General features: G+C 40.7%; 1 protein-coding gene across 1 annotated transcript; it reads right to left on the reverse strand.

Moving 5' to 3' along the window:
• Nucleotides 1–25,103: 25,103 nt before the first annotated feature.
• On the reverse strand, nt 25,104–60,173 carry si:dkey-154p10.3 (oocyte zinc finger protein XlCOF6). Its single transcript, XM_060850089.1, has 7 exons — nt 60,086–60,173; nt 52,424–53,584; nt 44,541–44,637; nt 41,474–41,716; nt 31,458–31,591; nt 29,703–29,826; nt 25,104–26,044 (listed from the first exon to the last, which is right to left on the reverse strand). The coding sequence occupies exons 2-7, from the start codon at nt 53,562–53,564 to the stop codon at nt 25,807–25,809; spliced, it is 1,977 nt and encodes a 658-aa protein (XP_060706072.1). The 5' UTR covers nt 53,565–53,584; nt 60,086–60,173; the 3' UTR covers nt 25,104–25,806.
• Between the last annotated feature and the right edge of the window lie 1,064 nt (nt 60,174–61,237).

Below are 61,237 nucleotides of genomic sequence, written 5' to 3' on the forward strand. Positions count from 1 at the left end.
GAGTTCTATCTGAAACAAAAACAGAAATTGCTGGAGAAACTCAGCAGGTCTGGCAGCATCTGCAGAGAGAAATCAAAATTAACATTTCGAGTCCAGTGACCATTCTGAAGAAGATGACAGATTTTCCAGCACCACTGTAATCTAGACTCTGATTTCCAGCATCTGCAGTCCTTGTTTTTACCTAGATGACAGATGCTGCCAGACCTCCTGAACTTTTCCTACAATTTCTGTTTTTCTTTCAGTTCTTTGTTTGATTTGAGTTCTATTTGCAAGCATTTACATCTCATTGGTACCTAATCTCCTGTCATTTACATACACTTTGCTATTCGCCCCTGCATGCAGAGAGAAACAAGACAGAAATGGCATCAAAGTCAGACTGGGTACCTAGCAGCTGCAGCAAGTAGCCTGCTCCTCTGGGTACCCAGCAATCACCAGCATCTCCAGGCATTCCCCCTGGGCTTCCAGCAAATGGCCACATCTCCAAGTCTATGGGGAATGGTGCTTGGTCAGGTCAAAGGTCATTAGTCAGGTGGTGTCACCACAGTCAATAGAGAGCAGTGTGTGACCTCAGTCCGGGACTTGGACACGGCCAGTTGGCAGCTTGGGGAAGACCAGGATCAGAGGTTCTGTATCGGTGCAGTCCAGGGAGTCACAGTAAGTCAGTTGGGAAACTGCACAGAGATCAATCAGAGCTGTCTGTCCAAGCTGGGGGTTGGGAGGAGTGGGGAGGGGGCAGAGTGGGTATCAGGCAGTCTGAGGATTCTGCACCATGAAAGTCAAGGGGTGAGGCTGATGTATCAGAGGCCACTGTTGCGGTCGAAAGTTGGGAAGTTAATTGTGGGGATTGGAGGCAGTGTATGGGGACACATGGGGGGCCATAACCCTGGTTTCTCACATAGTTTCATCTTCTCCAGTAAAACCAAACACCAAACTTGATTTTCAAGTTGCAGACAAAAACAAATTGTCCTGGTGTATGTAGTGATATAGCGGTGTGCAGCTTCCATTTTCTAATTTGTGGATAGGAAGAGATAATGTCAGAAGGAGCTGCATTTCCAGGAAGGGAATGGGAATAAAGGTGAGGAACATCCAATGGGAGGGGTTTGAATTGTTTCGGATGGGGAGAGGTTGAAGTCCCGGCACTGGGACTAAAAGTGCGAGCATCTCTCCCATTCTGCCAGCAGCAGTCAATTAACAGGCCACCAGGACCAATGAGCATCGCCATCCAATGGAGGATGGTGACAGGTCCCCAAGAAGTGCAGGCTCAACCAAAGGACCAGAACCGCCACGACTAGTGGTGACCATTGCTGGGACTGCACCTCCAGGACAATAGCTCCTCAGTTCAGTAATGAAAGTCCCTCAATGATATATACCATTGGAGTGGGTAGTGCCTGACCGACAAGTCCTGGTGACAAGGTGAAGGAATTGGTGATGCTGCCTTGGCATGGAGGCAGCCATAGCCATTGGAAGGCCAGTGACTCGGTCATGGATGCTCCTTAAGGAAAGCACCTATTTCCATCTTAAAGTTGCAGGGAAAGGGCAGGGGATTGTCACTAAATGATTTGATCTTTCACAGAAACAGCATGGACATGACATAATTTCACAGTTCCAACTCATGTTTTCACAAAAAAAACTTATTTGCAATACCACTACACACACCTACATACACACACACGTGCACATATTCACACACAGACACATATACTTACAGACACGCAAACACGCATACACACATACATACACACACAGAGACAAACACACATATTCACACACATTCTTACAGACACACACAGACACACATATCCATACACACAGACACATATACATACAGCCAAACACACAGACACATATACAGACAGGTGTAGAAATGCTTACATACACTTGAAATGAGGCATTTTAGTTAATGTCTATGTGGCTGCTGCACCATGGGTAAAGGATTCCATGTCTCTATTTTGAAGAAGAATTGTGAGTTAACCCTTTTGCCCTCGCCAATACTTATCCGTCAACAATCCCCAAAAATAAGATTATCTACTCATTATCACATGATTGCAGGTGAGAGGTGGCTGTGAACAAACTGGCTGCTATGTTTCAAATATTAGGGGGTTGCTCAGTGGTTGGCACTGCTGCCTCACAGCGCCAGGAACCTGGGTTCGATTCCAGTCTCAGGCGACTGTCTGTGTGGAGCTTGCACATTCTCCCTGTGTCTGCGTGAGTTTCCTCCGGATGCTCCGGTTTCTTCTCACAATGTGCAGGTCAGGTGAATTGGCCATGCTAAATTGCTCATAGTGTCGAGTGCATTAGTCAGGGGTAAATGTAGGAGAATGGGTCTGGGTGGGTTACTCTTCAGAGGGTCAGTGTGGACCTGTTGGACCAAATGGCTTGTTTCCACGCTGTAGGGAATCTAAAAAAAAGTCACTACATTTCAAAAAGTAATTAATTTGTTGTAAAGCACTTTGGGATATTCTAAGGACATGAAAGGCACTTTATAAGCGCAACAAAGATTTTTATTCGTCTCATGTACTTGAATCCAACAAAATGAAAATGTTGGAATGAATTGAACACAATAAAGAAGAAAGTTAGATACAAACAGCAAAATTGAGAATAAATCAGGCTGTATTGAACCATAACAGAATGTGAATAAAGTCAGCAGAGCTTGGTGTTTAAAAGATAATATGTGTTTTCAATGTCACTGTCAAGCTGTGCTGGAAATAGTCTGTGGGATGAGTATGCTATTTGGTGGGTGTATGCTGAAAGCAAGGCTGAAACATCAGTTTAGACAGAGTAACCACCAACTGCTTTCACTTATACAGTAGCAAACAACATAATGTTGTGTCTTCTTACTGCGTGTGAGGACAAAAGCATTGTCAGCAATAACACTTTATTGATCTTTACTGGAAAAAGAATGGGGTGAAGGGTGTGGGGATGAAACCACACATCGTGCATCCATTGAGAAAATCATAACCTGTAAACTATTTGATTGTACAAACAACTGTCAGTGGGGGAATGGAAGATTAAAAATACAAAAAGAATACAAAATAGCTCACACAAGGAAAAACTCATGGAAAATTGCTCTCTTCCAACATCTTCCATCATGGAGAAGGACGTCATGTTGCGGCTGTACAGGACACTGGTTAGGCCACTGTTGGAATATTGCGTGCAATTTTGGTCTCCTTCCTATCGGAAAGGTATTGCGAAACTTGAAAGGGTTCAGAAAAGATTTACAAGGATATTGCCAGGGTTGGAGGATCTGAGCTACAGGAAGAGGATGAACAGGCTGGGACTGTTTTCCCTGGAGTATCGGAGGCTGAGGGGTGACCTTATAGAGGTTTACAAAATTATGAGGGGCATGGGTAGGGTAAATAGGCAACGTCTTTTCCTTCGGGTCAGAGAGTCCAGAACTAGAGGGCATAGGTTTAGGGTGAGAGGGGAAAGATATAAAAGAGACCTAAGGGACAACTTTTTCACACAGAGGATGGTGCGTGTATGGAATGAACTGCCAGAGGAAATGGTGGAGGCTAGTACAATTGTAACATTTAAGAGGCATTTGGATGGGTATATGAATAGGAAGGGTTTGGAGAGATATGGGCCGGGTGCTGGCAGGTGGGACTTGAATGGATTGGGATATCTGGTCGGCATGGACGGGTTGGACCGAAGGGTCTGTTTCCATGCTGTACATCTCTATAACTCTATGACTCTATGGAGAAGATACAGAAGCTTGAACATATGCACCAACAAGTTCAGGAACAGGTTCTTCCCTGCCGGTATCAGACTGATGAATGGATCTCTCTAATGTCAAATATAATGTTGACCTTGCTTTGTGCACTTCCTGTGCAGCCGTAACATTGTATACCTCACTCTGTCTAAGCACGCTATGATCTGTATGTCCTTGTTTGCTATGATCTGCACATTCCCCTGTGTGGGTTTTCTCTGGGTTCTCTGGTTTCCTCCTACTGTACAAAGATATGCAGGTTAGGTGCATTGGCCATGCTAAATCACGCACAGTGTGCAAGGCTATGCAGGTTAGATGGATTATCCATGGGAAAATGTGGGAGATAGAGGAGGCAAGGTGGCTGTTTGGGGGGGGCGGTACAGACTCGATGGGCTGAATGGTCTGCTTTCACACCATGGGGCTTCTACAATCTATGACACATGACGACAATAAATCAAACCAGAAAAATTGGTGAAAATTAAAAATAAAACTGAAATTTAGAAGTTCTGTCATGCAAGAAGAGAAAACTGCTGGCAAATCAGGAGGTGCTAGTGTCAAAGATTAAAAAGAGGTCAAGTCGACGATGCAAAATTAGTAACAACTTGCATTTATTTCATGCCTCTCATGAGGAAAAGATCTCAAGGTGCTTCACATGAGTGAAGTTGACAAAATTTGATGTTAAACCACACAGGGAGATATTAGGACCGATCACCAAAAGCTTCCTCAGTGATCTGCTTTCAGGAGTTTCCTAAAAGAAGAGGGAGAGAGGTGGAAAGATTTAGGAATAGAATCCCAGAGTTTAGGCTTGGCAGCAGAAGGCATGGTTGTGAATGGTGGGGACATTAGTCCACATTATTTCTGATGAAGTATCTAATCCTTTCCCAGACCCACTCCATCACATCACTCGCTCTTCCTACTGACAGGAACTGGAAAGGGTGACAAGCGTGTTGTGGTACTCACATCAATATTCAGAACAGAGGGCTGCACAGTGTCCACACAAATACAATTCCTGAAGTGAGCAGGTAGTATAGGAGGCTAAAGACAGAGACTAAGGTGGGAGTGGGAGAAGAAATCAACTATCCATGCCCTAAGAGCTGGAATCCAGAAAACCGCTTAACCGGTCTGGTCGACATGTGACTCCAGACCTACAGCAATGATTGACTCTTAATTCCCTCTGGGCATCAAATGCTGGACCAGAAAGCGATGCCCACGTCCTGCGAATGAATTTTTAAAAAAATTTCTGTCCCAAAACTTCTCCACTTCTGTACCTCACTAAATACTTGAATTCCATTCCTTTCCACCTCATTTCCTCCTTAAGACACATCTCAAAAACTGCCTGTCTGAGCAAACTTTGGGTCATCTGTCCTAATATCTCCTTCTGCTTAGGGTCCAATTACTCCTGCAATATGTTATTCATTAAAGACCATATCTGAACCGATATTAAAATAATGAGTTGGGTCAGGATCACACACTTATAGATAAACCAGGTATTTGGCAAAACAATCATCGAATATACACCTTAGTCAGATCATTCATTTCCACTCAATAGAGTGGAACATCTTTCTATTTTAATGTATCTGCATTTCATCCATAAACAACTGTTCACTAATGCCAATCTTCCTACTCTGTGACCCAAAATGTTAACTAGTCTTTTCTCTTTCAAGAGAATGATTTGCTGGGTGTATCAGTATTTTAATTTCAGATTTGCAGCACTTGCAGATCGGTTTTCTTCTTTACATTTCAGTAAAGTCTCTTAACCTCAAGAAGAAGGGCTTATGCCCGAAACGTCGATTCTCCTGCTCTTTGGATGCTGACTGACCTGTTGCGCTTTTCCAGCAACACATTTTCAGCTCTAACCTCAAGAGCTGCCAAATAAATACATACTTAACTAAAGCCCCCATTAGGATTGAATGGGTTGGTCTTTGTGGTCTAGATTTTTGTTTCTGGGAGCTGTGCCAGTGTAACTGTGGCAGAGCAAGACTTCTGTCTGCCTCACCGACTCACCTCTGACTCTGGGTTATTCTGAGTAAGTGAACTTCCAGTGGTGTTTCAGCACATTTTGGGAAGGGGGGTGCTGAGAGATGGCAGATGGAGTTTAATTTAGATAAATGTGAGATGTAGTATTTTGGGAAAGTAACTGAAGTCAGGGTTTATACACTTAATGGTAAGAACAAAGTGACCTTAGGGTACACGCTCATAGTTCCTTGAAAGTGGAGTCACAGGTAGATAGGATGGTGAAGAAGGTCCACTTGTCTTCATTGGTTAGTGCATTGAGTACAGTGCATTGGGAGGTCATGTTGCGGCTGTCCAGGACATCAGTTAGGCCAATTTTGGAATACTGCATTCACTTCTGTTCACCCTGCTGTAGGAAGCATTCTGTTAAACTTGAAAGGGTTCATAAAAGACTTACAAGGATGTTGCCAAAGTTGGAGGGTTTGTGTTATAGGGAGAGGCTGAATAGGCTGAGGCTGTTTTCCCTGGTCTATTGGAGGCTGAGGGTTTATAAAATCATGACAGGCATGGTTGGGTGAATAGACAAGGTCTTTTCCCCTGGATAGGGGAGTCCGATGATTTAAAAAGGACCCAAGGAGCAACTGTTTCATGCAGAGGGTGGTACATGTATGGAATAAGCTGTCAGAGGAAGTGGTGGAGTCTGGCACAATTATAACATTTAACAGGCATCTGGATGATTACATGAATAGGAAGGGTTTTGAGGGATATGGGCTAAGTGCTGGCAAATGGGACTAAATCAGTTTAGGATATCTGGTTGGCATAGACAAGTTAGATTGAAGGGCCTGTTTCTGTGCTGTATAGCTCTACGACTCTATGTATCATGTGGAAAGGGAAGTGTGGATGATTCCCGGATCTGTGCCAGAAAACAGAAGTTGTTGCTCTTCCAGTACCAGGACCTTTGGGCTCTGACAGATCCCTGTGAAGTTTCACTGGGAACCATAAATAAGTCACCCCACAAACAGGTGCAATCGATATGAATAGCTTTTATCTGTTTAAAAAAGTCATTTGCATATAAATGTTCCTTAAATGCAATATTGATATTGTGATACTGACAGAGAATATGCCATTTTCACCTTATTTTAGGTCACATTTTTACTATATCTTTGCATTACACCCCAGGTCAAAGTTACCCAAATCTTTCCCACTGGGACCCCATTCTCAGACTTGAAAACCATCACAAACCCCTCAATGAGGACTGGGAGAGTAGGGACATGTTAGAATGGACTTCATTGCAGTCATTGGTGCCTGGGAACTTGTGAACACAAAACCTCAGCTCGGAGGCCTGAACCCCAATCCCTTGCTCCAAGGGAGAACGAGACCATCTGGGCAGGGGTCCTTTCCAAATTTCCATTCCAAACAAAAGTTATGCTGCAAAACTAGTGTCACTTTAGTGGAAAATTCTCCCTGTGCATCAGGACAAAATGGACCCTTCAGTGTGAGTGCAGCTTGCTTTATACAGGATCCTACTTACTCTGTATTGAGAAGGAAACTGATGTCCTAACACAGAGACAAAACTGTTTCAATTTTGTCAGCTATGCTGTTACAGATCTCCATGTCAGTTCAGCACTGCCTTGTTCATTAACTGGGAGCATGTTCAGAATTACCTAATTCAACTGAGTGAATGAAGACTTTCAGAGATTTATTCAAAAATGCACCCAGGTTATCTAATTCGATAGTGGGAATTAACAAATTCAATAATGAACCTTCCTCTATTCACCTAAAAACCTGGCTCAGAGAGGAAAGTCTCAGTTGGAACATTTGTTGTTTTGGAATGCTTGCCTTTTTGGAAACCATACGAGACAGACACTGTTTTTAATAACAGTTTCAAATATTTCCTTTTTGAGTTTTCTTCTGGAAGCTGGCTTTTGTTTGAAGAGAGACAAAATACATTCCTTGTGGGATAATCTATTCGAATTAGATGACATGTCAGTCCAGCACTGGAACGTCATACAATTGAAATTAGGGAAAATTATGAGATGGCAAGACCTTCCTGCTTTCCCCGAAAGAACTGGGATTAATTTCCAACAAGGCAGGGCTTCTTCATCCCAGACAGCTGAAATGAGCATTGCTCTTAATAAATGGGCCTGACAACACTTATATTCGATTCACATGTCCCTGGGCCTCTGCCAGAGAATGGCACGAATCTGAGAGTTGTCAAAGGTTTGCCTCTTTAAAATAAATGTTTGTCTAAAAACACTCTCAAAGCGTGTACAACTTATATGGGCACTTGTCTCCCCGAGTGCAGCTTCTATTGATCTCACCATTTTTTATTAACCTTTCAATGGAAATACATATCATTGCCAAGCTCCCTGAATGGCACGCTGGCTACTTCAGAGGGCAGCCAAGGTTTAACCACATTGCCGTGGGCTGGTGGAGTCACATATAAGTGTGGCAGATTTCCTTTCCAAAAGTGCTTTGGTGAACCAAATGAGTTTTTCCAGTAATTGCGGATAGCTGTCATTATCACCATCACTGAGACTCACTTGCAATTCCAGATTAATTCATTGGTGTTAAAATTCTATTAGTTACCAAGGGATTTGAACCCAAGCCTGGTGTTAGTCTGGCTCTTTGCTTTGCCAGTTAGGTGACATTACCGCTGTATCACCATCCACCCCTTTACAGGATGATCAGGGCTAGAAGGCAGCCCTACTATTCGGCCAGTGCAACAACTCAAACCATTCGGAACACAGCAGGTGTGGTTAGTACAACAAGGCTAGTCAAGAGTCACACCAGAGAGGCAGCAACACAGCAAAGTGTGTTCTCTGTCCAGGGACAGGGACAGAAATCATGGGGTCCAGTGCTGCTCAGTGGCCCTATCTCCCACACTTCACCCCAATCCCAGCCTCCATTCCTGACCTGAGCACACCAGGCCCTGCTCATAGGCCCTGAGCCTTAGGCCCGGTTTCTGCTCACTCCAACTTCACCATAAATGCCTCCATAGAGAGGAGAAAATGTCAGCCCTGAGGGTAAGATGTATAAGAAAATAAATAAGCATTGCTGATACAAGACTGCAACAGGGCTGTCTGGCTGATATTGCAGTCAACCTTCGACTGCCCATTAGGCCAATTGGCCTCCTGGGAAGGAGTGTTTAGTATAACTGATGTTCCACTGGAATGTAATCCATTCTTGGTCATTACAACTAATGGGTTCAACAAGATAGTACTGATGCCACAAAATGATTTGTTTATTCCATCCTCTTTTGATCCTCTTCCTTTTCTGAAAGCATCGACACCTAGCTGGAGTATGGTCCCCCATAAGTACTGGATGTCCTCTGATGTTTCTCCAAATTGTCCAGTCTTCATGCAGGAGTCTGGTGAGTGGATATGGGTGATTTGACATGGAAAGTATTGGATGCCAGCTCAGCCATTTGCACAGCCAGTCTCTACGTGCATTTGTACAAAATGTCAGAGGGGACAGCCCTGGCTGGTTTGTCGTTGTCTATTTACAGGAGATTGAGGTCAACAGTATCACAATCTCACCCCAACTGCTAAGATCAGCTAATGCAACCCGACACAGAAATGTGCAGGGGACTGTTCAACTGTAAGGGTTCAGTATCAGAACAAATTCTCAAACAAACGAATGATGTGGATTCACAAATGTTGTCCATTTGTTGATGTGAATCCCTCGCAAAAAACAATCATCATGCTAAAGGAACAACAAAGTCTGATAGACTAGGAACTCTGAACATTATTTGATGCAAGTAATGACAGCAAGATTGCTGGAGAAAATAGAAAGAAAGTTATTGAACTGCATCACAAGGAAGAGTTTGAAGACTGCAGGTTGGTCAGTGCAGCATTCCTCTTGCCTTTTAAACCATCAGGAGAGAAAGTTGCTTTACTTCAACCAGCCAGCTGTTCCAGGAGCTCGATGGAGAATCACAATGAAAGTATTTAACTTATTTAACGCAGACAAGTTGGTGAATGAGGCTGATCTTTTTCAAAAACCTAGTCAAATTTTCTTTATAACATTTAAAAGCAATGTCCATATCATGTTGAAAGATGATCATATCATCCTGATAACTGTCCATATTACAAAGGAGGAAGTGATGGATATCTTAAAATGCATAAAAGTGGATAAATCCCCCAGGACCTGATCAGGTGTACTCTAGAACTCTATGGGAAGCTAGAGAAATGATTGCTGGGCCAACGGGCCGAGGAGTGGCAGGTGGAGTTTAATTTAGATAAATACAAAGTGCTGCATTTTGGAAAGGCAAATTAAAGCACAATTCATGCATTAAGGTTAAGGTCCTGGGGAGTGTTGCTGAACAAAGAGACCTTGGAGTGCAGGTTCCTTGAAAGTGCAACCACAAGTAGATAGGATAATGATGAAGGTGTTTGGTATGTTTTCCTTTACTGGTGAGAGCATTCAGTAACTGAGTTGGGAGGTCATGTTGCAGCTGTACAGGACATTGGTTAGGCCACTTTTGGAATATTGTGAACAATTACAGTCTCCCTGCTATAGGAAGGATGTTGTGAACTTGAAAGGGTTCAGAAAAGATTTACAAGGATTGAAAGATTTGGAAGAGGCTGAACAGGCTGGGGCTGTTTTCCCCGGAGCGTTGGAGGCTGAGGGGTGACCTTATAGAGGTTTATAAAATCATGAGGGGCATGGATAGAGTAAATAGACATGGTCATTTCCCCAGGGTGGGTGAGTCCAAAAAATAGAGGGCCTAGGTTTAAAGTGAGAGCTGAAAGATTTAAAAGGGGCCTCAGGGGCAACATTTTCATGCAGAAGGTGGTGCATGTACAAAATGAGCTGCCAGAGTGAGTGGTAGAGGCTGGTACAATAACAACATTTAAAAGACATTTGGATGGTTATATGAATAGAAAGGGTTTAGAGGGATATGGACCAAATGCTGGCAATTGGGACTAGATTAGGTTAGGATATCTGGTCGACATGGGCTTGTTGGACTGAGGGGTCTGTTTCTGTGCTGGACATCTCTGTGACTCTATGATGATATTTAACTCTGTTTGCCACAAAGACTGAAACAAATTAACTCATGGCAGCTGTACAGTGAGAAATTAGGTTTTGAAACAGAACTTGCTGGAAAAGCTCAGAAGGTCTGGCAGCATCAGTGCAGAGAAATCAGAGTTAACATTTTGGAACCAATGACCCTTCTTCAGAACATTTTGTAATTATCTCAAATGATGATAACACTAGACAATTCAGATTCTAGAATGGAACCTGGCCTAATGGATCATATGTTTACATTTGCATGAAGGAACCTTAGTATCAATCTGCATCTATTATCATAGAGGGAGAGCCGTACAGCACACCATGTCTATGTTGACAAACAAACAGCAAACTCATTCCATTTATCTGTATTTGGTCCATAGCTTACTATGTTATCCTGATGAAGGGCTTATGCCCGAAACGTCGAATTTCCTGTTCCTTGGATGCTGCTTGACCTGCTGCGCTTTTCCAACAAGACATTTTCAGCTCTGATACTCCAGCATCTGCAGACCTCACTTTCTCCCCATAGCTTACTATGCCCTGAAATTGTGAGGGCTCACCCAGATGTTTCTTAAACATTGCAAGAGTACCTTCCTTCGCTTGCTTCTCAGACAGCACATTCAATATGTCTACCAATATTTGGGTGAAAACATTTTTTCTCAGATTTCCTCTAAACCATTTAGTCCTCACCTTAATCCTAATCCCTCTGGTCTTGTATACATCTGCCACAGAGAAGAGATTCTCATGATCTACTCTGTCTCTGCCTTTCATGATTTTAAAAACCACACAACACCAGGTTATAGTCCAACAGCTAGCTACCTAATGAAGGAGCAGCGCTCTGAAAGCTAGTGCTTCCAAATAAACCTGTTGGACGATAACCTGGTGTTGTCTGATTTTTAACTTTGTCCACCTCAGTCCAACACCGGCACTTCCACAACATTTCATAATTCCGTATACCTCAATCAGACACCTCCCCTGGCCTCTTCTGCTTCACAATTAAACAAACCCAGCTGATCCAGTCTCTCCTCATAACCAAGGCTTTCCATTCCAGGCAACATCCTGATGAATCCCCTCTGCACCCTCTTCATTGCAATTATGTCCTCCCAATTGTATGGTGACCACACCTGCACACAGTATTCCATCCGTGGCCTAACCAATATTTTATAAAGTTGTAACAAGACTTCTTTAGTCCTATATTATATGCCCTGGCTAATGAAAGCAATCATCCCATATGCCTTCTTCACCACCCTGTTGATCTGTGCATACACCTTCAAGGATGTATGCACTTGTACACCATGGTCTCTCTGTTCCTCAATAGTCTACCATTCATTGTCCATATCCTTCCCATGTTAGAGATCACAAAATCCTACACTGTTCAGCATTAATTTCCATCTGCCATTGCTCTGCCCCATATACCAGCTGATCAATATCAGACTGTAGCCTGACATTCATCCTCCGAACAATTTGCTTGACATCCGTCAACTTTTACGAACTATGCCTTCTCCATTCACATCCAAGTCGTTAATCTCGGTAAACTTGACGATTTGCTGTTCTCCTCTCCTGCTGCTGCTACAACTGGAGTTTCAAAGAAAAAGAGATGACCAGATTGTGAAGGAGCTTGTTGGAGCAGACAGTGAGAGGTTGCTCCTGCAGGCTGGGTAACCTAGAGCGTACAGGCAGACTCATACAAGGGGCTGACCATTTAGGACTGAGATGAAGAGAAACTGAAGATAAGCCATGATGGTACTGAAAGATGGAACAGGCACAAAAGGTGAATAGTTTAGTCCTGCTCGTTTTTTTTATGTTCAGGAGAAGGAACATAAAATTAAAGTAAATCAGTAGTAGAATTAGGTGGGCTTCATTCAGGTCAGAGAATATTTCACAAATCCAATTTAGAATCTCTGCTCATTATTTATGCCTGGACAATAGAATTGGATACTTCTGCCATCAAGTCAAAGTTATTTCAACAACAGGGAAATATAACCCAATTTTCTTCATGCTGCTGAAGATGAGATAGCTTTCTGGTATGAGGCGGGTTGCAGACAACATAACAGCCATAACATGGAATTAAAACGAAAACCACAATTGCCATGTCAGCAGTAGCAACATAGACAGCAGCCCATTCTGTACATAATATTTTTTTCTCTGATGAGGTAAAATGCTGTTTTCAAATCAAACACAAAATATTCTTACTCTGACCCTACTCAGTTAGCAGGAGGGGTGTGTGAGAATTGTGAATCATTTAATTTTGTACTTTTTATTTCAAATGACTAAGAAATGAGTTCACCACAATGCCATAACGGCCATTTACTGAATTTTACATGCAATTACTTTTGTATATATTCATATAAAATGTTATGGGACAAGTTATATGGCTGTGTATTTCAGTTGGAGAAGTAGAGATTACAATAGGGCAAGTCAGCCTAAAGCCTATTTCAGAAAATGTTGACAGGCCCCTATTCTGCAGCCAAGCTATGATTTAAGAGCGATAAGTGATTTCCCTTTTCCAGATAACTTCTTAATTAAACCATTGAATATCCGACTCTAATTTAAAGTACATATTGCCGTTTGGATGTTCAATACCCTTGTGAGTATCCTTCAGATGTTTTGGTCACAGCACCTCAGAAGGCAATTTATTTTGCGTCAGCACTTTGGTTTATAGTGTTGGCATGTATAGTGCTTTGCTTTTTCTGGATCTGTCTCTGACTCCACCTGCAGCTTGTTAACTTTCTGGAGTTTAAAGTCCATCCATAACATCAATGGACAACCCATCGAATTTACTTCTGTGTCAACTGGGCATTTGCATCTACAGATCCAAAAGCAGCGCAGTGTCATAATAGAACTGCCTTTTCTTCCTTTACAGAATTTGAGACACAGACACAATAATATTTGCCAAACCTCAAGATGTGTACCAAGAGAGGAAAGTGTTCCATAATTTTTTTAAGGGGCTGCATCATTTTCTCTGCTACTGGATTGTGACAAACAATTTGTTTTCCAAGTTGGCAATTAGCAACGCACTTAATTCATCCAGTGAATGGCAGACGTAGGGCTAAATCTTTCTGAAGTGCCAGTCTGTCCAATGCATAACAGTAATATCCACCTAAGTCCAGAAAAGTCGACTGTAACACACTCATGCCTTCTGCTCTGCATTAGTCCTGTCATTTTATTAAAAAAATTAGGTACATTCCCTGAGAATGCAGCACAGATTGGCAATGATCCACCCCCAGATCTGAACAGCTAAATGGCTGGCTGCTCAGTGTCAATATCTGCCAGCCATAAAGAAAGTCATCTAGTGATTCCTTGTGCTGAGTAATGAGATTGCTGTCCAATTGTTGTCAACTGATTCTAACTCATTTGAATGGAGTTACTGGAATATCCTCTTATCTAAAGAAAAATATACAGAGGTTCCCCCACATTCGCAGGTGATATGTTCCAAGACCTATCGTGGATGCCCGAAAAAGTGAATATTAGCGAACCTATCATTTAAATGGGAAACTCACCTCCTCGATAGTCTACTAGAATTATTTCTGCAATGTTCCATGTAATACATTTGGGCTGTGGTAACCACAGATAACCGAAACCATGGAAACCAAATTCACGGATATGGGGGTTCTACTGTAGTGGCATTGGAGACAGACCAGAGAAGGCTGACTCAGTTGATCCTAGTTTTGGAGGCATTTTCTTCTGAGGAAAGATTAAGGTTGGCTTGTATTCATTGAAATTTAGAAGAACAAGAGGAAAAGTCACTGAAAAATATAAGATTTTTAGGGAGCTTGACTTGGTAGATGCAGCAAGGTCGATTCCCATTTTTTCTATTTATTATTGTCACATGTACTAAGACACAGTGAAAAGTATTGTTTTGCGTGTTGTCCAGACAAATCACCCCTTACATAAGTACATCAGCGTAATAGAACAGAATGCAGAATATAGTACCACAGTTACAGAGAAGGTGTAGAGAGAGATCAACTTTAATATGTGAGAAGAAGCTGCTCTTGAATCTGTTGGTAGATACTTTCAAACGTTTGTATCTTCTGCCTGATGGAAGAAATTGGAAGAGAGAATGACAAGGGTGTAATGAGTTTTTGATTATGTTAGCTGCTATCCCAAGGCAGTGAGATGTGTAGACGGAGTCAATGGAAGGAAGGCTCGCTTTCATGATGGACTAGGCTGTGTTCACAACTCTCGATAATTTCTTGAAGACTTAGGCAGAGCAGTTGCAAGACCAAGCTGCGATGCATCGGGTAGGATATTTTATATGATGCATCTATAAACATTGGTGAGTCATTGTGGACATGTGGAATTTTCTTAGCCTCCTGAGCAAGTAGAGGCATTGGTGTACTTTCTTGACTGTAGTGTCGACGTGGCGAGACCAGGATAGATCATTGGTGATACTTACACTTGAAGGTCTTGACCACCTCCGCCTCAGCACTACTGATAAAAACAAGGGGGTGTCCTCCATTCCACTTCCTGATGTTAATGACCATCTTCTTCCTTTTGCTGACATTGAGGGAGATATTGTTGTCTTTACACCATGCCACTAAACTCTAAACTCTTACTTAGACTCTGCCTTATTGTTGTTTAAGATCCAACCCACTATGGTGGTGTCATCAGCAAATTTATAAATGGAGTTAGCACTGAATTCGGCTGCACTCTCATGGGCATATAAGGAGCACAGTGACTAAAGTAACTTCCCTGTTTGAGAATCCACAAACAGAGGGCATAAGCTCAGCATAAGTTTAAAACAGAGATGTGGAGGAATTCTTTTCTTTCAGAGGGTAGTGAATTTGTAGAATTTGTTACTGAACAGAGCTGTTAATGTAATCATTAAGGCGGTCAAGGTTGATTGGGAAAAAACAGCAATGTGGAGTTGAGAATGATCAAATCAGCCATGATCTCATTACATGGCAAGGCATACTATAGGGGCTAAATACCCCACATCTGCTCCTATATGTTATACAGCGTTGCTCTGTGAGAAATATTCAATACCTCCACTGATTCCTGTGTCTCCCCTACTGCCAGCCACGCTCCCTCATCAAATCCAGAAATCTCTATGGAAAATCAATACCCCAGCATTTTGTAACCAGGTGAGGAAGATGCTATAGTTTGGCACCCAATCATAGCTATAAGCACAACCCGAGGTGCTTTAAAGAGCAGAATTATCGGTTTTGGAGTACTCAACATCACAGCTCAACTCAGATGGAGTGCACACAGGAGCATCAGAAATTGGAACACGTGTAGGCCATTCAGCCCATTGTTGCTCCACCAATCAACTAGATCAAAATTGATCCTGTACCTCACTGCCATTTTCCCCATTGCTCCCTATACCTCTTGATAACTTTAATATTTAGAAATTTATCTGTCTGGAATAAACTCAATGATTGAATCTCCATACACCTCTGGGACATTGAATTCCAAAGATTCATTACTCTGAATGAAGGAATCACTCCTTATCTTCGTGTTAAATGGCCTACCTCTTATTGTGATACTGTAACCTTTGCTTCGAGGTTCTCCCAACTCGAGGAAACATCCTTCCTGTATCTATTTTGTTGAATCCTATGAGAACTTTGCTTCAATTCAATCTTCTCTGATCCTTCTAAATTTTGGAAATTATAGGCCCAATCTCCTCATAGGATAATCACGTCACCCCAGGAATCAGTCTGGTGAAGCACAGCAGGTCAGGCAGCATCCGAGGAGCAGCAAAATTGACATTTCGGGCAAAAGCCCTTCATAGTGAATAGGGGCAGGGTGCCTGCAGAGTGGAGAGATAATACAACAGTTTGATGAAAAATGAAGGAGAGCATGCAGATCTAAACATGAGCTGCCATGTTGGGAAAGTTGCAAGACAGGGCTCATTTTTTATTTCTTGCTCATGTATGGTCATCTGTTGGACTTCCTATTTTATCTCTCCACTCTGCAGGCACCCTGCCTCTATTCCTGATGAAGGGCTTTTGCCTGAAACGACGATTTTCCTGCTCTTTGGATGCTGCCTGACCTGCTGTGCTTTTCAAGCACTGCTCTAATCTAGACTCTGGTTTCCAGCATCTGCAGTCCTTGCTTTTACCTATAATACTCCAAATGCATGTTCATCAAAAGTCTACACAACAGCAAGATTTCTTTGCTTCTGTACTTAGAATGACAATAAAATCTCTAAGGCAGTTAAGTGCTCACTACTTAAACTTTGGCACGAACTGCACAATAGGGCAAGATTAAAGCTAAGGACTCCTCGGAGGTGAATTCAGGAAATGCTGCATAATTATCATAGACTCTAATAAAATTGCACAAGAAAAGCCACCTGGGGAGTGATCTCAAGTAGTCACATTACTTTCTTTGAATAGTAAAGAATGCAGGCAGCTAAGGATCAAAAGACAAACTAGAAAGAATGGGTGATGCAATATCAGACAATTTATCCTCACAAGCATTGTGAAAAGCCATGTGTGAAAAGCCATGTCAGTCTTCAATTGGACTCCACAGACACAATATTCATTTTTCATCAAACCGTTATATGAGAGATCTGGCTCTATAGAGGGCTAAAGGGAATTTGGTGTCAGTGGTCAGAGACAAGTTAAAAACTTGTCCATAAGTGCAAAAGCTGTCAAAAAGACTAATGGGATGTTAGCTATTGACCTAAAATTAGTTGGAAAACAAAGTTGTGCCCCACTTGCTTTTTTGACTTCCTATGCTGGTTGATAAAAATCGGGAAAAATAATAGTTTTTTTAAAAAAGCATGGTTCATTTTTAATTGTGAGCAACAGGCTATTGAAAGTTGTCAACCTTTGGGTATCATGGCTTACAACTGTAGCTGTGTGCCTGTATGTATGCTAATCTGCTGAGGAAGTGCAGCAAAGTTAATTTCAAAATAAAGCGTATTCAGCCCTTTGTGCAATTTACACTCCAGTCATACAGGGGGTAAATTTCACTTCAGACATCGTTACTTTATTGCTTTCGTTTTATTCCTTCCTGGGATCTTTTCATTTTATATTTGTTTTTTTTTCCCTCACTGCTTCCTCCTTTTGTCCAAAATCATCACTAAATGAGTCAGTAAGACAGATGGAATGCAGACTCAGAGAATGCTGGAGAAACTCAGCAGGCCTGTCAGTTAATGCTTTGTGTCTTGTATGACTTCTTCAGAACTTCAGCGGAGGGATGTGTCTATGCATTTTGTCTGTTTACGTTCAGACCTTAAACAGAGATAAGCAGCTCATTGAAAGGCCATATCCGAAGTACAGCATTTCTGCAGGGTACACTCCACTACAGTAGTTGTAGAATGAAGTGAACATCGTTGGAGCTGGATTTATTGGCAATTTTGCAATACATTTTATTCGTTATATCTTACATAGGTTTGAAAAGGCATCCGGGGAAGTCACTGCTAAATGTTGGAGGCCTGCTTTACTTTGGTAAAATATGGAATAAAATTGGAGAGAAATGAATCAGAATTTTATTAAATGGCAAAAAGATTAAAGAACAAAAATGTTGAAAAGGTCCAGCTGTGACATAATGTGAACAGTAAACATGATAAAAATATTAGAAAGATATAAGTATTTATGTACACAGCCTTCAAAATTGCCAAAAGCATATTATATTCAAGGCAACTTGGTATAATATGGAAGAAGGTTTTAAAAGGTACTGTGATCCAAAGCTTGCTGTAGTCCTTTTTTTGACTATTCCTTTTCTGTTTCTGTAGTGCTCTGTGATTTTCCTTGAACAGTTCCTTCTGCTGCCAATTCACAAGCTCCATACACTTCCTACCCCCCTTTGACCAGAAGCCCCTGAGACCTTTTTCTCAAACACTGCTAATTATGAAGAACTGGATTACATTCCAGTCAGGGTCAACACTGCTGTTGTACAATGTTCCTTGCTACACGTCAGTACAAATTCACCAAGGGCTCTTTGTGTTGTTTAAACAAAACAGCAACTTGTGCAAACAAGGAATTTAAATTAAAACTGCCTAACTTGGGTTTTACTTTGTCTCTCCTAATAAAAATCACCTTGTTCAGTTGAAATGACAAATTCTAGTTATTTTGTACATTTTCAGACATACAGAGAAGGAGTAGCTCAAAAAGTTCACTTGATTCCAAACATGCTTTTTCATGCCAGTTACAAGGTATTAATGCGATATATCAAAGATAAATATTGTCACATATGAGATTTCTAGAAACACTTTATCGATTGGTAAAAATCATTTTCACATAAATTGTTAATCAGATCAATTCGTTAGCCTCCTCACATACCCATTCAATAGAGAACAATTACAGTCACAAATCTTAATGAGCACAGTTGATCAATTAACATGATGAATCACCCCAACTTCAAACAGAAACACTGCTGACACCACGTAATTAATGGGTAATTGTAACATAACATTCCCCATTAAGATCTCGCCATGTTGTGGCCTGACAGTATATCTATTGTTTCAGAAACCTGATGCTCACACATTTAGGTTTCAATGAGCACAGATAGGATTTATTTATTCCTGACTTTGTTAGTCTCAAGGATCCAGGCAGGGGTAAAAGTTGTTTGTTTTGATGACGACGACAGAAAACAGACAGAACAGGAACTCGGTTTATTGTTTATTCATTCATGGCATGTGAACATCACTGGCTGGACCAGCCACCAGTCATAGTTGCCCAGAGGACAGTTAAGAGTCAACCATATTGCTGTGGGTCTGGGATCCCATGAAGGAAAGACTGGATGTGGATGGCAGATTTCCTTCCTTGAAGGACATTAAAACTAAGTTCATCTGGTTTACTAACGACAATTGGTTTTATGGTTATCATTAGGCCATCTTCTTATTCTAGATTTATGTTTATTTCAAATATCACCATCCACTATATCACCAGATTGTTTGCCTAGATTTCTGGATGACTAGTCCAGTGACATTACCATTATACCTCTGCCTCTTACCCAGGGGTAACTCTGCTAACCTTCTCTGTAAGATGACCACAATGCCACTCGGCATTAGTTTCAGATTATTTTATGTTCAACTACAAAAGGGGCATAGATATAGAGGAGTTGCATAATTTGATCACATAGAACCAGCAAAATACTGTGCAAACTGGAAATCTGAAATAAACGCTGCAAGGACAACAGACCAGACAGAATCGGTGGAGATTAACAAAGTTAATGTTTCAGGTTGACATGGCTTTTCATCTGAACCATTTACATTAGAGTGTGGAAACAGGCCCTTCAGCCCAACAAGTCCACACCAACCCTACGGAGAGACCCATTTCCCTCTGACTAATGCACCTAACACCATGGGCAATTTAGCGCGGCCAATTCACCTGACCTGCACATCTTTGGACTGTGGGAGGAAACCGGAGCACCTGGAGGAAACCCACGCAGATACGGGGAGAATGTGCAAACTCCACACAGAGAGTCACCAGAGGCTGGAATCGAACCTGGATTCCTGGCGCTGTGAGGCAGCAGTACTAACCACTGAACCACCGCTCCACCCAAGTCCGTTACTACAGAGAAAGTTACATGAAAAGTGTTAGTAGCTATCACCTCTTCACAGAATTCTTAAGCTAGAAGGAAATTAAAATATCCAGACCTAAAAATGTGAGATTAGATAATTTCCTGACAACTTGTCTGCTAATGCGTCACAAAGTGGCATTCAATCAGATTCATCCATCCTGCACCTCTCCCAGTTTGACTGTTGTTAACATGATGCCCAAAGCGGCATAAAGATTGCTAGACATATATACCCCTACCCTCCCTTATAGACGTGATCTATATGGACTTCAGTAAGACATTCAACAAGGTTCCCCATAGGACACTGGTTAGCAAGGTTAGATCGATGGAATACAGGGAACTTCTGTATCCAGTTCTGATATCTGGATACAGAACTGGCTTAAAGGTAGAAGACAGAGGGTGGTGGTGGAGGGTTGTTTTTCAGACTGGAGGTCTGTGACCAGTGGAGTGCCACAAGGATCAGTGCTGGGTTCACTAGTTTTCACCATTTATGTAAATGATTTTGATGTGAGTGTAAGAGGTATAGTTAATAAATTTGCAGAAGATACTAAAATTGAAGGAATAGTGGACAGCGAAGAAGGTTACCTCAGATTACAACAGGATCTGGACCAGATGGGCCAATGGGCTCAGGATGGCAGATGGACTTTAACTTAGAGAAATGCAGGGTGCTGTATTTTGGGAAAGCAAATCTTAGCAGGGCTTCTACACGTAATAGTAAGGTCCTAGGGAGTGTTGCTGAACAAAGAGACCTTGGAGTGTGGGTTCAGCGCCTTGAAAGTAGTCACAGGTAGATAGGATAGTGAAGGTGGTGTTTGGTATGCTTTCCTTTATTGGTCAGAGTATTGAGTATAAGGGTTGGGAGGTCATGTTGTGGCTGTACATGACATTGGCTAAGCCACTGTTGGAATCTTGTGTGAAATTCTGGTCTCCTTCCTATCAGAAAGATGTTGTGAAACTTGAAAGGGTTCAGAAAAAATTTACAAGGATGTTGCCAGGGTTGGAGGATTTGAGCTACAGGGAGAGGTTGAATAGGGTTTTCCCTAGAGTGTTGGAGGCTGAGGGGTGACCTTATAGAGGTTTAGAAAATCATGAGGGGCATGGATAGGATAAATAGACAAAGTCTATTCCCTGAGGTGAAGGAGTCCAGAACTAGAGGGCATAGCTTAGGGTGAGAGGGAAAAGATATGAAAAAAGACCTAAGGGGCAACTATTTCACACAGAGGGTGATACGTGAATGGAATGAGCTGCCAGAGGAAGTGGTGGAGGCTGGTACAATTACTACATTTAAAAGGCATCAGGATGGGTATATGAATAGGAAGGGTTTGGAGGGATATGGGCCACATGCTGGCAAATGGGACTAGGTTAGGTTGGGATATCTGGTTGGCGTGGACGAGTTGGACCAAAGGGTCTGTTTCTGTGCTGTACATCTCTATGACTCTAAATGTGTATTGTGAATGCTTTGTGGAACACCAACGTTCCGTCTGTAAAATGACCCCAAGCTTCCATTTGTCTGCCTCTTCAACACTCCACAGTGGTCCCAATGCCAACATTTCTGTCTCAGGCCTGCTGCAGTTTCCAGCAAAACTCAGTGCAAACTGGAAGGAAAAACTTCCTCTTCTGCTTGGGGACCTTTCAGACTTCAGGACTCAACATCAAGTTCAATAACGTTAGTGCATGAAGACCTCTTTCCATGTCTTTTAACCATCCTACAACACAGGCCCTGTCATGACATGGGTTGCTTGCAGCACAACCAACCCTATCCCAAAAGCCCTGTCATAGAATCACAGAATCTCCAGTGTGGAAGAGCTCATTCAGCCCAGCGAGTCAACACCAATCCTCGGAAGAGCATCCCAATCAGACCTACCTTGCACTCTAACCCTGTAACAGTATATTTCCCGTGGTTAATCCACCTAGCCTGCACATCCCTGGACAAAAGTGGGCAATTTAGCATGGCCAATCTATCCAACCTGCATATCTTTGGACTATGGGAGGGAACCGGAACACCCGGAGGAAACTCATGCAGACATGGGGAGAATGTGGAAACTCCATACAGTTGCCTTCGGGTGGAATTGAATCCGAGTCCCTGTTAACCACTGAGCCACCATGTTGCCCACATTATCAGCATAAATACTACCTTGTCCTGTCTACTATCAGTTCTGAAGAAAGGTCACTGGACTCGAAATATTAACTCTGCTTCCTCTCCACAGATGCTGCCAAACCTGCTGAGTTTTTGCAGCTATCTTGGTTTTGTTTCACATCTCCAGCACCTGCAGTTTTTTGGTTAATTTAAAAGATTGCTAGAACTGAGCAACTAGTTAGGGATTCCTGCAGCAGAAACAACCAGAGTCCTTACCTATAATCACAACAACACAGCATTCTCAGTCATATGGCATCCAACATACTTTTACTTCTACTTAAGTGAATGGTTGACAAAGCAGATGTGTGACCCACCTCCTCAGAATTGTCGCATCCAAGAAATTCTTTCGGGTTTTTTTTTGCAAAACAAAATCTTTTGGGGAAATTAATGCATAATGCCAATGGAACTGTACACCAAGAGAAGTCAAAATCTTCAGGGAGAAGGGGACACCAGTACCACAGTGTTCTTCAAACTGTTCATCAAAGCCAATCATGCTGTAAAACAATCATTTATTTGAGATACTGGACAGAGATCCTGCCTGCCCTCACAAGTCAAAGAAAAAGTAAAAGACTTCCACTTGTAAAATATCATAGGACATCCCAAAATGCTTCACATCCAAGTAAACACTTCTGAAGTGTAATCATTGTTATGATGTAGGAAAATCAGCAGCCAATTTGCACACAGCAAACTCCAACCAGCAGCAAAGTGATAGTGAACAGACAATCTGTTATTCTGATGCACAGAATGTTGGCTAGCTCTCAGGGCTAACAACCCTGCTCTCCTTTGAACTGGTGACGAGATTGTTTACTTTAATGTCTGATCCAAAAGATGCAGCTGAGGCTATGCAGCACCATTCAGTATGCTATCAGAATGCTAGTCTAAATTTCTGCACCAAAACTGACATGGAAGATCCCATGGTAGTATCTGAAGAAGGATTCTCCTGGTCTTCTGGAAGATATTTTTTCCTCAATCAACGTCTAAAACTGATGATCTGGTTATTTGATAACCATTTGGATGGAGGTGGCTATGTGCAAATTGGCAGCAATGTTTCCTACATCATAATAGTGACTGCACTTCAAAATCATTATAAAATTGACTACAAAGTGGTTGGAATGATCTGAAAGTCACCATTATAAGTTCATTTTCCATTCCTCAAGCTGCCATTTAGGGATGAAAAATAACTTTCCTGGCATTTGTCTCATTGCATGAACAAAATAAACTTTCATTCCAGCTAAGATCAATTTGTGCAACTCAGGCTAAATACTGAAGCTAGGGCCTTTTTTATCACTGTGTATTAGCAGTCCATATACCATTTAGCTCCAAATTTTATAGAAAGCATTTAATACATAGAGTATATTCTGAAAGATGCTAACCATTAAAGATTACTGCTTGTTTGTATGTCTTTTTCCAGCTTTGTAAACAAAATATTCTAAGCATGCAACATTTCCCAAAAGCATAGAAGGAATTCATTTCCAATATCTCATTTGAATAAATACCCTCGGTTGGGAACATTAATCTGTAAAGTACGGATGGCTAAAGGTTCTCTCTCTTTTCTCTGCTGACTTAGTTGAACAGCTGAAGGTTGGCTGAGGAAAATTTACAATCAGCACCAGCCTGCCCAGATGGTTCGATGGGTGAACTCACTGCCTCATGTGGTATCTAGCCACACAGATTAGAAAGTTCACATCTTCAGCCAGCTTAGGACATTCTTAAGACCCTTGGTAGAGACATTAGTGTTAGGTTAGGGGGCCTGCAGTCATGGTGGACACCACAATAATTTTGTTTCTTCAGTGCTGTCAACTGTGCACTGAGAGCAGAGAGAACTAATGTAAGGCAACAGACTTGAGTTGTTTCAGAAATGAGAAGCAACAATGGAGCTGGGTCTTTGCCAACTTCAAATGCATGGACTCTCAGGGATGAGGTTTGCTTCTTTCTGTATTTCATAAAAGATGCTGAAATCAGCAAATTAGTATGCAAATGTAACTTCCCTTCAGAATACTAAATACTGTCTTACAGAACTGAAAGCCAAGCTTCAAACAAAACAAACCTATACAAATACATGAAACTGTTCCAAAACCTTTAAAAGGAGAAAACACAATGGGTTTGCAGGGTATCCCTCACGGGCACATTAAGTTAATGACTTAAACCAGATCGCTGTAAACTTCACCACTGGACTTTTACATCTTTGCCTGGAATACAACATCAGAACTCTGTATTTCACCCTGATCTACAACTTCACTGTTTCCTGTTTCCACATTTCTTACCCTTTCACTTCTCTGGATTGCAAGTGTAGCATTAATGAACAACTGGACTAAAGGCTGATCCCCTTTGGAGTGTGGCCCATCTTTCATATTGATGTCAAATAGTTAACCATTTCTACCACTGAATTTTGCATTTGTTTACAATCCTATTCTTCAAAAAGGGGGAGTATTCCAAGAAACTTTTAAAGGAACTGATCCACCAAAGAGAACAACCAAGGCCTTTCTTTAACCTCCATCAGTGCAGCGTTCTCTCAGTAGTGTACCATGCTAGATTATAAATTCAAGTGCCTATGATGAAACCTGAATCCAGGACATTCTACCTCAGAGGGTCAGAGCTAATACCAAGTCAACACGGTCATCAACAAATCAATGCATTAAGTGCTTGAATAATATTACCAAATGTAATTTTTAGGCTATTCTTTTTCAGGTAAAAATGCATTTTAAAATCTAGCACCTCACAGTCTACTGCTTATAATTCTGTTTAAGTGCCTATATACATTTTTTTAAAATTAATAGCTTTACTGCATTTGGTGATTCAGATAATAATGAGATTATTAAACTCTAAAGCAATTTTGCAATTTCATGCAACTAACCCATATTCAATTGTAGGCTGTGTTGGTGGAAACATTTTACAGCTGTGTCTGATGTAACAGCAGAAGATTTAACAGTTGGACCATCAGAATGCATGATGAAACCAAACGTGGCAGAAAAGCTCCAGAGAAAGTCAAACTGCTCCTGACCACCTCCTCTTTGTTTTAAAATGCAAGTGCATTGGGAAACACTGTTTATTAACAACATGCTGAAAGTAAAGAGCAGTGGGCTTGATCAAGAGGCTTCTTCAATCTTTGGTTTAAATTTTAATTCATTCTCTAATTTCTTGAGGCAGCCTCAGTGCAAATACAGTCCTTATAAAGCTAAACCCATCACTTTAACTCTTCTTTGAAAAGTAAATAAGTAGTGGGTTAACACTGGGGTCGAGCATGCTCAGTTGGAAAGGGTCTAAAAGGCTGGAAAACAGAGACACTGGGTTTTTGTAAGCATAAAGGATTGTGCAGTTAACTTTCTCACAGTTCACTGGCACATTCTAACTCTGACATACCAAAGCTCCTTTCAGAATGCTAACAATCTTGGAACACACTCCAAGCCATCAGTGAATTTCATTATTGTTGCCAGCTCCTTCAGTATTGAGATAGTAATAGCTGGCCCAGCTAACCTATTAGAAATAATGGGGAGAAACCTCTAGCTTGCAGACCTCTGAACATGGCTTCTTAAGGTTTGCCAGTTTGCAGGATGTTACAGGCTCCCACAAGATGTTCAGTTGTAAATGGCTCCACTCTAGGGGTTGTTTGAATGCTCCTTAAAGTTTCTTCCATCTCCTTCTGGTGTTTCTTCAGATGCTTTTGCAAAAGCTGTTTGTCAGGAGAGGAGTAGACACATAAATGGCACCCAAAGGTCTCACCCGTGTGGTGCCTACGCACATGAAGGTCCAAACTCTTCTTTTGGATGCTGCACAACAGAGGGAGAATCAAAATTAATTAAATTTAATCTATGATGCAGAGGAGCCGGTGTTGGACTGGGATGGACAAAGTTAAAAATCACACAACACCAGGCTATAGTCCAAAGGATTTATTTGGAAATACTAGCTAACTAGTTACCTGATGAAGTTGCAGCACTCTAAAAGCTACTATTTCCAAATAAACCTGTTGGACTATAATCTGGTACTGTGTGATTTTTAACTATATAATTTGGACAGAAGAGTGCCATTTTGCCTGGTTTTTGCAATTTCCCCCACTTACAGTATTTGGGATACATTCCAAAGCTCCACGGCAACACAAAAACACCCCGCACTAGTGAGCATGCCTGTTCCCAAGTCTGCTTGCTCAGAAAGATCTGTACAGCTGAACAATGAAAGAACAGGCATGTGGGCTAAATGGACAGTCCACAACAACCAGAAAAATGGTAGCTTACACCATTAACCATGCTGTGGATAACAAGGTTCACTTTTTTGTAAGTTCTATTGCTTTTTGTGAACATAAGAACAGGAAAGACCATTCAGCGCATCGAGTGTTGTCCCAATCATTCATATAGATCATGTTGGTTATGTACCCTGAGCGCAGGAAAATGGCAATATCTTCATACCCCTTGTGTCGTTAGATTCCAGAAATCTATTGATCTCTGCCTTGAACATGCTCAATGATTGAACCTCCACAATGATCGAGTCCTCTAGGACACAGAATTCCAAAGATTTTCAAAGTTTTTAACTTATTGTTATTTGCTACTATAAAAGTAAATTAGCATTTAGAACGAATGCAGGGACGTTACAACCTGCTAAGTATATAATTGAAATTCAATCAGTTTTAAAATCTAAACTTTGCAGAGTTAAACAGAAGAACTCCATTTTGAGAAACATCTCTGCATTAAATAAGTGCTCTCCTTATTGAAGTCAGAATGTTGACTTATTCTTCAGTTCTAATAATTTCCAGCATTATTTTTCATTTGATTGGTCGCTTTTCATTTATTATTTCATATTAATCCACTTCCAAGTAAGTATAAAAGTCAAAGGTCAGCTTGAAAATAAGGTTGGAAAGAAAACCTCAAGAAGAGTCGAATCCACCGATTTTTCTCTTAAGACATGAGCAATTCCGTTTTGGGGAAACTCATTGAAGTGAAATCCAAAAAATAGCATTGAGCACCAGAGGCATGTCAAATGCCACAAAAGTCCACCCTCATCAGTCAGAATTCTGTCATGGAAGCTGAAAATGAAGACTGTTAATCAGCAGTGAGTAAAAAATCACAGACGAGTCATTAAAGTAAATTCAAAAGTAACGGTGAGAGAAAATTATGATATTCTGCGGTTGCTAAGCAACAACATGTTCTCATTTCATTAATGCTTTTGGGTATATGGTTGTTTCCCCAATATAAATCTTGTTTTATTAACAACCATTTCTATAATATATTCATTTTTATTGCCTCTCATTTTGCTGGTGTTACAGGAGCAGAAAATAAAAGACGATCCACGATTCCCAAAAGAGAATAGGAGGGGCACACAACAAAATCAAGAAGGCAGCAAAGTGAGATACAGGGATCGTGAGTGATAAAAATAAATAACAAATGAAGAAATATGAGAACAAAGAAACAGACAGCAAAGTAATTAGAATGTAAAACACAAAAGCAAATGCTCACAAAGCAAAGAGTGCAACTTAAATCAGAATTGACAAAAGGAGAGAGTAAACAAACAAGTGATGGTTACGCAAAAAGAGACAAAATACAAATAGGTGTCAGATTAAAAGCCTATAGCTGGGTGTAAACATAACTTCCTATTTACTAACTGATAATAGAATACTTTTGGTACTACATTTTGCAAGTCCACCCCACAGTTGCAATAGGGTGGGCCTGGGTTAAAGTGGTCGACAGTGAACCTCCGTCCCTCAGTTGAGAGGAATCCTACCCTCAAGAGCTGCGACAGAATTGGTAACATCAAAACCCAGTAGTGAAGGAAGGAGCAGGGTGATGAGATGCCTTCCTCAGAAAGGAGTTTGTGGCAGGAGGAATCGGGGGGCGGGGAGGGAGTTTGGGGCTATGTTTTGGGAGGAAGGTGGGGGGTGCCTCCAATGTGCACAGGATACACACCTAATGGAGATATCTGTACCCATTCTCCCTTTTTTCACTAGGCCATGAAAAAAAATAGGATGCCAACCACATTACTTGAATGGACACTATATTATCATAGTTAATAGCCTCACTAACAAGCCTCACTGTCTTTTACTTATTCATTTATTACAATTATTTATTTCCATATATCAGAAGGCTTCTGAATTTTATGCCAGGCCTAGTTTGTGGATTGTAGAGAATAGTTTAAAGGTGTGGGCGGAAATGTGGTAGATTAGGCAGCTGACCTATTTTATGTGCTGCCCTGGTTAAAGATACACGTGGAAGGGTCACTTAAAATCAAATTTGAGGCTTCTTCCCCTATGGAAAAAAAAAGGTAAATCTAATCCACTTGTTAGAGAAAAAAGTCTTTAGGCCTATGCAAAAATAAACCTCTTACTGTTAAATGAAGAATCAAACCGAGAGCTGTAGCGTTCCAGAACAATTTCCTTTAGCATTTTCTTTCTGAATGACAATAATTTTGAATTATGTAATTTTTAGACCTGGGTTTTAAGTTTATAATATCAACCATCTCATTTTAAATCAGTATGATAATTGGTGGAGTATATCAATGCATCAGCAGGGTATTAGCTGGGCAAGTATACTACAGTTCAAGCTACTGAAAAGATGGCAAAACAGAGTCCATAAATGTTTCCTAACTTCTTTTTAACAACGGCGCTGAATAAAATGCCTCCATTGACACCCAAGTGTGACCAGCAACCTCAGCACAGATCAAAGTCTAAACATTGATCCAGAGATCAATAACATTCCACACAATACATTTAACTACAGAGTTGGCATTTAATGCGCAATATTAATAAACACCCAGAAACAAAGTACAATTTTACCACACAGGAAAACATTTAAGTGTTGTTGATATATTTTCCTGCAATATATCAACACTGTAGCTAAGATCTACAGGATCGGAGTGCCAGAAGGCCTTTTGTTTCCTTCCGGCTTTAATGTTAATCATGGAGCTGCCTGATTTACTTTAATTTTTGTAAGACAGACAAGTCATTCTCAACTTTAGAAATGAGCACTAAAACTGAATACAATGAAGGAAAAACTATGTAAACTGAAACCAAAATGGAGACAAAGAGAAACAATCCTTGTGTTTGACCATTAAAGCAATCTTGTAATGGGAAAGGAGGCTCCCTACAGCAGCTGGGGTGGAATCCACCCAGACAAAGAATGATTCCTGAAATTGCCACCCCTGTGGCCAGGTTTAGGTAGGCCTCTTTGTAGAAATTGATATATTTTCTTACTCCACTTTCACCATGGACTGTCAAAGATCTTCTCACACAGAACTTCTGACTTCAGAATGCTCCTCAAGGAAATGCAAACTTTCAACAATGTTAAGCAGCAAAATATTCTTGAAGAGTCTTCAATTTCATCGGCCATTACAATCAAATAGTTATTGAGGGTTGGGTTCATGGCCCTGTTCCTGCTACTGGGCAAATTGAAATGGGAAGGCTAAATATAGTCAGGAATATATTTTGATAATGTGTCTACTCACCAACTATAAGTGCACAGCTGGCATTTGTAAGGTTTCTCAGTAGAATGTGTGCGGGAATGCCGCCTTAGAGAGCTGGCATCAATGGAAGCATATTGGCAGATTGTACACTTGAATGGCTTCTCACCTTTGGAAAGGGAGAAAAGAATACGACAGGTCTTATAAAACAACCTCAAATGTTCTTGCGCACTTCAGAAGTACAATTTTTCCCCCATTTCTTCTCCCTCACAAACATAGAACTTCCAACCTTAGCAGCGCTTTGACATGTAGACTCAGCCTTCTGTATTTCATTATTGTAGACTTCATTTTTATTGCTCTTTGCTCTGAGTTTTGAGCAGAGTAAGTATTACAGTAACAAATCACACTGTACTCAATATGTTCACCTCCCTGACAACCATCCTTGTTCATGTATCAAACTGAAGAAGTAAACTCTCAGAACCTGAATACTTGCTGCTCAGCAAAGATCCGGCACTGACCTAATAGATCATGTACAAGAAATATATGAGCAGTAACTCAACAGCTCACACACAGTGATTGACATTGCCTGAATGATATGGATCACAGTTAGTGAAATACAATTTGCAAATATAGTAAACCTTCAAACTTTTCTAAATGAGGGCTACTATAACAATCTGGAAGCTAAGTACCATTCAGGACAACATAGCTGCTTCATCCATGTCCTAGCCTACATTTTAAACAGTCACTCCCTCCAGCATTGGTGCACATGATTGCCATGTGTAACATTTATAAGTTACATTACAGCAACTCCCCACTGTTTCTTTGATGGTACCCTTCAAATGCCTAATCTCAAATGGCCAGATTGAGAACAAAGTGTTCTTTGCTGCCACTCACAAATCATGTATTACCCGGACTTTGAAATATATTGCTGTTCCTCCGTCGTTGCTTGTGCAAAATATATCCTGTAACTCCAGCCATACCAGCAGGTGTACCTACATTACATGGACTGCAATGTTCCCAGAAGGTGGGACACCACCACAAGGGTGGCAAGGGATGGAAAGAAAGTGTAGGCAACACAGTATCCCAGGACACACAGATTTACCAAACAAGCTGATATACAGCTGCAAGTGGAAAGGAGGAAAAAGAAGTTGTGCGCTTCCCTAACAGAATTTTAAAAATATGATTCCCTATCTATTCTCCTTCAACTTTTCCTTCTATTTCCTGTCCCCATTCAAAGCTATCTCCTCCTTGTTGTCTCTCAAAACGTAATGAACGCCAAGGCCATTCTTTACAATTTCTTTGTGTCACTGTCACCCACATCCTCCCCATTCTTTTCAAACAGCACTTCCTTCTACATCCACTCCAATAAAGAACAGTCCCCAAGGTCTCTGCAGCTACACATTTAAACTGCTAAGTGTCATGTCTTTGACCCTTCACTTGCTATTGTTCATTGGCTCGACCACTTCCCCAAGTCTGACACCCTGACAGGAGAGGGAGTGGGGAGTAATGTCTAATCATTATGACAAGTTCTGAGAGGGGTTATTGCAGTCATTTCCAGGACAATTCCTGAATCTACCACAATAGAATTATTGAATAAGAAGTTGACAGTATGTTGGTCCTGCTGTATGGGCTTCCAGATCCATAGAAAACGTAAGGGAAACTGGAGAGAAAACATCGAGAGAGAACTTCACACCTTACAATGGAATAGCACAGTTAAAATCATTTCAATTTTTTCTTGGACAAACGCCGACAAGAGTTTACAGCACATATTAGGCAACAGAAAACACTTGCGATTCTTACCCGTGTGAACTCTCATGTGCTGTATCAGTGATGCCTTTAGTCTGGTTTTATAATCACAGTGCTGACAATGAAATGGTTTTATACCAGTATGTGTTCCCATGTGTCTCTGTAGTGCCAACTTGGAGGAGCATTTCCTGTCCAACAGGAAACAGACTTGTCACCATCACAAAGTACCTCACTGCACTCCTCATTCACAATTCAAAGTTACAATTGCTTAGTGCCATTTAATAAGCATGGCTTTATTTAACTCTCATCCTACTGGTTAAAATTGAGAGCTCTAAATTATTAACATTAACAAAAATAGCACTCCATAAACAACTTGAATTTAAAAAGTATCCATATGTCTCAAAATACTTAAACATTACCAAAATATACGTGCAAATATCATTCCCAATAACATTAGACATTTTTATTACAATCAACTTTACCACATCTTCCCTGCAAACTTATTCAAACTTGCTAAATTAATCTGCTTTCCTATCCAATGATATTTGGCTTTAATAGTTTTATCAGTGCATATAATTACACAACACAAGCATCTACCAGACAACGTGGAAAAATGCTCAGCCTAATCTTGTGCACAGAAAAAAGGACAAATCTAATACAACTAATTACTGCTCTGTCAATCTACTCTTAATCCTCAGTAAAGTGATGGAGGGTGCTGTTAAGCAGCATGTACTCATCAATAACCTGCTCAGTGATACCCAGTTTGGGTTCTGGCAGGGCCACTTGGCTCCTAACCTTATAACAGCCTTGGGTTGTCAAACATGGACAAAAGAGCTGAATTCCAGAGGTGACATGGAAGTATGCACCCAGATGTTAGGTGACCATAAGGGTGGTTCAGCTGCATGATCAAACAATGTTTCAAACTCCATCATTTAACTCCTAAATAAGGCATGCTATCAGAGGGTGAAAAATGAGGTCTGCAGATGCTGGAGATCACAGCTGAAAATGTGTTGCTGGTTAAAGCACAGCAGGTTAGGCAGCATCCAAGGAATAGGAAATTCGACGTTTCGGGCATAAGCTATCAGAGGACAAACAGCATTCAAAGAACTATAACAGTCCGTGGGGGCTTTGGGAAAGGTTGAGGTAAAAGGAGAAGGATGAAACAAGTGGACAATTTGGTACAGTCATTTCACAAGATCATATATTATGACAGTGCATGAGGTAGCCATTCCATCCACTGAGTACATGTCAGCTTTCTGAACAAACAATTCACTTAAGTGCCACCTTCAGCCTGCTCCCTGTAGCCCTGCACATTCTTCCTTTTCAGATAACAATCCAATCCCCTCAAAAATACCTCAACTGAACCTGCCTCCACCACATGCTCAGCCCATATATGTTAAACCCTAACCACACGCTGCATGGAAATATGTCTCCATTGCTTGGTTTGTCAATCATCTTAGTAGTGTGCCCTCTTGTTTTCAATTCTTCTAACAATGGGAACAATTGCTCCCTATCCACTCTGTCCATTATCCTCATGATTTGAGTACCTCTATCAAACCTTCTCAAGTACTTTTGAATCAGGCATCTTGTAGTAAAGGAAACATGAAAACCAATTTACACACAGTAAGATCCCATGAACATCAATGCAATAATGGCTAGCTATACATGGTTAAGATAAATTATTGTCTGGAATATCAGTAGAGTACTTTTCTCGGATGTGACCATGAGACCTGTTATACCTATCTGACAGCAACTAGGGCTTCGATTTACTGTCTCATCATAAAGATGGTACCACCGACAATGCAACAGTGCCTCTGAACTGAGGTGCAGTTTCTGTCTCAGATTGGTGCTCCAGTCTTTGGAATGGGGCCTTATATCTACATCCACCTGATTCAAAGGCAAGAGCACAACCATCCAGTCAAGGTTGACTCTCTTTGTACTAACTCTACAAAACAAATTGATCTCTAGGTGAGTTATCTTGATTGTCAGATCTATTAAGTCAATAGAAGTTTGATGAATAACCAGTATGAAGGCAAAGATCAAGGAGCTTAAACACATTACCTCACCTGCACAGTTGAAACAACAGCTTTTTTTTTGGTAAAACACATCCAAAAGAAATCTGGAAAAAGTCCGAGAATCAGCCACATAATTGCTACTTAAAAAGGGAATTTGTAAGGTCAGATGGCAGTAATTCAATTAGGATCAAGAGGAAAACAAATAAGGCAGGAGTCAAACATGACATGCATCATCAAGGTAGCAGAAAGACACTCAGTTAGTATGTTATTCCTTTGCAAGTTCCACTTAATAGCACTATCAAAAGCTCTTTCCATCACTTTGCTGATGACCAAGAGCAGACTGATTGACCAGATTTGTCCTGTTTTTAGAGCACAGGACACACCTGGCCAATTTTACATATTTCCAGTAGATACCAGCATCTTGGCTCTGGGCTCGAGGCGTAGCTAGTTTTGGAACACAAGTCTTCAGCGATATTGATGAACTGTTGTCATAAGCATCTCCAGAGAAAGCAGAAAAGACTGGGTGGGGGGAGCAGGAGCACATCTTTATTGATGACATGTGTGAGGTAAATGTACCCAGTCTCATTATAGAAAATTATTTCTATATGCACAAATTCAATATCAAACCAACTGTGAGCAACAAGATACAAGCCATATTCTATTACTGTGTCAAATATTAGTCTCAGCGTGAAAATTTGAAAGCACAACTTGTTTTGACATGATAAGGGACACTTTTCTGGGACAGACAAAGTTTGCAACTTATCCATAAAAAAGGTTTTAACAAAGTTTGGTTACAGGGACTCTTTAAAACCTAAATTATAATCATAGTTAATGAGAAATGGTCCCAAGACAATAGAAACTGCAGCACAGAAACAGACCATTCAGCTCACGTGTTTATGCTCTACACAAGTCTTATCCAACCTGACCCCATCTACTGCAGTCCCATCTATGCCCATCTCCTTCTGGTACCTGTATTGTCCTGATTAATTCAACTGGTTGGGTTCAAACTTTTTGAATTAACATGCCAATTCTCAGACTTTTGCCAGATTTCTTTCGGATGTGTTTTACCAAAAAAAAGCTGTTGCTTCAACTGTGCAGGTGAGGTAATGTGTTTAAGCTCCTTGATCTTTGCCTTCATACTGGCTATTCATCAAACTTCTATCTCCTTTGAATTGAATGCTCAATTAACATCATTTATTCTTCCTGTACTTACCTAGCTTCCCCTTAAATACAGATCTCCACATTCTCACTACTCTCAGAGTAAAGCTCTTCATTGGATTTGTTACCACTTTCTATCCAGTAGAACCAACCATACAGGTAACTAGGGAGGGGAGCAGCAATGTTTAATTTTATTACAAAGTAAAGTTTTGTGGAAAAAGTGTCTTCATATTGAATTGGGAGGGACTGATAAGGAGAGCATGGAAGAGTTATCCTTTGCTGCCCTCAACTGGAAATGCACTTAACAACAAAAATAGCTGCTGCATGCCCAAACTCAACGATATGACATACATAGCACTGTTACATTAACCAGCAATTTCTTTAATGAATGCAGATATTCTCTTACATGACTTGTGTGGAGCTTTCACTGGCACATTCTTACAGAAACACAATATTATTTGATAAGTATTATGGAAGATTTCCAAACCTCTGCAACTTCTTTTTAAAAGTTCAAATGTGTAGATTTTCCGAGAGAGTAATAAGGCAGCAGGTCGAGGTATGCACTAACGCATGCAGTAATGCACTGCCACTGGTGTGACTCACACCACGGATGAAGCAAGGGACAGCAATATTTTCCATGTTTAATTACATAATTGTGGAATGCTGGGAGTGTGAAGACTATGAAGCAACAGGATATATGGAACAATTCAAGAACAGCTGTTACCTCATCCTTAAGGGCCTTTGGCATTTCCTTTTGCAATGAAACACTTGCTGGCATTTCATTTTAGTTTGGAGTTTTCTGAGGATGTCAAGAGAGTTGTGGGAAAAGGCAGACCATTCCTTTTTCTGAAATAAAGCTGAGGGATATGTTCCAAGGACAGATCGGTATGATTGTTCAGAAGGGAAACTTCCTCAGAGGGAGCTGTACAGGTATCCCTGACGCAATGCAGGACCAAGATAATGATTAGCTGAACTATCCATTTCCATTGTTCTTCTGTACGAGTGTAATACTGAGCATTAATACCATAGCTTGAATATATAAATAGTATTCTTGTTTCTCTTTTGGGAACTCTGGCCTATCCACCACCATTAACACCTAAAAAGGTTCAAGATACGGTCGAACGTAAATATAACACATATAATGATGCAGACACAAGTGGGAAAATTTAAAGTACAAGAGAAAGCAAATCAGAAACATAAAAACAAATAGTTCAGAGTTTCTATATTTAAAAAAAGACCAATTAAAGCTAACAAGTGAATCTGGAGAATGGATAATTGGAAATAAAGAGATGGCAGTTGAATTGAACAGGTCATTTGTATCAGATTTAGAAAGAAGTCATAGAAGGATACAGCACAGAAAGGGACTATTCAATACCTCATGTCAGCACTGGCTAAATGAACTAGCTATCTAATCTAATCCCATTTTCCAGCACTTGCTCTTTAGCCTTTCAGGTTATAGTGTTTGAGGTATGGATCCAGGCTCCTTTTCAATGCATTGAGAGTTTCTGGCTCAGCCACCAAAAAGGGCAGTAAATTCTAGGTAGTTATCACTCTCATGTCCTTCAATCTATCCACTCAATTTTTTGACCTAGGGGGTACAGTTCTAACTTGTCCACTCCTTCCAGGTACCTCATTATTCTGTACACCTTGTTTAAGTCACCTCTCAGCCTCCTGCATTCTAAACAAAATAACTCAGCCTATTCAATCTTTCCTCATACCTACAACTTCAAGCAGTGGCAATATTTTTATAAATCTCCTCTGTACAGTCTCTAGTCCAATCATGTCATTCCTGTTACGTGATGACCAGAATTTGTACACAAAACTCCAGTTATGGCCTCACAAGTGTCTTGTATTGTTCCAGCATTGCATCCCAGCTTTTGTAGTCAGTAGTTCACCCAATGAAATGAAGTATCCCATGTGCCTTGTTTATTATCTTATCCAACTGTCCTGCAACCTTCAAGTGCCTGTGGGCATGCACTCCAAGGTCTCTCATTTCCTCCACCTATCTGAATATCCACTTCTTTATTGTCCATTCCTTTGCTTTCCTTGCCTCCCTTCCTCCTCCTCCTCCACCCCCCACCTTCCCAAATGAATAACTTTACTCTTCTCAAGATTGAAACCCATTTTCCACTTTTCTGCCCAATCAAACCATTGATGTTATCCTGCAGCAAACAGACATCCTCTTCATCATCACTACTCAACCAAACTGAGTGTCATCTACAAATTTGCCAACCATGTCTCCCACACTGTATTCTAAATTATTAATAAATATCACATCAGCAGCCAACCCAACAAGGAGCCCTGTGGAACAAAACTGGACATCACTTTCCATTTGCTAACCAATACCCTTTGGTTCCTAAGTCTGAACCAATTTTGGACTCAACTTACTACATTCCCATGTTTCACAAAAAGTTTAATTTTTATTTACAGTCTGTCATGTCGAACCGTGTCAAATGTCTTACTAAAATTCACGTAGGCAACTACTTAAAAAAATCAATTAACTTAGTAAGAGACAACCTTCCCCGATTAATCGGTGCCGATCGGTATTAATCCTCTCTTCTCAATATTGACTCTGATACTTATCCACCAATGAGATCAGACTGACCAGACTGTAGTTATTTGGTCTACCCCCTCACCATTTTTGAATCAGCAACATTCACAGATCTTCAATCATCTTTTTTTTTGGAATCCCTCTGTCTTCCTACTCCTTTACACGGGGATATATGACACAGAAATGAATCATTCAACCCAACCTGTCCATCACTAATTTCATTCTCAAAACCAACTTTTTAATCAGTCTTTCAATTTCCTCTCCTAAATCTCTTACTGTGATTCACGGTAAACTGTTTTTATAAATACTGCAGAATTCATTCCACTAAGTACTTAGACATTTTTCCGTAATGTGTACTACCATGGTGAATTGAAGGTTATTCGTTAATAACAGCAATAACTTTAGAAAAAATAATTGGAACTTTTATGTGTGGGTTTATAAAGGATAAATTTTAAGATTTACTGTACTTGCGCAGTAAAACTTTCAGAAGTATTGCTTCTTCTTATACATTTCTGTATTAATTATTAAATCATTAAATTCAGCTCAATCTTCATCTATCTACATAGTAATAAATGTTAGGAGTGACATTTCTGATCAGCAAGAAAAATGCATATTAGGAGAATACCTTCTCTCAGGGCACAGCAAATTTGTGGAATTTTTAAAGCAGAGGGCTGTTAAGTGATAAATGTTAGGAGTGACATTTTGCATCAGCGAGAGCGATGCATATTAGGAGATCTTCTCTCAAGGGCAGAGAATCTGTGGAATTTTTTAGTGCTGTAGCGGTTGGGTCATTAAGTATATTCAAAGTCAAGATAAATAGTTTTTATCCAGAAAGGGATTCAAAGTTTGTGAAGAAAGTATAGGAAAGTGGAGTTGACGATGGAAGGGTTACACCCGAAGCGTTGGACTTCTCCACCTCCTGATGCTGCCTGGTTTGCCTCCTGCTTATCTACATTTCTTTGTATCTCACTAAATAACACAGCAAGCTTGATGGGCTGAATGGCATGCCTCTGCTCCTGAGTATTATGGTCTTGCATATTTGAATGCAAATGACTGTGTTGTTTGTCCCAACAGGCATTACAATATGTGAGTGATCTTCCTCCTTGTGTCCTTGCATCCCTGTGTTGTATTGCAAGACCCCGATAAATGAACAGACTGCTGGAACTGACGCAAAATTGCATCCTAAGATTGAGTTAAATAGCACCACCTCTAGCAACCTTACTTCACGGTGACCACTTATTATGCAAGGTTTACAAAAGGCATGGGCACACCCAGCATGAGAGACTGAGTTGCATAATTATATCTAAATTAGGAGAATGATTATGGTGGAATTGTCACCTTTGAGAGTATAAAGTAGTTTGTAATTTTTCCTGTTACCGAACTGATTCTCAGTTACCGAAATACTCAGTTCCTTGGAGGATTGCCAGTGACTTTTATTGAAAGTCCTCAGGTTCTTTTCCTCTCACTCACTGGATTGTGGTGCTGTCAATAGCAGGGGAATGTGAATGACCCAACTGTTACTCCTCATCACTGGAAGGCCTAAAAGGATATGCATGGTGACGAGCCTGAAAAAAAACCCCATAAAGCCTACCTTCAAGGCACAAAAGAAAAACTGATAACCTTGACAGAGATTGGATTTTGATGACAGAATCTAAAGGACAGTTTCTGAAAGGACAAATGCAACTTATGGGCAAGTTTGAATACATTGATTTTTGTAAGGTTTGCATTTTTTTTAATGATATGAACCTTTTACCTTTAAGTGGCACATAATGAGATTCAGAAACAAAAACAGAAGTTATTGAGAAATCTCAGCAGGTCTGGCAGCATCGGAGTTCTGAGGAGGGGTCACCAGACCCGAAACTAAGAGAAAGTGAGGACTGCAGATACAGGAGAGTCAGAGTGAGAGTCATAAATGTGGTGCTGGAAAAGCACAGCAGGTCAGGCAGCATCCAAGGAGCTTATGCCCAAAACGTCAACTCTCCTGCTGCCTGATCTGCTGTGCTTTTTCAGCACTACACTTCTCATAGAATCCCTACTGTGTGGAAGTCCACACCGACCTTCCGAAGAGTATCCCATCCAAACCCATTCCCCCACTTTATTACTCTCCATTTTTACCCCTGACTAATATACTTAACCTACACATCTGTAAAAATGATGGGCAATTTAGCATGGACAATTCACCTAACCTGCATATCTTTGGATTGTGGGAGGAAACCGGAGTATCTAGGAGGAAACCCATGTAGACACGGGGAGAATGTGCAAACGCCCACAGTCATTCAAAGTTGGAATCAAACCCGGGTCCCTAGAGCTCGGAAGCAGCAGCTAACCACGGAGCCACCGTGCCACCCTGGCACTGGATCAGAAATGTTAATACTGATGTCTTTTCACCGATGCTCCCAGACCTGCTGAGCTTTTCCAGGAGCTTCTGTTATGTTTCTGGTTTACAGGATCCACAGATTTTTTTGTTTTTGTTTTACATAATGAGATTGTTGGGGAATGATGTGATCAAAGAAAGAGTTGAGAAGATAAACAATCATCATGCTCCAGAGAATTGGCCAACACTGCTGTGATGCAGCTGCTCCAGGTAACTTTCAGCTCCCACACCAAGGGGAAGCAAATGGCTATCACCGAGGACCTTCCTGTATCTGACTAATTCTGAGAAACTACTAGTGTATCCCAGTATGAAATTACAACTCAGAATGTTGCTGTAACAGACTGCACTGTTTTTAATCACCAAGAATAATGATGTGTTGGTTTCTGTGGAAATTGAAGTACTAAAGAAACGCAGGGGCTGCAGGGAGTGAATTATAAACTATATCCTGAGCAATTATTCAGCAAGTTAACATACTGTTAACTTAAAGGTAAATTGTTACATCAATAATTTCCAAAAGTTCTGAAGGCTAATGATTTGAATAATTAACACTTCCAGAAAAGAGGGGCCAATTTCCCTGTAGCATATATCATCATTAGCTGCTACTGTGATAAATTATGTCTGAGTCAGAATCAGAATTTTTGACTTAATGACATGTGAAAAAGCTTATATTATCCTGTGACAGCAGATACAATAGCCACCCAATCAGCTGAAATAAGGCCACCAAATCTTGCAAGTGCAATTCTTGACAGTTGCTGAACAGGCCTGATTTAGAATCTGGCTTATTCAGGCTAATTAATCTGGGGAAGGTTGAACAATCAAACCATTTTTACTTATGTAACTTGAGAGAAGATGATTTCTGAAGTATAACTGTACTAGTTAGTGATATCACTGCAGTGCTGTTCCTACTGAAGTTTGTACACAAATATGTACAAGGTCTGGTTACTTTCAAAAATAGATTTTAGGCCTAAATTCTTCTAACAGATCAGATACAGAGAAGGACAAAATGAATCTCATCGTTTAAAAAGGGGGTAATGTTAACTTTGCATTAATGTTGCAAAATGGGTGATAACACACCTGAAGTTTAAAGATAGAAATTGCACACAATGTCTTCAAAACTGTACGTACATGTGAAAACCTACACTGTGCTTTCAGATGGCATTCCCTTTAGATGAAAATTAGGAACAGAAAAAGTAATTTTTTTGAGGAATGCCAAGTGAAACAATGCAAAGCATGGCATTTTGAGAAATCAATATTATTGTGATTAAAACTTTTTGAAAATTTTTAAAATTATAGTTCCATATATTGGAAAGGTATCTCCAATTTAACATGAGTTCTTTAATGCAATTTGAAGAACTTACTTGAACAGTGTTTTAGCACAGGTTCTGAACATGGTTGTTGATTTTCCAGTGCACATCCTCACCAAGAAGCACTATGGATATCACCACATGCCATGCACCAGCAACCATGTTTATCAAGAGGCATTGCACATGCAATAGTCAAAAAGATGTGGCTCATGGAGAAGGAGAAGCATAGGGCCTTAAGGAGGAGTTCCAAAGATTAAAAACCCAGGCAGTCAGCAGCTCTCACATAAGTGATAGGCAAAGGGAAGCCAAGGAGGAAAACAGTGACAAGAGGCCTTACGATTCAAGAACAAATACTAAAATTTGCAGGGCTAGATGAGAGAGACTTGGAAGTTTAAGCCTGAAGATTTTAAATTCAATGCATTACAGACTGATGTATGTCAGCGGAGATGGGATGGTAGGACTTAGAGGAGGACGTAAGGACAGCTTAGATTTGGAACTGTTGGGTTCTGTGGAGCAAGAGAACTCGAGGCCAGGAGGAAGAATGGGAGAAACCATGACCTAAGATAATAAAAATGCAGGTAAGTATGTCTGAAATATCCCCTATGTTTCAAGAGGCAATAAATGCTGTTTAAAAGCCCTTAGTATTTCATAGTATGGTAAGTTAATACCTGGTACAAATACTGCAGTCAAATTCTTTATTTGGCTTTTTTGACTTATTTTGAGGCTCCTTCTTCACGTGCTGTTTACTTGTTGAATCATTTTCATGTTCTCTCCTTTTTTCCTTTGCCGTCTGATGGACATGTCTGTGATGTTTATTCATCTGCCTTCTATACTTGAATGTCCGTCCACAAAACTGGCAGAGAAAAGGTCTTGCTTCGTTATGCCTCGCCATATGTTCCTTCAGTTCAACTCTGACAAAAGCAGAAAATAATTCCATCTCATGCTGCAAAAAAAGAAGCACATCACCCTGCTCATACTTATATTGCTGTATTTTGAACAGATTTACAGTTCATTGAAGTATAAGGTCCAACGATTGAACATAAAGCTGATTAAAAATTGGATTCACTCTATAAAAACATTAATTTTCTCTCCAGTTTTTTGTTTCTGTTCTGCCTAAAGATGTACATCCTTGGTATGATATGGTTCCACAGAGAGTCTATTACCCCTCATACCATTGTCTGAACGTTGTTGAGAAATTAATATTATCTGAGGCAGTTAGGATTAGGCAGGCAGATAAAATCTTCAAGGCAACAAGGTCTCTAATGCACCATTTGTACGTGCCCTTCTGTGATGGTAGAAGGGGGAGGGGGGACTCTGTTAATTAGCTTTATTAGCATCTGACTACTGTTTAAGCAGTGTTCCTGAGCAGGGATGCCATTGTAACTTTCTTGAGAGGTCAAATCTGTAGAAGAGCCAGAATCAGTGGAGGCCCAAAGAAGTTGATCTCTGAAATAATCCCTATGTGGGCCGATGGAGTTCATGGGGTTTTACTTAAATTTCAGTCTTGTGCCAAATAAGCAGGTTACAGCCCTCGAGATTTGACATTGAGTTCAAAAATTTCCAGCCATAACCTTTGCCCCAATTTCTTTTCTGTTTTTAGGCAGTTACTGTTTGCAATGGTTATGCTTCTCTATACATCTTCTCTGGATTCATCTTTTACTGCAAGTCCTCACTTAATGTTGTGGATGCTTTCCTGAAAATCCCAACCTTGAGTCAATATGAAAGTCAGACTTGGGAAATTTCTTACCAAATTACCAAAAAGCAGGTTAAAATGAGGCACCAAATATGAATCGCACTGTGCATTCCCAATAAATCGCAAGACAAAATGCACCATTGAACATACAATGAAATAAATACATAAGTTGCCTTCCATCCAATTAAAGGTTCCTCCTTTCATTCCCCTACCTTTATACTTACTTAAAGCCTTCTACATTTCTAACTATTTCCAGTTTTGAATGAAAGGTCTTTGGTCTGTAACAATAACTCTGTCTTTCTCCCTTTACGATGCAGCACGACCCATTCAAAGTACCCAGCATTTTCTGTTTTTATTTAAACAGGAATCGTGTTTTACACATGTTGAGAATGCATTTTACAAATGATAGAAATAGGTGCATTTTCATGGGTAATATTGTCTTCCCTGATATTTGCTTCTGACATGCAGAGAGTGGTATTGACTGCTCTTCTGGCTGGAAGTTTTGGGTGATGGCTCATGTTGCCTCGTTTTAATTGCAGTACATTAAGCTGATTTTACTGCAATTAAAAAATAGGCATCAAATGCCTTGAAATAGTTGTAAAAGACATACAACATAGAACAATACAGTGTAGAACAAGCCCTTTGGCCCTCGATGTTACACCGGCTTGCGACCTAATCTAAGCCAATCCCCCTACATTATCCCATCATCATCCATGTGTTTATCCAAGACTACATACTTAATTTTATTGGACTAGAAATTGAAATGGTACTTGGACTGCTACGACTGAAATAAAGTGAGGATTTCAGATGCTGGAAATTGGAGGCGAAAAATGTGGTGCTGGAAAATCACAGCAAGTCAGGCAGCATCTGAGGAGCAGGAGAATTGACGTTTTAGGCATAAGCTGTTCATCAGGAATGTATTCCTGATGGAGGGCGTATGCCCAAAACATCGATTCTCCTGCTCCTCAGATGCTCCCTGACCTGCTGTGCTTTTCCAGTACCACACTTTTCAACAGCTAGACCTGAAATATCAGGACAATTTAAAAAAATATGAAGTGCTTCATTTATTGACTTGTAAAAGGAGAATTTGAAATTGAATGGCTGAAAGAATCTTTTGAGTTAAAGAAATTCTGAGTTGCAAAACCCTCTGATTGGTTGAGCTGCAGCTTGTTGAAAAGTGCCAAAAGCTACAGAGGAGGAGAAATATTCAGTGTGCAGACAGAAAAGATACACCTCTCCCACTCTCTCACCATGTGGGGAAAAGACAGAAAAACCAAGAAAAGCTTATAGGAAGGATTCATACAAGCCTCAAGTGCAACAGATCAACTATTGAATCAAAGGATGACCTTCACCATTCATACAACAGAGGGTCATCATTGCTGAAATCAGAAGAAAAATTTTAATCCTGAGAATTTTGTTAACCATGTCTATATTATTTTTTCCAACCACAGTACGTTGGAAACAATTTTCTTTTGAATATCTTAATTGTGAATGTGTGTGCTTGTGTATTTGGAGTTTTGAAGTTTAAGTGTAGTTTAAGTTGCATTGTAGATTAGAAATCTTTTATTTTCACTGCTGTTGTCCATATTAAGTATGTTACAAAACAATTATTTTTCTATTACTGACAAAACCTAGTATGAATTTGTCCCAAACGTCAATCTAGCAAATTGGTCATCTTGACTGGTCTCATTGGAAGTTTATACATCTGTGATGGCTTGCGGAATGGGGCACAACTATTGGCATGTGCTTCCCAGTCATGTCTCGACTGGCAGAAAGGAAATGCAGAAAATATTTTATGACCACTCTCAAACCTTATCAGGATTCGAGCAGTATTTAAATTGTACTGTTAAACAAACAGAAACATGGGATTTTCATCGCAAAAGACCTTGCTTTTTGAGAACATCAAATTATTAGGAAAATGGGAAGCTTTAGCAGAAACAGGTAGTTTAACTGTGTAATCAATTCTTCCACAATCTCCATTCCGTTCCTGGCTCAGGGTTAAGGAAAATCTAGTTACATTATTAAGTATATGAAACACTTACGTTCTGAAGAATCTCTTGCCACAATCAGTACATCCATGTGGCTTAATACTATTGTCATGGTTGCATAGATGTTTATAAACCTTGGTCCATGCTTCATCTAATAAAAAATAACGAAAATACAGTTTGTTGTAAATCATTACAGTGCTTATACTTTGATCAATATCTTAAATGTGAAGGCAATGCTATTCTGAGGGACAGGAAAGTATTTCTGCTTAGTATAATGAAAATGCGTGTGGTTATATAAATCGCTATGTACCTTTTTCTCCAAAGCCTTTGTGCTGAGGAGCTGTTCTCAGCAAGAGTAGGCAATTTAAGTGGTGTTACTGCTTAGAGGAGGAAGGTATCCATGATTTCTGTGTCTCATCACTGTCTGGCAATTCTAATTTGATTTGTGAATGTTGGGGCAGAGTGGATTGCAATGGCATCCACAGTTCTGTCTGTCTCTGTTACAGTTCATCGAGGAGTTATAATAACTTGAATGTAGCACTGCAGGATAGCAATTCTACATTTTAAATGTAGCAATTGTACCAGCCTCCACCACTTCCTCTGGCAGCTCATTCCATACACTTATCACCCTCTGTGTGAAAAAGTTGCCATTTAGGTCTCTTTTATATCTTTCCCCTCTCATCCTAAACCTATGCCCTCTAGTTCTGGACTCTCCGATCCCAGGGAAAAGACTTTGTCTACTTATCCTATCCATGCCCCTCATAATTTTGTAAACCTCTATCGGGTCACCCCTCAACCTCCGATGCTCCAGGGAAAACAACCCCAGCCTGTTCCGCCTCTTCCTATAGCTCAAATCCTCCAGCCCTGGCAACATCCTTGTAAATCTTTTCTGAACCCTTTCAAGTTTCACAACATCTTTCCGATAGGAAGGAGACCAGAATTGCACACAATATTCCAACAGTGGCTTAACCATGTCCTGTACAGCCACAACATGACCTCCCTACTCCTGTGCTCAATGCTCTGACCAATAAAGGAAAGCATACCAAACATCATCTTCATTATCCTATCTATCTGTGACTTCACTTTCAAGGAGCTATGAACCTGCATTCCAATGTCTCCTTGTTCAGCAACACTCCCATTATAGCATGACTTATACACTTAAAGGTAAGATTTGCTTTCCCAAAATGCAGCACCTTGCATTTATTTAAATTAAACTCCATCTGCCACTTCTCAGCCCATTGGCCCATCTGGTCCAGATCCTGTTGTAAACTGAGGTAATCTTCTTCGCTGTCCACTACACCTCCAATTTTGGTGTCATCTGCAAACTTACTAACCGTAGCTCTTATGCTCGCATCCAAATCATTTATATAAATGACAAAGAGTAGTGGACCCAGCACCAATCCTTGTGGCATTCCACTGGTCATAGGCCTCCAGTCTTAAAAACAACCTTCTGTCTTATACCTTTGAGCCAGTTCTATATCCAAATAGCTAGTTCTCCCTGTATTGTGTGAGATCTAACCTTGCTAACCAGTCTCCCGTGGGGAACCTTGTCGAACGCCTTACTGAAGTCCATATAGATCACATCTACTGCTCTGACCTCATTAATCTTCTTTGTTACTTCTTCAAAAAACTCAATCAAGTTTGGGAGACATGATTTCCCACGCATAGTTCCCTGGCTTGTCCTTACCCCCCCTGCTTAAACAGTGGCACCACGTTAGCCAACCTCCAGTCTTCCGGCACCTCACCTGTGACTATTGATGATACAAATATCTCAGCAAGAGGCCCAGCAATCACTTCTCTAGCTTCCCACAGAGTTCTAGGGTACACCTGATCAGGTCCTGGGGATTTATCCACTTTTATGCATTTCAAGACATCCAGCACTTCCTCTTCTGTAATATAGACATTTTGAAAGGTGTCACTATCTATTTCCCTACATTCTAGATCTTCCATATCCTTTCCACAGTAAATATTGATACAAAATACTCGTTTAGTATCTCCCCCATTTTCTGAGGCTCCACACAAAGGTTGCCTTGCTGATCTTTGAGCGGCGCTATTCTCTCCCTAGTTACCCTTTTGTCCTTAATATATTTGTAAAAACCCTTTGGATTCTTCTTAATTCTATATGCCAAAGCTATTTCATGTCCCCTTTTTGCCCTCCTGATTTCGCTCTTAAGTATACTCCTACTGCCTTTATACTCTTCTAAAGACTCACTCGATCTTTCCTGTCTGTACCTGACATATGCTTCCTTCTTCTTCTTAACCAAACCATCAATTTCTTTAGTCATCCAGCTTTCCCTATACCTACCAGCCTTTTCTTTCACCCTAACAGGAATATACTTTCTCTGGATTCTCATCATCTCATTTCTGAAGGCTTCCCATTTTCCAGCCATCCCTTTACTTGTGAACATCTGCTCCTAATCAGCTTTTGAAAGTTCTTGCCTAATATCGTCAAAATTGGCTTTTCTCCAATTTAGAACTTCAATTTTTAGACTGGTCTATCCTTTTCTATCACTATTTTAAATCTAATGGAATTATATTTGTTGGCTCCAAAGTGCTCCCCCACTGACAACTCAGTCACCTGCCCTGCCTTACTTCCCAAGAGTAGGTCAAGTTTTGCACCTTCTCTAGTATGTACATCCACATACTGAATCAGAAAATTGTCTTGTACGCACTTAACAAATTCCTCTCCATCTAAACCCTTAACACGATGGCAGTCCCAGTCTATGTTTGAAAAGTTAAAATCCCTTACCATAACCACCCTATTATTCTTACAGATAGCTGAGATCTCCTTACAAGTTTGTTTTTCAATTTCCCTCTGACTATTAGGGGGTCTATAATACAATCTCAATAAATTGATCATCCCTTTCTTATTTCTCATTTCCACCCAAATGACTTCCCTTGATGTGTTTCCAGGAATATCCTCCCTCCACACAGCTGTAATGTTATCCCTCATCAAAAACGCCACTCCTCCTCCTCTCTTGCCTCCCTTTCTATCCTTCCTGTAGCATTTATATAATTTATTTTATGACGGCAGGATTTTCCTAAAACTTTTTCACCCAATTAAGACACTGTTGGAATGTAGGCAGATACTGTATCGCAAAGTCCCATAATGAACCAAATGGCAACATAATTTCTTTTTAGTGACGTTGATTGAGAGATAAATACTGATCAGAGCTGTACTTCTTTTCAAACAGCGGCATGAGATCCTTTATGTCCAAGATGGCAGACAGAATTTCTGTTTAAAAAACCCATCCAAATGCCAGCATCTCTGACAGTGTAGCATTTCCTCAGTACCACATTGCAGTGTACACTGTACTCAAGTCTCTGGAATGATCTTGAATCCATGACCTTTTGATTTAGGTGGAAGTGTTATCCACAGAGGTAAGGTTACTGGCCCAGCTTGCATATTGTTGGTCATATTAAAATAGACAACTTTTGTAGCACTAGATATTAAATTACCTTACACAGTATCTAACTTGGGCAGTACCACAGCATGTTGTTGTCCCACAGATTTGTTAACTGCATGTCAATTGTGGTCAACTATATGCAGATGGTGAGCATATTGGTTGTTATGTTAACACATGTAAAGAGAAAATTCCTGACCCTTCTGTAGCTGACAGCAAGAACTTGTAATATTTCACTGTATGAATAAATCTAAACTGAATATACAGGCTATGGTTTTAACAATGGCCATCAGGAGTTTAATTTGATATAGCACCCGCATCTCATTATTAATTCTTTTGGCAGATGTAAATATAGACTAAGGCAAGATGCTATATCCTAGCAAACCAGAAAAATAAAGCCAAGTGAATCATTACAAAATCATATTTGTACATCTTTTAGTTACGGAATGATTTTCATTGACCCAGACAGAACAGTCTGAATTCCACTAAAAGAACTTTTATGCAATACATAATTAACAAAACAAAGCCAAAATATAAACTGGGCAGCAGTAGTACAGGAAAACTGATCAGAAGTACAGCTCAAATTGTTACCATTGTGACAATCAGGCAATGTTCAAACCATACTTTCTCGAATGTATGAACTTATTTTCCAACAAAGAAATTAAAAACTGCTATTGCAATGCTGTGAAGTAGAAATTGGATTTCTAAGGTACAAATAATCTGCTCCTATTTTTTGTGTTTCCAATACAATATTGTACTGGCATCCCCATTGGTGGATTTATATTCTGAAAATGGCATTGAACTGTAAAATGAGGTTTAAGATTTTTTTAAAAGGAGAAAGTGAGGACTGCAGATGCTGGAGATTATAGTTGATAAAGGGCCTATGTTCGAAACATTGACTCTCCTGTTCCTCAGATGCTGCCTGACCTGCTGTGCTTTTCTAGCGCCACACTTTTCAACTATGATTTTTGTTTTTAAAAGTGTTGGCAGGACTGAAATGTAATTATTTTTCCACAATCCAAAAGTTGATGGTGAACTATCAACTTTAAAAAAAGCAAGACCCAACAATTATCTAGCTTTTATTATTTCTAGGTGATCTTAACTGTTATTGCTCAAGTCAGAAGTTCCAAGTTTGAGTCCCACCACAGGACTTGATTACTAAGGAAACTGAGCTCACAGCACAGCCAGAGAGGTTGCATATTAACTTGCAAACCCTTCAAACTCTCGCCAAGACAGACAATAAGAGCATAAGCGAATTGTGGTCAGCAATGTTATGGAAAGAAATTGGAACCTCTGCTACAACTGTCCAGAACTCCAGGCCACAACATGCACATAAATATATATGCTTCCGCAGCAATGTAGAATTCTTAGGGACCCAGGTAGCTTGAAGACCGGTGCGTACCAACTCAGTGCCAATATGACTTGAATATATTTTAAACAAGAGTTGCATTGGACCTGAAATGTTAACTCTATCTTTTTCGACAATCCTGCTGATTTTTTCCAGCTATACTTCATTTTATCCTGCTTTCTATAAATGCTCCATTCTCAGTTTCGCCGCATCTTTGACAGAATGATTGTTAGTACAATGGCTCAAAGAATCCTTGATATCAACTTGTTCTCTCCACCTAGCTGGGCAATGAATGTTTTGGCAATTCTTTATATTCTCCTTTTCAACAGACTATCCACCACCTCTTTCTCTATTCACAGTCTGTGTCTCATGGACCTCTATTTTTCTTGCGTGATACTTCCTATCATCTGTTTACATTATTTCAGTCATTGGCCTATTTCTATTTGTATATGCAGTAAACCACAGAAATATAGAAAGGCTATTAATGAATAATGGCTTTTTAGCCCATCATGTGTTTTGGCATCTACTTCTTTTTCTCAGCTCCTCTTCTACCAGGTTCTGTTTCATTTTAAAATCTATTCATTAATAACTATTTCCAGTTTTGATGAAGACTCTAACCAGAAACACTTACAGTAATTTATCTGTTGTCTTTTGTTTCCAGCTTTTTCTGTTTCAACTCTGGATTTTCAGCTTCTGCAATACATTTCATCAGTGTTTAAGGCTGCATTTCCAGCCTATTCCAGACTGTGGGCACTATGATTTGTTTTACTGCTTTCATGAAGAACATTATGATGTGTGAGATCTTTTACACAACGATTCTCTTCTACGTTCCCACACCCCTCACCAATACTGAAGAGTTGTCCTATGGGTCTTTACAGTTTTCTGGTTGTGCTGGCACCTGACCAAGCTTTCTTTAGAAATTGTGATCCTATGTTGAGGGGCCAGAGAGAAGAAAGATGGCTGCAAAAATCAAAGTCTAGTGCTGCGCCCACATGTGTGCATTTCTCAACAAAAATTACTGGAAAGCCAGCAGCAGAGGAATCTTTACTGCTTTCAATTGACTGAGGTCAATTGTAGCGATCCAATTACTACTCTAGCTGAGACAAGAGATTGGACACAAGACAGGCACCAAACTAGGAAACATCTGACCTAAAAGTTGAGTTTCAAAGCTTAAAATCTGTTTACCCATTGAATACTCAAAATAATTCAAAAGATAGTAAAGAAATTCAAAGCATCTGAGTCACAATGACTTATTGAAATATTGTGAAGAGATATTCTCCAAGCACTATCACTTATAAAATTGGAAGCTCATATTTTGAAGAACAGATTTCACCACCGTTTCTTCAGAAGCAATGAATAAAACACATTTAATATGTCAGCATTTAAAGTATAGATGATGGCTGACTGCAAATAAAATGCAATGAGTCAGAGTTTTTGCCAGTTTTCTGAGGAGAGAGGAGCCACAGAAAATGGGGGAGATACTAAATGAATAAATGAGTATTTACTGTGGAAAAGGATATGGAAGATATAGTCTGTAGGGAAATAGATGGTGACATCTTGCAAAATGTCCAGATTACAGAGGAGGAAATGCTGGATGTCTTGAAACAGTGGAGAAATCCCCAGGATCTGATCAGGTGTACCCTAGAACTCTGTGGGAAGCTAGAGAAGTGATTGCTGGGCCTCTTGCTGAGATATTTGTATCATCGATAGTCACAGGTGAGGTGCCGGAAGACTGGAGGTTGGCTAACGTGGTGCCACTGTTTAAGCAGGGTGGCAAGGACAAGCCAGGGAACTATAGACCGGTGGTGGGCAAGTTGTTGGAGGGAATCCTGAGGGACAGGATGTACATGTATTTGGAAAGGCAAGGATTGATTCGGGATAGTCAACATGGCTTTGTGCATGGGAAATCATGTCTCACAAACTTATTTGAGTTTTTTGAAGAAGTAACAAAGAAGATTAATGAGGGCAGAGCAGTAGATGTGATCTATATGGACTTCAGTAAGGCGTTTGACAAGGTTCCCCGTGGGAGACTGATTAGCAAGGTTAGATCTCATGGAATATAGGGAGAACTAGCCATTTGGATACAGAACTTGCTCAAAGGTAGAAGACAGAGGGTGGTGGCAGTGGGTTGTTTTTCAGACTGGAGGCCTTTGACCAGTGGAGTGCCACAAGGATTGGTGCTGGGACCTCTACTTTTTTGTCATTTATATAAATGATTTGGATGTGAGCATAAGAGGTACAGTTAGTAAGTTTGCAGATGACACCAAAATTGGAGGTGTAGTGGACAGCAAAGAGGGTTACCTCAGATTACAACAGGATCTGGACCAGATGGGCCAATGGGCTGAGAAGTGGCAGATGGAGTTTACTTCAGATAAATGCGAGGTGCTGCATTTTGGGAAAGCAAATCTTCGCGTGACTTATACATTTAACGGTAAGGTCCTCAGGAGTGTTGCTGAACAAAGAGACTTTGGAGTGCAGGTTCATAGCTCCTTGAAAGTGGAGTCGCAGGTAGATAGAATAGTGAAGAAGGCGTTTGATATACTTTCTTTATTGGTCACAGTATTGAGTACAGGAGTTGGGAGGTCATGTTGCGGCTGTACAGGACATTGGTTAGGCCATTGTTTGAATTTTGAGTGCAGTTCTGGTCTCCTTCCTATCGGAAAGATGTTGTGAAACTTGAAAGGGTTCAGAAAAGATTTACAAGGATGTTGCCAGGATTGGAGGATCTGAGCTACAGGGAGAGGCCGAACAGGCTGGGGCTGTTTTCCCTGCAGCGTCGGAGGCTGAGGGGGTGACCTTACAGAGGCTTACAAAATTATGAGGGGCACGGATAGGATAAATAGACAAAGTCTTTTTCCTGGGGTCGGGGAGTCCAGGACTAGAGGGCATAGGTTTAACGTGAGAGGGGAAATATACAAAAGAGACCTAAGGGGCAACTTTTTCATGCAGAGGGTGGTACGTGCATGGAATGAGCTGCCAGAGGAGTGGTGGAGGCTGGTACAATTGCAACATTTAGGAGGCAATTGGATGGGTACATGAATAGGAAGGGTCTGGAAGGATATGAGCCGGGTGCTGACAGGTGGGACTAGATTGGGTTGGGACATCTGGTCAGCATGGACGGGTTGGACCGAAGGGTCTGTTTCCATGCTGTACATCTCTATGACTCTATGAATGAATAAGCTTACCTGTAAAGTCACACTCTGTACACTTAAAAACGTCTTCATAATGGCAAGCAGAATGCATATCTCTCAGATGCTGAGAAGAATAGAAGGATGGGCACTTTGAACAATAGAACAGGCCTGGCTTTTGTTGATGGGTGACTTCATGCAGTTTCCAATCATTCCACCTGGTGAAACCCTTCTTGCAAACTGAGCAACTGAAGCTTAAGCTTTTGGGATTGTGGCCCTTGAGGTGTTGTTCCATCAAGGTCCACTCAGTCATGCAGGAACTGCAGTACATGCATTTAAAACCTGTATCACTATCATGACAGTTCAAGTGAAGGTTATAAATATCTTTTGACTTAAAGTCTAGTTTGCACATCTTGCAAATATAACATTTATTTTTCAAGCCAGTTTGAGAGTTACCAGCATTATTAGAATGTCGGTTTTCACTCCGCTTTTTCTTACTGAGATGCCTTTGCTTCTTCAGAATGATATGATCATCACTGGTTTCCATGTTCATTGTATGAGTTTTATTACTGTTGGATATTCGGCAAAGGCCGAGTGACATAAGGTGTTCTGACTGAGCTTCCTCATCATCTTCAGGCATAGTTGTCCCAACGGACCCTGGTACCACAGAGTGAGTTCCATCCAACTGAAAAGTTGCAGACTCCACTTCAAACAGTGTGCTGACCTCACATGCATCAGCAGAGTGAAGATTACCATTGTGCCCTCCCAGTCCCATTTCACAGGACACTGGGCTAATGTTGTGAAACATTCTGTACATAGGAAGAAGAAATGACATCCTCTCCAGATTATCCACAATAATGTCCTCAGCCACTTTACTTTCAGTGTCAATTTCTACATCAGTACTGTATGAGGAGTCATGTTCTGTGTGACATGTGCTCATCACTTTCTTAGAAAACTGATCATTTCTTTTGGGTTTATGAAGGTTTTCAACATGAGAGTTCATTTTGACCTTCAGGCTACTGGTGAATGTGCAGATTTTACATCTGTAAACTTCAACAAGGAATATTTCCACAAAGTCTTTAAATTGGTTCTCAATGCCTTCCATATTTCTTACACATAAACTGCATGTGGTAGTCTCTTCTGACAAATGTAAAGTCACTGGTGGAATGTTCTGGTACACAAATTTAGCTTCATTCATCTTCTTTAAAATGATAGTATCTGCAAATACAGAACACAAATTGAAATGGCAAACTGTAAAAGCCTCTACAAGTCTAGTTGTCACTGCTGTGTAAATCCTTCATCAAAGTTTATGATGTGGAAAATTGTCGAATAAAACTTTTGAAATACAATTCATGAAGGAAAATATATTAAACAAACAATTAACTTTGCATTTTTTGATTATGAAGTTAGATTATGATATTAGTTATAGTGGCGGCTAAAAGTGAGGCAATTAAATAAATCAAAATGGCAAAGCAATCAGGGATTGAAATTCCTTGTGTCAATAACTTCAGCAAGGATGCTGGCACGATTACAGGATGAGGTTTTCCATTATTAATCACAGTGAATTCATCTTTGGAATTAACTAGATCTTGTTTTTCTTTTACCGACACTCAAAGTATGGTGCATGGTGTAAAGCTGTATATTCCTGACTTAAAATCATGCATGTAAAGATACTGGCAGACATTTCCTTTCATGCCAGTGCCACATCCTAGGGTCAATACTGTTGGAGCCTGGTTACTGATGCTTGCAAAAGATGGAGAGTGTGAAGATAAAATCCAATACCAGGACCCTGTGCTTAAACAATGGAGACTACAGTAGGATGAAGGATGACTTGGCTAAAGTAGGCTGGAAGCAAAGACTTTATGGTGGGACAGTTGACGAACAGTGCAGGACTTTTAAAGCAAAAGTATATTCCAGTGAAAAGGAAGGCCTGTAAGAAAAGGGGAATTCTGCCATGGGTGTCTAAGGAAATAAGGGAGGCTATCAATTTGAAAGGGAAGGCATACAAAGTGGCCAAGATCAGCAGGAAACTAGAAGATTGGGAAAGCTTGTAATGGCCAACAGAAAGCCGCAAAAAGAGCTACAAAGAAAAGTAAGATAGAACATGAGAAAAAACTAGCACAGAATATAAAGACAGATAGCAAAAGTTTCTATAAATATATAAAATGAAGAAGAGTGACGAAAGTAAACAATGATCCTTTAGAGGATGAGAAATGGCATTTAGTCATGGGATATGATGAAATGGCCGAGGCATTGAATAGGTATTTTGTGTCGGTGTTCACAGTGAAGGACACTAATAACATGCCAGTAATTGACAAAGAGACGAAGATAGGTGATGACCTGGAAACAGTCATTATTATAGAAGAGGTAGTGGTGGGCAAGCAAATGGATGTAAAGATAGACAAGTCCCCTGGCCCTGCTGGAATGCATCCCAGGGTATTAAAAGAGATGGCGGGAGAAATAGCAAGTGCACTTGTGGTATTTTTTTCAAACTTTGCTGGACTGTGGGGCAGTTCCAACAGATCGGAAAACAGCAAATGTGAAGTCACTGTTTAAAAAGGGCAGTAGACAAAAAAAAGGGAATTATAGACTGGTTAGCTTAACTCCTGTAGTGAGGAAGATGCTTAAGTCTATCATTAAGGAGGAAATAACAAGGCATCTAGATAGAAATTGTCCTGTTGGACAGATGCAGCATGAATTCATGAAGGGTAGGTCACGGTTAACTAATCTTTTAGAATTCTATGAAGACATTATCAGCATGGTGGGCAACGGGGACCCAGTGGACGTGATGTACCTAGATTTCCAAAAGGCCTTCAACAAGGTGCCACACAAGAAGCTGCTACATAAGATAAGAATACATGGCGCTATGGGTAAAGTATTAGCACAGACAGAGGATTGGTTGACTAACAAGAAGCAAAGAGTAGTGATAAAGGAGTACTATTCTAGCTGGAAATCAGTAACTAGTGGCATGCCACAGGGATCAGTGTTGGGAACACAATTATTCACAATTTATATAGATGATTTGGAGTTGGGGACATGTGTAGTGTGTCAAAGTTTGCAGATGACACTAAGATGAGTAGCAGAGCAAAGACTTTGCAGAGGAACATAGATACTTTAAGTGAGTGGGCAAAGGTCTGGCAGATGGAATACAATGTTAATAGATGTGAAATCATCCATTTTGGTAGGAGTAACAGTAAAAAAGGACTATTACTTGGATGGTTCAAAGTTATAGCATGCTGCTATGCACAGGGGGCTGGGTGTCCTAACGCACGAATCACATGGTTTGTAGTTACAACAGGTAATTAGGAAGGCAAATGGACTCTTGTCCTTCATTGCTAAAGGGATTGAGTTAAAAGCAGGGAGGTTATGTTGCAGCTGTATAGGGTAAGGCCACACCTGGAGTACTACATGCAGTTTTTATCTCCTTACTTGAGAAAGGATGTATTGTCACTGAAGGGGTGCAGAGTAGGTTCAGTAGGTTGATTCTGGAGTTGGTAGAGTTGGCTTATGAGGACAGACTGAGTAGGCTGGGACCATATTCACTGGAATTTAGAAGAATGAGGGGGGATCAAACAGATAAAATTATGAAGGGAAGAGATAGGATAGACGTAGATAGGATGTTTCCACTGGCAGATGAAACTAGTAAAAGAGAGCATAGCCTCAAAATTAGGGGGAGCAGGTTTAGGACTGAAATGACAAAGAACCTCTTCACCCAGAAGGTTGTGAATCTATGGAACTCCCTGCCCAGTGAAGTAGTTGATGCTACTTCAGTAAACGTTTTTAAAGCTAAGATAGATTTTTTTTTGAACCATGAAAGAATTAAGGGTGATAGTGAGAGGGCGGGTAAGTGGAGCTAAGGCCACGAAAAGATCAGCCATGATCTTATTGAATGGCAGAGCAGGCTCAAAGAGTCAGATGGACCTACTCCTGCTCCTAGTTCTTATGTTCTGCCAGACCCTTATTACCATTCGCAACACTATACAAGATCCATTACTGATAAAAGGATTCACAGTTCAATTTATAACTTTAGTACAACCCTATGCATTCTGCCTGTGGTCAAGGTGACACAATATTTATGGTTCATGACATAATTTTAACAATAACTGTTCCAAGGGACAAACAGAAGAGTTAAAACAGAAATAATGTTTTGGTCATTGAAGTACCAGGGTTGGATCATTTCAAGTATTCAGCCCTTCCTCTTGAAATCCTAATTTTACTCCTGGTGGTAACATGTATCATATAATCTGTGAACATATAACAGGACTCATAGATGGGAGGTTGTGGGCAGTGACAGTGTTTCTATCAGATAGTGTGGGTTCAAGTCAGACCTTTTTTTTTAAAACTTATTCACTCCTGGGACATTGCTGACCGGCCATCCTGGCTGCCCTTGAGAAGGTATGGTGAGCTGCCTTCTTGAACTGCTGCAGTCCACATGTTGCAGGTTAACCCAAAATGCCCTTGGGCAGGAAATTCCAGGATTTTGACCAAGAGACAATGAAGGAACAGTGATATATTTCCAGGTCAGGATGGTGAGTGGCTTGGAGGGGAATTTGCAGTTGATAATGTTCCCATTTATCCGCTCCCTTTGTCCTTCCAGATGGAAGTGGCTATGGATTTAGGAGGAACTGTCTGAGAATCTTTGTTGAATTTTTGTGTGCATTTTGTAAATGCACACTGTTCTACTGAGAGACGGTGGTGGACAGTGTGGATGTGGTGCTATTCAAGTGGGCTTCTTTGTCCTGAAAGGTGTCAAGCTTCTTGAGTATTGTTGAAGCTGAACCCAGCTAGGCAAATAGGGAGTATTTCATCATATTCTTGACTTGTACTTTGAGGAATCAGGAGATAAGTACTTTGGCAAGGCTTTGAGGAATCAGGAGATGAGTTACTTACTGCAGTATTCCTAGCCTCTGACCTGCTGTTGTAGTTACTATGTTTATGCGGCAAGTCCAGTTGAATTTCTGGTCAGTGGTAATTGCAAGGATGTTGATAGAGGGGATTCAGTGAGGGCAACACTACTGAATCTCAAGGGGGGGTGGTACAATCTAGTTTGGTACAGAGGTTTGTCTCTGATTGGAGATGATCATTACCTGGCATTTGTGTGGCATGGAAGTTACTTGCCACTTGTCAGCCCAAGCCAGAATATTGCCCACATTTTATTACATTTGAACATGGACCGATTCAAATCTGAGGAGTTGCAAATGGTGCTGCACAGTATGCAATTTTCAGCAATCATCCTTATTATGGAGGGTATGTAATTGATGCAGGAGCTAAACACAGTTGGGCCCAGAACACCACCCTGAGCAATTCCTGCAGCTGAAATGACTGGTCTCCAAAAGCTACAACCATCTTCCTGCATGTCAGGTATGTTATGGACTAGGCCAGACAACTGAAAACATTCTTAAGCAGGCAGCCCACACCATAATTTTGCAATTTATTTCAGTAAGTGTACAGTGAAAATTACCCAGGTAGCTAGGTTGACTACCAGGTTTTAAAACAGACAGAAATTTATTCACAGAATTATACAATGAAACACAAAGAACAGAATGAAGAACCCCTAAAGAAATCAATCTATCCAAACTAGACTTAATTTTGCTGTTCTGAATATACACAATAGTTCCAATAAGCAAATCCTCTTGAAACACAGCTAAAAAATGGGACAAATGCTTACAGGTTGAAGTTAGAAGGGCAGAGAGAGAGAGAGAGAGAGTCCCAACAGTTCTGGACTGAACTAAACTGCTCAGCTAGAGAGATGACCACTCCCCTTTCATTATACAGATCACTTCTAAAACATGACCACTTTGGGCTTAAGTCTCAGCTATTTACATAGCAACAAAAAGACCTCTCAATACCCTTTAACCTCTGTACCAAACTAGACTACTCGGAACCGAAAGCAGTTTATTACCCCTCTGGAAAAAAAAACCAAGGACATAGTAACCTTGAGAAAAGAAACCAGCTTTGTGACACGTTTAACTCCAACAAACAGAGATTTTGTCCCAATACCCACTGATTCCAGTTTTGCTAGGGCTCCTTGATGATAAAAGGTGTTAATCTCCCTCCACCTCCGGAATTCAGTCTTTTGTCCATGTTTGAACCAAGGCTATAATGAGGTCAAGAGCTGAATGATCCTGGAAGAACCCAAGTTGGTGTCACTGATTAGGTTGTATATGAGCAGGAACCCAGCACTTTACTGAATATCAAAAATAAACTGATGAGGCAGTAATTGGCCAGGTTGGATTTGTCTTTCTTTTTGTGTACAGGACATACTTGGACAGGTTTCCACATTGTCAGTAGATACCAGTGTTGTAGCTGTACTCGAAGAGCTTGGCTAGGGGACTGTGAAGTTCCAGAGCACAAGTCTTCAGTACTATCGCTGGAATGTTGTCAGAGCCCATAGTCGCTGTAGCATCCAGTGCCTCCAGCCATTTCACGATATCAAGCGGAGTCAACTGAAATGACTGAAGTCTGGGATCTATAATCATAGAACCCTAACACTGTGAAAAGAAGTCATTTAGCCCATCAAGACTGGATCAAACATCTAAACAACATCCCACCCAGATCTAGCACCATCCCCATCCCTGTAAATCTGATTTATTATGGCTAACCTACCTAGTGTATACAGCTCTGGACTCCTGGGGCAATTTACGATGGCTAATCCACCTAACCTGCACATCGTTGGACTGAGGGAGAAAACCTGGAGGAAACTCACACAGACACAGCGAGAACGCATAAACTCCCACAGACAGTCACCCAAGGATGGAATCAAACCAAGGTTCCCTGATGCTGTGAGAAAGCAGTGCTAACCATGCCACTAATGCTGGGGACTACTGCAGGAGACTGAGATGGATCATCCACTTAGCACTTCTGGCCGAAGATTACTGTGAATGCTTCAACTTTAACTTTTCACATTGATGTGCTCAGCTCTTCCATCACTGAGGATGGGAATACTTGTGCAGCATCCTCCTCCAGTGAATTATTAATTGCCCACCACCATTCACGACTACATGCTGCAGGACTGCACAGCTCAGATCTGATCTGTTGCTTGAGGGATTACTTAGTGGTCTATCACTTGTAGCTTATGCTGTTTGGCGTGCAAGAAGTCCTGTCCGATAGCTTCACCAGGTTGAAACCTCATTTTTAGGTATGTCTAGTGCTGCTTCTGCACACATACCTCCCTGCACTCTCCATTTAACCAAGGTTTGATGGCAATGGGGGAATATGTCAGGTCATGAGGTTGCAGATTGTGTTGGGATACACGATATCCCACAGCACCTCATAGATGTCCAGTCTTGAGTTACTGGATCTGTTCGAAGTGACAGTGCCACACGACAGAATGGAGGGTTGGCTGTGACATAACATGCCTGAACAGATTGATTAAAAATAATTTTAATAAACAGGACTCCTTTGCAAAGAGACTGGAGTTCGACTGCACGACCTGGTGTAATGATACGCTGAAAAAAAGGTCTGTGACCCTTAGTGAAAAAAGCTGGCCTGCAATGCCAACATATTTAAACATAAACATTTGGAAAATAGCTGTGCTTACAGTAACATAAGAGAGTGATGCAGATATTAAGCAGCACTCCCAGCAACAAAACATCTGGAAAACTACCAGTAACCAGGGCAACAGGAAATGCTGACCCTCGCACCCCAGAGATGGATAAAGGAAAATCATAAGATAGCAGTTTAAATTCTTGTCGACAATCAGCTTATAGAATTACAGACCTCAGGTAGACTCTATCGTCATGAAACGGAAACTTTCCACATTGACACTTGCTCCGCTCCGGCCAACGATAAGTCAGACAGCATCAACCTCTCCCACTGAGCTGCCGGAAGCTGAGCCTGGCGCATGCGTTCTGGTGGATTGTTGGTCGGTGACGTCACCAACCCACGGCAAGGACTTCAAGTCCCAGAATGCAACGGTACCAGTCCTAACGACGTCACAGATCTGACGTCTTCTCTCCCCAACCCCCACCACCCAAAAGTCAGGACATATGCAAAGAGACTTTGTTTCTGTAATAACTTGGTTTCTAACTTCTTGGTGAACTCGAGTAATAAACAACTGCATTGATTTCTGTAAACAGTTGTGCCGTGTTTGCTTTTGTTAAGAGAACTGTAAATCTTTTCCTTCGGAATCCCAACATTTTCCAGACTATTCAGGAATGATTTTAGGAAATACAATTGCACACAATGTGGCACAGTAATTTGGATCTTTTAGAGGGTTCTGGTAGTGCAATGGTAGTGCCCCTACCAGAAGACATGGGTTCAAATCCCATCCTCTTGAAAGATGTTGTAATAACACCTCTGGGTGGTATAGTGGTTCAGTGGTTTGCACGACTGCCTTACAGTACCAAGGACCTGAGTTCAGTTCCCACCTCGGGCGACTATCTGTGTGGAGTTTGTACATTCTCCCTGTGTCTGTGTGGGTTTCCTCTGGGTGCACTAGTTTCTTCCCACAATACAAAGATGTGCAGGTCAGGTGAATTGTCCATGCTAAATTGCACCTACTGACAGGTGCTTTAGTTGGGGTAGATAAGGGGAATTGGTCTGGGTGGGTTACGCATCAGAGGGTCAGTGTGGACTTGTTGGGCCAAAGACCCTGCTTCAATACTAATCTGTCTAAGCAGGCAGATTAGGAAAATATTTGGAATTGTCTTCAGCCAGAAATGGAACAGGGCACGTCAATTTAGCAACTCAAGCCTGCTGTATTTCAGGGCTGATCTGCAGCCCAATTACATACATTACATTACATCTCACCAAGGCACTGCACAGATGCAGTAAAACCTCTCCTTTATATTTCATTTTTCGTGCAACAAATGACATTACATTTGCATTCCCAATCACTTGCTATAACTGAACAGTAACGTTTTATGATTC

Source organism: Hemiscyllium ocellatum, chromosome 34 (assembly GCF_020745735.1).
Source record: "Hemiscyllium ocellatum isolate sHemOce1 chromosome 34, sHemOce1.pat.X.cur, whole genome shotgun sequence".
NCBI lineage: Eukaryota > Metazoa > Chordata > Chondrichthyes > Orectolobiformes > Hemiscylliidae > Hemiscyllium > Hemiscyllium ocellatum.

Bases quoted from the DNA above. Each gene is read 5' to 3' on its own strand.
- si:dkey-154p10.3 (XM_060850089.1), bottom strand. From the start codon at position 53,564: ATGAATGAAGCTAAATTTGTGTACCAGAACATTCCACCAGTGACTTTA. The intron at 31,592-41,473 runs GTATTAACTTAC...CCTGTTGGACAG, and splicing joins GACTGCAGTATTTGTACCAG to GAAATGCTCCTCCAAGTTGG. The intron at 29,827-31,457 runs GTAAGAATCGCA...CCCTTTCCAAAG, and splicing joins GCACATGAGAGTTCACACGG to GTGAGAAGCCATTCAAGTGT.